At 48.5% G+C, this 71,719-nt stretch overlaps 2 protein-coding genes across 4 annotated transcripts; both read right to left on the bottom strand.

Moving 5' to 3' along the window:
- Window positions 1–40,093: 40,093 nt before the first annotated feature.
- LOC139232615 (zinc finger protein 774-like) lies at window positions 40,094–48,197 on the bottom strand. 3 transcript variants are annotated; one of them, XM_070863055.1, is made up of 3 exons: window positions 47,958–48,197; window positions 46,113–46,183; window positions 40,094–41,385 (listed from the first exon to the last, which is right to left on the bottom strand). In XM_070863055.1, exon 3 carries the CDS (start codon window positions 41,046–41,048, stop codon window positions 40,347–40,349), a length of 702 nt encoding a protein of 233 aa, XP_070719156.1. In that variant the 5' UTR covers window positions 41,049–41,385; window positions 46,113–46,183; window positions 47,958–48,197; the 3' UTR covers window positions 40,094–40,346. The 3 variants fall into 3 exon arrangements, with proteins under 3 accessions (XP_070719156.1, XP_070719155.1, XP_070719154.1); XM_070863054.1 differs by having other exon boundaries at window positions 46,113–46,165; XM_070863053.1 differs by lacking the exon at window positions 46,113–46,183.
- A 7,221-nt stretch (window positions 48,198–55,418) lies between these two features.
- On the bottom strand, window positions 55,419–67,775 carry LOC139232787 (zinc finger protein 629-like). Its single transcript, XM_070863281.1, has 2 exons — window positions 67,337–67,775; window positions 55,419–56,113 (listed from the first exon to the last, which is right to left on the bottom strand). The coding sequence occupies exons 1-2, from the start codon at window positions 67,773–67,775 to the stop codon at window positions 55,635–55,637; spliced, it is 918 nt and encodes a 305-aa protein (XP_070719382.1). The 3' UTR covers window positions 55,419–55,634.
- Between the last annotated feature and the right edge of the window lie 3,944 nt (window positions 67,776–71,719).

Below are 71,719 nucleotides of genomic sequence, written 5' to 3'. Positions count from 1 at the left end.
TGGAGAGCACCACTTCCAACTGTCACAGGAGAGAGAGTGGAGAGCACCAGTTCAAACTTTCACAGGACAGAGTTGTGAGCACCAGTTGCAACTGTCACGGGACAGAGATTGGAGAGCACCAGTTCCAACTGTCACAGGACAGAGAGTGGAGAGCACCACTTCCAACTGTCGCAGGAAAGAGAGTGGAGAGCACCGGTTACAACTCTCACAGGACGGGAGAGTGGAGAGCACCAGTTCTCACTGTCACAGGACGGGAGAGTGGAGTGCACCAATTCCCACTGTCACAGCAGAGAGAGTGGAGAGCACCAGTTCCCACTGTCACAGGACAGAGAGTGGAGAGCACCAGTTCCAACTTTCACAGGACAGAGAGTGGAGAGCACCAGTTCCAACAGTCACAGGACAGAGAATGGAGAGCAACATTTCCCACTGTCACAGGACAGAGAGTGGAGAGAACCAGTTCGAACTCTCACAGGAGAGAGAGTGGAGAGCACCAGTTCCCACTGTCACAGGAAAAGATTGGAGAGCACCAGTTCCAACTGTCACCAGGAGAGAGAGTGGAGAGCATCAATTCCAACTGTCACAGGAGAGAGAGTGGAGAGTACCAGTTCCCACTGTCACAGGAGAGAGAGTGGAGAGCACCAGTTCCCACTGTCTCAGGACAGAGAGTGGAGAGCAACAGTTCCCACTGTCACAGGACGGGAGAGTGGAGTGCACCAGTTCCCACTGTCACAGCAGAGAGAGTGGAGAGCACCAGTTCCCACTGTCACAGGACAGAGAGTGGAGAGCACCAGTTCCAACTTTCACAGGACATAGAGTGGAGAGCATCAATTCCAACTGTCACAGGAGAGAGAGTGGAGAGTACCAGTTCCCACTGTCACAGGAGAGAGAGTGGAGAGCACCAGTTCCCACTGTCACAGGACAGAGATTGGAGAGCACCAGCTCCAACTGTCACAGGACGGGAGAGTGGAGAGCACCAGTTCCAAATGTCACAGGAGAGAGAGTGGAGAGCACGAGTTCCAACTCTCACAGGACAGAGAGTTGAGAGCACCAGTTCCAACTGTCACAGGACAGAGAGTGGAGAGCACCAGTTCCAACTGTCACAGGACAGAGAGTGGAGAGCACCAGTTCCAACTGTCACAGGACAGAGTGGAGACCACCAGTTCCAACTGTCACAGGACAGAGAATGGAGAGCACCAGTTCCAACTGTCACAGGACATAGAGTGGAGAGCACCAATTCCAACTGTCACAGTAGAGAGATTGGAGAGCACCAGTTCCCACTGTCTAAGGACAGAGAGTGGAGAGCACCAGTTCCCACTGTCACAGGACAGAGAGTGGACGGCAGCAGTTCCAACTGTCACCAGGAGAGAGAGTGGAGAGCACCAGTTCAAACTGTCACAGGAGAGATAGTGGAGGGTACCAGTTCCAACTGTCACAGGACAGAGAGTGGAGAGCACCAGTTCCAACTGTCAAAGGACAGAGAGTGGACAGCACCTGTTCCCACTGTCACAGGACAGAGAGTGGAGAGAACCAGTTCCAACTGTCACAGGAGAGAGAGTGGAGAGTACCAGTTCCCACTGTCACAGGAGCGAGAGTGGAGAGCACCAGTTCCCACTGTCTCAGGACAGAGAGTGGACAGCACCAGTTCCCACTGTCACAGGACAGAGAGTGGAGAGCACCAGTTCCAACTGTCACCAGGAGAGAGAGTGGAGAGCACCAGTTCAAACTGTCACAGGACGGGAGAGTGGAGAGCACCAGTTCCAACTGTCACAGGAGAGAGAGTGGAGAGCACCAGCTTCAACTGTCACAGGACGGGATGGTGGAGAAGACCAGTTCCAACTGTCACAGGAGAGAGAGTGGAGAGCACGAGTTCCAACTCTCACAGGACAGAGAGTGGAGAGCACCAGTTCCCACTTTCACAGGACAGAGAGTGGAGAGCACCAGTTCCAACTGTCACAGGACAGAGAGTGGAGAGCACCCGTTCCCACTGTCACAGGACGGGAGAGTAGAGAGCACGAGTTCCAACTGTCACAGGACAGAGAGTGGAGAGCTCCAGTTCCAACTGTCACAGGACAGAGAGTGGCGAGCAGCAGTTCCAAATGTCACAGGACAGAGAGTGGAGAGCACCAGTTCCAACTGTCACCAGGAGAGAGAGTGGAGAGCACCAGTTCCAACTGTCACAGGACAGAGAGTGGAGAGCACCAGTTCCAACTGTCACAGGACAGAGAGTAGAGAGCACCAGTTCCAACTGTCACAGGAGAGAGAGTGGAGAGCACCAGTTCCAACTGTCACAGGAGAGAGAGTGGAGAGCACCAGTTCCAACTGTCACAGGACAGAGAGTGGAGAGCACCAGCTCCAACTGTCACAGGACAGAGAGTGGAGATCACCAGTTCCAACTGTCACAGGAAAGAGATTGGAAAGCACCAGTTCCAAATGCCACAGGACAGAGTGGGGAGAGCACCAGTTCCAACTGTCACAGGAGAGAGAGTGAAGAGCACCGGTTCCAAATGTCACAGTACAGAGAGTGGAGAGCACCAGTTCCAACTGTCACAGGACAGAGAGTGGAGAGCACCAGTTCCAACTGTCACAGGAGAGAGAGTGGACAGCACCAGTTCCAACTGTCACAGGAGAGAGAGTGGAGAGCAGCAGTTCAAACTTTCACAGGACAGAGTTGTGAGCACCAGTTGCAACTGTCACAGGACAGAGAGTGGAGAGCACCAGTTCCAACTGTCACAGGACAGAGAGTGGAGAGCACCACTTCCAACTGTCGCAGGAGAGAGAGTGGAGAGCTCCGGTTACAACTCTCACAGGACGGGAGAGTGGAGAGCACCAGTTCTCACTGTCACAGGACGGGAGAGTGGAGTGCACCAGTTCCCACTGTCACAGCAGAGAGTGTGGAGAGCACCAGTTCCCACTGTCACAGGACAGAGAGTGGAGAGCACCAGTTCCAACTTTCACAGGACAGAGAGTGGAGAGCACCAGTTCCAACAGTCACAGGACAGAGAGTGGAGAGCACCAGTTCCAACTCTCACAGGAGAGAGAGTGGAGAGCACCAGTTCCCACTGTCACAGGAAAAGAGTGTAGAGCACCAGTTCCAACTGTCACAGGACATAGATGGAGAGCATCAATTCCAACTGTCACAGTAGAGAGAGTGGAGAGTACAAGTTCCCACTGTCACAGGAGAGAGAGTGGAGAGCACCAGTTCCCACTGTCTCAGGACAGAGAGTGGAGAGCACCAGTTCCCACTGTCACAGGACAGAGAGTGGAGAGCACCAGTTCCAACTATCACCAGGAGAGAGAGTGGAGAGCACCAGTTCCAACTGTCACAGGACAGAGAGTGGAGAGCAGCAGTTCAAACTTTCACAGGACGGGAGAGTGGAGAGCACCAGTTCCAACTGTCAAAGGAGAGAGAGTGGAGAGCACCAGTTCCAGCTGTCACAAGACAGAGATTGGAGAGCACCAGCTCCAACTGTCACAGGACGGGAGAGTGGAGAGCACCAGTTCCAACTGTCGCAAGACACAGAGAGTGGAGAGCACCAGTTCCAAATGTCACAGGAGAGAGAGTGGAGAGCACCACTTCCAACTGTCACAGGAGAGAGAGTGGAGAGCAGCAGTTCAAACTTTCACAGGACAGAGTTGTGAGCACCAGTTGCAACTGTCACAGGACAGAGAGTGGAGAGCACCAGTTCCAACTGTCACAGGACAGAGAGTGGAGAGCACCACTTCCAACTGTCGCAGGAGAGAGAATGGAGAGCACCAGTTCCAACTGTCACAGGACAGAGAGTGGAGAGCACCAGTTCCAACTGTCACAGGAGAGAGAGTGGAGAGCACCACTTCCAACTGTCGCAGGAGAGAGAATGGAGAGCACCAGTTCCAACTGTCACAGGACAGAGAGTGGAGAGCACCAGTTCCAACTGTCGCAGGAGAGAGAGTGGAGAGCACCGGTTACAACTCTCACAGGACGGGAGAGTGGAGAGCACCAGTTCTCACTTTCACAGGACGGGAGAGTGGAGTGCACCAGTTCCCACTGTCACAGAAGAGAGAGTGGAGAGCACCAGTTCCCACTGTCACAGGACAGAGAGTGGAGAGCACCAGTTCCAACTTTCACAGGATAGAGAGTGGAGAGCACCAGTTCCAACAGTCACAGGACAGAGAGTGGAGAGCAACAGTTCCCACTGTCACAGGACAGAGAGTGGAGAGCACCAGTTCCAACTCTCACAGGACAGAGAGTGGAGAGCACCAGTTCCCACTGTCACAGGAAAAGAGTGGAGAGCATCAGTTCCAACTGTCACAGGACATAGAGTGGAGAGCATCAATTCCAACTGTCACAGGAGAGAGAGTGGAGAGCACCAGTTCCCACTGTCACAGGACAGAGATTGGAGAGCACCAGTTCCAACTGTCACCAGGAGAGAGAGTGGAGAGCACCAGTTCCAACTGTCACAGGACAGAGAGTGGAGAGCAGCAGTTCAAACTTTCACAGGACGGGAGAGTGGAGAGCACCAGTTCCAACTGTCACAGGAGAGACAGTGGAGAGCACCAGTTCCAGCTGTCACAGGACCGAGATTGGAGAGCACCAGCTCCAACTGTCACAGGACATAGAGTGGAGAGCATCAATTCCAACTGTCACAGGAGAGAGAGTGGAGAGTACCAGTTCCCACTGTCACAGGAGAGAGAGTGTAGAGCACCAGTTCCCACTGTCTCAGGACAGAGAGTGGAGAGCATCAATTCCAACTGTCACAGGAGAGAGCGTGGAGAGTACCAGTTCCCACTGTCACAGGAGAGAGAGTGTAGAGCACCAGTTCCCACTGTCTCAGGACAGAGAGTGGAGAGCACCAGTTCCCACTGTCACAGGACAGAGAGTGGAGAGCACCAGTTCCAACTGTCACCAGGAGAGAGAGTGGAGAGCACCAGTTCCAACTGTCACAGGACAGAGAGTGGAGAGCAGCAGTTCAAACTTTCACAGGACGGGAGAGTGGAGAGCACCAATTCCAACTGTCACAGGAGAGAGAGTGGAGAGCACCAGTTCCAGCTGTCACGGGACAGAGATTGGAGAGCACCAGCTCCAACTGTCACAGGACGGGAGAGTGGAGAGCACCAGTTCCAACTGTCACAGGAGAGAGAGTGGAGAGCACGAGTTCCAACTCTCACAGGACAGAGAGTGGAGAGCACCAGTTCCCACTGTCACAGGACAGAGAGTGGAGAGCACCAGTTCCAACTTTCACAGGACAGAGAGTGGAGAGCACCAGTTCCCACTGTCACATGACGAGAGAGTGGAGAGCACCAGTTCCAACTGTCACAGGACAAAGAGTGGAGAGCACCAGTTCCAACTGTCACAGGACAGAGAGTGGAGAGCACCAGTTCCAACTGTCAGAGGACAGAGAGTGGAGACCACCAGTTCCAACTGTCACAGGACAGAGAATGGAGAGCACCAGTTCCAACTGTCACAGGACATAGAGTGGAGAGCACCAATTCCAACTGTCACAGGAGAGAGAGTGGAGAGTATCAGTTCCCACTGTCATAGGAGAAATTGGAGAGCACCAGTTCCCACTGCCTCAGGACAGAGAGTGGTGAGCACCAGTTCCCACTGTCACAGGACAGAGAGTGGACGGCAGCAGTTCCAACTGTCACCAGGAGAGAGAGTGGAGAGCACCAGTTCCAACTGTCACAGGACAGAGAGTGGAGAGCACCAGTTCCAACTGTCACCAGGAGAGAGAGTGGAGAGCACCAGTTCCAACTGTCAAAGGACAGAGAGTGGAGAGCAGCAGTTCAAACTGTCACAGTACGGGAGAGTGGAGAGCACCAGTTCAAACTGTCACAGGAGAGAGAGTGGAGAGCACCAGTTCCAAATGTCACAGGACAGAGAGTGGAGAGCACCAGCTCCAACTGTCACAGGACAGAGAGTGGAGAGAACCAGTTCCAACTGTCACAGGAGAGAGAGTGGAGAGTACCAGTTCCCACTGTCACAGGAGCGAGAGTGGAGAGCACCAGTTCCCACTGTCTCAGGACAGAGATTGGACAGCACCAGTTCCCACTGTCACAGGGCAGAGAGTGGAGAGCACCAGTTCCAACTGTCACCAGGAGAGAGAGTGGAGAGCACCAGTTCCAACTGTCACAGGACAGAGAGTGGAGAGCAGCAGTTCAAACTGTCACAGGACGGGAGAGTGGAGAGCACCAGTTCCAACTGTCACAGGAGGGAGAGTGGAGAGCACCAGTTCCAACTGTCACAGGACAGAGAGTGGAGAGCACCAGTTCCAGCTGTCACAGGACAGAGAGTGGAGAGCAGCAGTTCAAACTGTCACAGGACGGGAGAGTGGAGAGCACCAGTTCCAACTGTCACAGGAGGGAGAGTGGAGAGCACCAGTTCCAACTGTCACAGGACAGAGATTGGAGAGCACCAGCTCCAACTGTCACAGGACGGGAGAGTGGAGTGCACCAGTTCAAACTGTCACAGGAGAGAGAGTGGAGAGCACGATTTCCAACTCTCACAGGACAGAGAGTGGAGAGCACCAGTTCCAAATGTCACAGGAGAGAGAGTGGAGAGCACCACTTCCAACTGTCACAGGAGAGAGAGTGGAGAGCAGCAGTTCAAACTTTCACAGGATTGAGTTGTGAGCACTAGTTGCAACTGTCACAGGACAGAGAGTGGAGAGCACCAGTTCCAACTGTCGCAGGACAGAGAGTGGAGAGCACCACTTCCAACTGTCGCAGGAGAGAGAATGGAGAGCACCGGTTACAACTCTCACAGGACGGGAGATTGGAGAGCACCAGTTCTCACTGTCACAGGACGGGAGAGTGGAGTGCACCAGTTCCAACAGTCACAGGACAGAGAGTGGAGAGCAACAGTTCCCACTGTCACAGGACAGAGAGTGGAGAGCACCAGTTCCAACTCTCACAGGAGAGAGAGTGGAGAGCACCAGTTCCCACTGTCACAGGAAAAGAGTGGAGAGCACCAGTTCCAACTGTCACAGGACATAGAGTGGAGAGCATCAATTCCAACTGTCACAGGAGAGAGAGTGGAGAGTACCAGTTCCCACTGTCACAGGAGAGAGAGTGTAGAGCACCAGTTCCCACTGTCTCAGGACAGAGAGTGGAGAGCACCAGTTCCCACTGTCACAGGACAGAGATTGGAGAGCACCAGTTCCAACTGTCACCAGGAGAGAGAGTGGAGAGCACCAGTTCCAACTGTCCCAGGACAGAGAGTGGAGAGCAGCAGTTCAAACTTTCACAGGACGGGAGAGTGGAGAGCACCAGTTCCAACTGTCACGGGAGAGAGAGTGGAGAGCACCAGTTCCAGCTGTCACAGGACAGAGATTGGAGAGCACCAGCTCCAACTGTCACAGGACGGGAGAGTGGAGAGCACCAGTTCCAACTGTCACAGGAGAGAGAGTGGAGAGCACGAGTTCCAACTCTCACAGGACAGAGAGTGGAGAGCACCAGTTCCCACTGTCACAGGACAGAGAGTGGAGAGCACCAGTTCCAACTTTCACAGGACAGAGAGTGGAGAGCACCAGTTCCCACTGTCACAGGACGGGAGAGTGGAGAGCACCAGTTCCAACTGTCACAGGACAGAGAGTGGAGAGCACCAGTTCCAACTGTCACAGGACAGAGAGTGGAGAGCACCAGTTCCAACTGTCACAGGACAGAGAGTGGAGACCACCAGTTCCAACTGTCACAGGACAGAGAATGGAGAGCACCAGTTCCAACTTTCACAGGACAGAGTGTGGAGAGCACCAGTTCCCACTGTCACAGGACGGGAGAGTGGAGAGCACCAATTCCAACTGTCACAGGAGAGAGAGTGGAGAGTATCAGTTCCCACTGTCATAGGAGAGATTGGAGAGCACCAGTTCCCACTGTCACAGGACAGAGAGTGGAGAGCACCAGTTCCAACTGTCACAGGACAGAGAGTGGAGACCACCAGTTCCAACTGTCACAGGACAGAGAATGGAGAGCACCAGTTCCAACTGTCACAGGACATAGAGTGGAGAGCACCAATTCCAACTGTCACAGGAGAGAGAGTGGAGAATACCAGTTCCCACTGTCATAGGAGAGATTGGAGAGCACCAGTTCCCACTGTCTCAGGACAGAGAGTGGAGAGCACCAGTTCCCACTGTCACAGGACAGAGAGTGGACGGCAGCAGTTCCAACTGTCACCAGGAGAGAGAGTGGAGAGCACCAGTCCCAACTGTCACAGGACAGAGGGTGGAGAGCACCAGCTCCAACTGTCACAGGACACAGAGTGGAGAGAACCAGTTCCAACTGTCACAGGAGAGAGAGTGGAGAGTACCAGTTCCCACTTTCACAGGAGCGAGAGTGGAGAGCACCAGTTCCCACTGTCTCAGGACAGAGAGTGGACAGCACCAGTTCCAACTGTCACAGGAGACAGAGTGGAGAGCACCACTTCCAACTGTCACAGGAGAGAGAGTGGAGAGCACCAGTTCCAACTGTCACCAGGAGAGAGAGTGGAGAGCACCAGTTCCAACTGTCACAGGACAGAGAGTGGAGAGCAGCAGTTCAAACTGTCACAGGACGGGAGAGTGGAGAGCACCAGTTCCAACTGTCACAGGAGAGAGAGCGGAGAGCACCAGTTCCAGCTGTCACAGGACAGAGATTGGAGAGCACCATCTCCAACTGTCACAGGACGGGAGAGTGGAGAGCACCAGTTCCAACTGTCACAGGAGAGAGAGAGTGGAGAGCACGATTTCCAACTCTCACAGGACAGAGAGTGGAGAGCACCAGTTCCCACTGTCACAGGACAGAGAGTGGAGAGCACCAGTTCCCACTGTCACAGGACAGAGAGTGGAGAGCACCAGTTCCCACTGTCACAGGACGGGAGAGTGGAGAGCACCAGTTCCAACTGTCACAGGACAGAGAGTGGAGAGCACCAGTTCCAACTGTCACAGGACAGAGAGTGGAGAGCACCAGTTCCAACTGTCACAGGACAGAGAGTGGAGAGCACCAGTTCCAACTGTCACAGGACAGAGAGTGGAGAGCACCAGTTCCCACTGTCACAGGACGGGAGAGTGGAGAGCACCAGTTCCAACTGTCACAGGAGAGAGAGTGGAGAGCACCAGTTCCAACTCTCACAGGACAGAGAATGGAGAGCACCAGTTCCAACTGTCACAGGACATAGAGTGGAGAGCACCAATTCCAACTGTCACAGGAGAGAGAGTGGAGAATACCAGTTCCCACTGTCATAGGAGAGATTGGAGAGCACCAGTTCCCACTGTCTCAGGACAGAGAGTGGAGAGCACCAGTTCCCACTGTCACAGGACAGAGAGTGGACGGCAGCAGTTCCAACTGTCACCAGGAGAGAGAGTGGAGAGCACCAGTTCCAACTGTCACAGGACAGAGGGTGGAGAGCACAAGCTCCAACTGTCACAGGACAGAGAGTGGAGAGAACCAGTTCCAACTGTCACAGGAGAGAGAGTGGAGAGTACCAGTTCCCACTTTCACAGGAGCGAGAGTGGAGAGCACCAGTTCCCACTGTCTCAGGACAGAGAGTGGACAGCATCAGTTCCAACTGTCACAGGAGACAGAGTGGAGAGCACCACTTCCAACTGTCACAGGAGAGAGAGTGGAGAGCACCACTTCAAACTTTCACAGGACAGAGTTGTGAGCACCAGTTGCAACTGTCACAGGACAGAGATTGGAGAGCACCAGTTCCAACTGTTACAGGACAGAGAGTGGAGAGCACCACTTCCAACTGTCGCAGGAAAGAGAGTGGAGAGCACCGGTTACAACTCTCACAGGACGGGAGAGTGGAGAGCACCAGTTCTCACTGTCACAGGACGGGAGAGTGGAGTGCACCAATTCCCACTGTCACAGCAGAGAGAGTGGAGAGCACCAGTTCCCACTGTCACAGGACAGAGAGTGGAGAGCACCAGTTCCAACTTTCACAGGAGAGAGAGTGGAGAGCACCAGTTCCAACAGTCACAGGACAGAGAGTGGAGAGCAACAGTTCCCACTGTCACAGGACAGAGAGTGGAAAGAACCAGTTCGAACACTCACAGGAGAGAGAGTGGAGAGCACCAGTTCCCACTGTCACAGGAAAAGAGTGGAGAGCACCAGTTCCAACTGTCACCAGGAGAGAGAGTGGAGAGCATCAATTCCAACTGTCACAGGAGAGAGAGTGGAGAGTACCAGTTCCCACTGTCACAGGAGAGAGAGTGGAGAGCAACAGTTCCCACTGTCACAGGACGGGAGAGTGGAGTGCACCAGTTCCCACTGTCACAGCAGAGAGAGTGGAGAGCACCAGTTCCCACTGTCACAGGACAGAGAGTGGAGAGCACCAGTTCCAACTTTCACAGGACATAGAGTGGAGAGCATCAATTCCAACTGTCACAGGAGAGAGAGTGGAGAGTACCAGTTCCCACTGTCACAGGAGAGAGAGTGGAGTGCACCAGTTCCCACTGTCTCAGGGCAGAGAGTGGAGAGCACCAGTTCCCACTGTCACAGGACAGAGATTGGAGAGCACCAGCTCCAACTGTCACAGGACGGGAGAGTGGAGAGTACCAGTTCCAAATGTCACAGGAGAGAGAGTGGAGAGCACGAGTTCCAACTCTCACAGGACAGAGAGTTGAGAGCACCAGTTCCCACTGTCACAGGACAGAGTGTGGAGAGCACCAGTTCCCACTGTCACAGGACAGAGAGTGGAGAGCACCAGTTCCCACTGTCATAGGACGGGAGAGTGGAGAGCACCAGTTCCAACTGTCACAGGACAGAGAGTGGAGAGCACCAGTTCCAACTGTCACAGGACAGAGAGTGGAGAGCACCAGTTCCAACTGTCACAGGACAGAGAGTGGAGACCACCAGTTCCAACTGTCACAGGACAGAGAATGGAGAGCACCAGTTCCAACTGTCACAGGACATAGAGTGGAGAGCACCAATTCCAACTGTCACAGTAGAGAGAGTGGAGAATATCAGTTCCCACTGTCATAGGAGAGATTGGAGAGCACCAGTTCCCACTGTCTAAGGACAGAGAGTGGAGAGCACCAGTTCCCACTGTCACAGGACAGAGAGTGGACGGCAGCAGTTCCAACTGTCACCAGGAGAGAGAGTGGAGAGCACCAGTTCAAACTGTCACAGGAGAGATAGTGGAGGGTACCAGTTCCAACTGTCACAGGACAGAGAGTGGAGAGCACCAGTTCCAACTGTCAAAGGGCAGAGAGTGGACAGCACCTGTTCCCACTGTCACAGGACAGAGAGTGGAGAGAAACAGTTCCAACTGTCACAGGAGAGAGAGTGGAGAGTACCAGTTCCCACTCTCACAGGAGCGAGAGTGGAGAGCACCAGTTCCCGCTGTCTCAGGACAGAGAGTGGACAGCACCAGTTCCCACTGTCACAGGACAGAGAGTGGAGAGCACCAGTTCCAACTGTCACCAGGAGAGAGAGTGGAGAGCACCAGTTCAAACTGTCACAGGACGGGAGAGTGGAGAGCACCAGTTCCAGCTGTCACAGGACAGAGATTGGAGAGCACCAGCTCCAACTGTCACAGGACGGGATGGTGGAGAACACCAGTTCCAACTGTCACAGGACAGAGAGTGGAGAGCACGAGTTCCAACTCTCACAGGACAGAGAGTGGAGAGCACCAGTTCCCACTTTCACAGGACAGAGAGTGGAGAGCACCAGTTCCAACTGTCACAGGACTGAGAGTGGAGAGCACCAGTTCCCACTGTCACAGGAGAGAGAGTGGAGAGCACCAGTTCCCACTGTCACAGGACGGGAGAGTAGAGAGCACGAGTTCCAACTGTCACAGGACAGAGAGTGGAGAGCTCCAGTTCCAACTGTCACAGGACAGAGAGTGGAGAGCACCAGTTCCAACTGTCACCAGGAGAGAGAGTGGAGAGCACCAGTTCCAACTTTCACAGGAGAGAGAGTGGAGAGCACCAGTTCCAACTGTCACCAGGAGAGAGAGTGGAGAGCACCAGTTCCAACTGTCACCAGGAGAGAGAGTGGAGAGCAACAGTTCCAACTGTCACAGGACAGAGAGTGGAGAGCACCAGTTCCAACTGTCACAGGACAGAGAGTGGAGAGCACCAGTTCCAACTGTCACCAGGAGAGAGAGTGGAGAGCACCAGTTCCAACTGTCACAGGAGAGAGAGTGGAGAGCAACAGTTCCAACTGTCACAGGACAGAGAGTGGAGAGCACCAGTTCCAACTGTCACCAGGAGAGAGAGTGGAGAGCAACAGTTCCAACTGTCACAGGACAGAGAGTGGAGAGCACCAGTTCCAACTGTCACAGGAGAGAGAGTGGAGAGCACCAGTTCCAACTGTCACAGGACAGAGAGTGGAGAGCACCAGCTCCAAATGTCACAGGACAGAGAGTGGAGAGCACCAGTTCCAACTGTCACAGGAGAGAGTGTGGAGAGCACCAGTTCCAACTGTCACAGGAGAGAGTGTGGAATGCACCAGTTCCAACTGTTACAGATGAGAGAGTGGAGATCACCAGTTCCAACTGTCACAGGAAAGAGATTGGAAAGCACCAGTTCCAAATGCCACAGGACAGAGTGGGGAGAGCACCAGTTCCAACTGTCACAGGAGAGAGAGTGAAGAGCACCGGTTCCAAATGTCACAGTACAGAGAGTGGAGAGCACCAGTTCCAACTGTCACAGGACAGAGAGTGACGAGCACCGGTTCCAACTGTCACAGGACAGAGAGTGGAGAGCACCAGTTCCAACTGTCACAGGAGAGAGAGTGGAGTGCACCACTTCCAACTGTCACAGGAGAGAGAGTGGAGAGCAGCAGTTCAAACTTTCACAGGACAGAGTTGTGAGCACCAGTTGCAACTGTCACAGGACAGAGAGTGGAGATCACCAGTTCCAACTGTCACAGGAAAAGAGTGGAGAGCATCAGTTCCAACTGTCACAGGACATAGAGTGGAGAGCATCAATTCCAACAGTCACAGGAGAGAGAGTGGAGAGTACCAGTTCCCACTGTCACAGGAGAGAGAGTGTAGAGCACCAGTTCCCACTGTCTCAGGACAGAGAGTGGAGAGCACCAGTTCCCACTGTCACAGGACAGAGAATGGAGAGCACCAGTTCCAACTGTCACCAGGAGAGAGAGTGGAGAGCACCAGTTCCAACTGTCACAGGACAGAGAGTGGAGAGCAGCAGTTCAAACTTTCACAGGACGGGAGAGTGGAGAGCACCAGTTCCAACTGTCACAGGAGAGAGAGTGGAGAGCACCAGTTCCAGCTGTCACAGGACAGAGATTGGAGAGCATCAATTCCAACTGTCACAGGAGAGAGAGTGGAGAGCACCAGCTCCAACTGTCACAGGACGGGAGAGTGGAGAGCACCACTTCCAACTGTCGCAGGAGAGAGAGTGGAGAGCACCGGTTACAACTCTCACAGGACGGGAGAGTGGAGAGCACCAGTTCTCACTGTCACAGGACGGGAGAGTGGAGTGCACCAGTTCCCACTGTCACAGCAGAGAGAGTGGAGAGCACCAGTTCCCACTGTCACAGGACAGAGAGTGGAGAGCACCAGTTCCAACTTTCACAGGACAGAGAGTGGAGAGCACCAGTTCCAATAGTCACAGGACAGAGAGTGGAGAGCACCAGTTCCAACTCTCACAGGAGAGAGAGTGGAGAGCACCAGTTCCCACTGTCACAGGAAAAGAGTGTAGAGCACCAGTTCCAACTGTCACAGGACATAGATGGAGAGCATCAATTCCAACTGTCACAGGAGAGAGAGTGGAGAGTACCAGTTCCCACTGTCACAGGAGAGAGAGTGGAGAGCACCAGTTCCCACTGTCTCAGGACAGAGAGTGGAGAGCACCAGTTCCCACTGTCACAGGACAGAGAGTGGAGAGCACCAGTTCCAACTATCACCAGGAGAGAGAGTGGAGAGCACCAGTTCCAACTGTCACAGGACAGAGAGTGGAGAGCACCAGTTCCAAATGTCACAAGACAGAGATTGGGGAGCACCAGCTCCAACTGTCACAGGACGGGAGAGTGGAGAGCACCAGTTCCAACTGTCGCAGGACAGAGAGTGGAGAGCACCAGTTCCAAATGTCACAGGAGAGAGAGTGGAGAGCACCACTTCCAACTGTCACAGGAGAGAGAGTGGAGAGCAGCAGTTCAAACTTTCACAGGACAGAGTTGTGAGCACCAGTTGCAACTGTCACAGGACAGAGAGTGGAGAGCACCAGTTCCAACTGTCACAGGACAGAGAGTGGAGAGCACCACTTCCAACTGTCGCAGGAGAGAGAATGGAGAGCACCGGTTACAACTCTCACAGGACGGGAGAGTGGAGAGCACCAGTTCCCACTGTCACAGCAGAGAGAGTGGAGAGCACCAGTTCCCACTGTCACAGGACAGAGAGTGGAGAGCACCAGTTCCAACTTTCACAGGACAGAGAGTGGAGAGCACCAGTTCCAACTCTCACAGGAGAGAGAGTGGAGAGCACCAGTTCCCACTGTCACAGGAAAAGAGTGGAGAGCATCAGTTCCAACTGTCACAGGACATAGAGTGGAGAGCATCAATTCCAACTGTCACAGGAGAGAGAGTGGAGAGTACCAGTTCCCATTGTCACAGGAGAGAGAGTGTAGAGCACCAGTTCCCACTGTCTCAGGACAGAGAGTGGAGAAGACCAGTTCCCACTGTCACAGGACAGAGAGTGGAGAGCACCAGTTCCAACTGTCACCAGGAGAGAGAGTGGGGAGCACCAGTTCCAACTGTCACAGGACAGAGAGTGGAGAGCAGCAGTTCAAACTTTCACAGGACGGGAGAGTGGAGAGCACAAGTTCCAACTGTCACAGGAGAGAGAGTGGAGAGCACCAGTTCCAGCTGTCACAGGACCGAGATTGGAGAGCACCAGCTCCAACTGTCACAGGACATAGAGTGGAGAGCATCAATTCCAACTGTCACAGGAGAGAGATTGGAGAGTACCAGTTCCCACTGTCACAGGAGAGAGAGTGTAGAGCACCAGTTCCCACTGTCTCAGGACAGAGAGTGGAGAGCATCAATTCCAACAGTCACAGGAGAGAGAGTGGAGAGTACCAGTTCCCACTGTCACAGGAGAGAGAGTGTAGAGCACCAGTTCCCACTGTCTCAGGACAGAGAGTGGAGAGCACCAGTTCCCACTGTCACAGGACAGAGAATGGAGAGCACCAGTTCCAACTGTCACCAGGAGAGAGAGTGGAGAGCACCAGTTCCAACTGTCACAGGACAGAGAGTGGAGAGCAGCAGTTCAAACTTTCACAGGACGGGAGAGTGGAGAGCACCAGTTCCAACTGTCACAGGAGAGAGAGTGGAGAGCACCAGTTCCAGCTGTCACAGGACAGAGATTGGAGAGCACCAGCTCCAACTGTCACAGGACGGGAGATTGGAGAGCACCAGTTCCAACTGTCACAGGAGAGAGAGTGGAGAGCACGAGTTCCAACTCTCACAGGACAGAGAGTGGAGAGCACCAGTTCCCACTGTCACAGGACAGAGAGTGGAGTGCACCAGTTCCAACTTTCACAGGACAGAGAGTGGAGAGCACCAGTTCCCACTGTCACAGGACGGGAGAGTGGAGAGCACCAGTTCCAACTGTCACAGGACAGAGAGTGGAGAGCACCAGTTCCAACTGTCACAGGACAGAGAATGGAGAGCACCAGTTCCAACTGTCACAGGACAGAGAGTGGAGACCACCAGTTCCAACTGTCACAGGACAGAGAATGGAGAGCACCAGTTCCAACTGTCACAGGACATAGAGTGGAGAGCACCAATTCCAACTGTAACAGGAGAGAGAGTGGAGAGTATCAGTTCCCACTGTCATAGGAGAGATTGGAGAGCACCAGTTCCCACTGCCTCAGGACAGAGAGTGGAGAGCACCAGTTCCCACTGTCACAGGACAGAGAGTGGACGGCAGCAGTTCCAACTGTCACCAGGAGAGAGAGTGGAGAGCACCAGTTCCAACTGTCACAGGACAGAGAGTGGAGAGCACCAGTTCCAACTGTCACCAGGAGAGAGAGTGGAGAGCACCAGTTCCAACTGTCAAAGGACAGAGAGTGGAGAGCAGCAGTTCAAACTGTCACAGTACGGGAGAGTGGAGAGCACCATTTCAAACTGTCACAGGAGAGAGAGTGGAGAGCACCAGTTCCAACTGTCACAGGACAGAGAGTGGAGAGCACCAGCTCCAACTGTCACAGGACAGAGAGTGGAGAGAACCAGTTCCAACTGTCACAGGAGAGAGAGTGGAGAGTTCCAGTTCCCACTGTCACAGGAGCGAGAGTGGAGAGCACCAGTTCCCACTGACTCAGGACAGAGATTGGACAGCACCAGTTCCCACTGTCACAGGAGAGAGAGTGGAGAGCACCAGTTCCAACTGTCACCAGGAGAGAGAGTGGAGAGCACCAGTTCCAACTGTCACAGGACAGAGAGTGGAGAGCAGCAGTTCAAACTGTCACAGGACGGGAGAGTGGAGAGCACCAGTTCCAACTGTCACAGGAGAGAGAGTGGAGAGCACCAGTTCCAGCTGTCACAGGACAGAGATTGGAGAGCACCAGCTCCAACTGTCACAGGACGGGAGAGTGGAGAGCACCAGTTCCAACTGTCACAGGAGAGAGAGTGGAGAGCACCAGTTCCAACTCTCACAGGACAGAGAGTGGAGAGCACCAGTTCCAAATTTCACAGGAGAGAGAGTGGAGAGCACCACTTCCAACTGTCACAGGAGAGAGAGTGGAGAGCAGCAGTTCAAACTTTCACAGGATAGAGTTGTGAGCACCAGTTGCAACTGTCACAGGACAGAGAGTGGAGAGCACCAGTTCCAACTGTCGCAGGACAGAGAGTGGAGAGCACCACTTCCAACTGTCGCAGGAGAGAGAATGGAGAGCACCGGTTACAACTCTCACAGGACGGGAGATTGGAGAGCACCAGTTCTCACTGTCACAGGACGGGAGAGTGGAGTGCACCAGTTCCAACAGTCACAGGACAGAGAGTGGAGAGCAACAGTTCCCACTGTCCCAGGACAGAGAGTGGAGAGCACCAGTTCCAACTCTCACAGGAGAGAGAGTGGAGAGCACCAGTTCCCACTGTCACAGGAAAAGAGTGGAGAGCACCAGTTCCAACTGTCACAGGACATAGAGTGGCGAGCATCAATTCCAACTGTCACAGGAGAGAGAGTGGAGAGTACCAGTTCCCACTGTCACAGGAGAGAGAGTGTAGAGCACCAGTCCCACTGTCTCAGGACAGAGAATGGAGAGCACCAGTTCCCACTGTCACAGGACAGAGAGTGGAGAGCACCAGTTCCAACTGTCACCAGGAGAGAGAGTGGAGAGCACCAGTTCCAACTGTCACAGGACAGAGAGTGGAGAGCAGCAGTTCAAACTTTCACAGGACGGGAGAGTGGAGAGCACCAGTTCCAACTGTCACGGGAGAGAGAGTGGAGAGCACCAGTTCCAGCTGTCACAGGACAGAGATTGGAGAGCACCAGCTCCAACTGTCACAGGACGGGAGAGTGGAGAGCACCAGTTCCAACTGTCACAGGAGAGAGAGTGGAGAGCACGAGTTCCAACTCTCACAGGACAGAGAGTGGAGAGCACCAGTTCCCACTGTCACAGGACAGAGAGTGGAGAGCACCAGTTCCAACTTTCACAGGACAGAGAGTGGAGAGCACCAGTTCCCACTGTCACAGGACGGGAGAGTGGAGAGCACCAGTTCCAACTGTCACAGGACAGAGAGTGGAGAGCACCAGTTCCAACTGTCACAGGACAGAGAGTGGAGAGCACCAGTTCCAACTGTCACAGGACAGAGAGTGGAGACCACCAGTTCCAACTGTCACAGGACAGAGAATGGAGAGCACCAGTTCCAACTTTCACAGGACAGAGAGTGGAGAGCACCAGTTCCCACTGTCACAGGACGGGAGAGTGGAGAGCACCAATTCCAACTGTCACAGGAGAGAGAGTGGAGAGTATCAGTTCCCACTGTCATAGGAGAGATTGGAGAGCACCAGTTCCCACTGTCTCAGGACAGAGAGTGGAGAGCACCAGTTCCCACTGTCACAGGACAGAGAGTGGACGGCAGCAGTTCCAACTGTCACCAGGAGAGAGAGTGGAGAGCACCAGTTCAAACTGTCACAGGAGAGATAGTGGAGAGCACCAGTTCCAACTGTCACAGGACAGAGAGTGGAGACCACCAGTTCCAACTGTCACAGGACAGAGAATGGAGAGCACCAGTTCCAACTTTCACAGGACAGAGAGTGGAGAGCACCAGTTCCCACTGTCACAGGACGGGAGAGTGGAGAGCACCAATTCCAACTGTCACAGGAGAGAGAGTGGAGAGTATCAGTTCCCACTGTCATAGGAGAGATTGGAGAGCACCAGTTCCCACTGTCTCAGGACAGAGAGTGGAGAGCACCAGTTCCCACTGTCACAGGACAGAGAGTGGACGGCAGCAGTTCCAACTGTCACCAGGAGAGAGAGTGGAGAGCACCAGTTCAAACTGTCACAGGAGAGATTGTGGAGAGCACCAGTTCCAACTGTCAAAGGACAGAGAGTGGAGAGCACCAGTTCCAACTGTCACCAGGAGAGAGAGTGGAGAGCAGCAGTTCCAACTGTCACCAGGAGAGAGAGTGGAGAGCACCAGTTCAAACTGTCACAGGAGAGATAGTGGAGAGCACCAGTTCCAACTGTCACAGAAAAGAGAGTGGAGAGCACCATTTCCAACCGTCACAGGACAGAGAGTGGAGAGCACCAGTTCCAACTGTCACAGGAGAGAGAGTGGAGAGCACCAGTTCCAACTGTCACAGGACGGGAGAGTGGAGAGCACCAGTTCCAACTGTCACAGGACGGGAGAGTGGAGAGCACCAGTTCCAACTATTACAGGTGAGAGAGTGGAGAGCACCAGTTCCAACTGTCACAGGACAGGAGAGTGGAGAGCACCAGTTCCAACTGTCACAGGAGAGAGAGTGGAGAGCACCAGTTCCAACTGTCACAGGACAGAGAGTGGAGAGCACCAGTTCCCACTGTCACAGGACAGAGAGTGGAGAGCACCAGTTCCCACTGTCACAGGATGGGAGAGTGGAGAGCACCAGTTCCAACTGTCACAGGACAGAGAGTGGAGAGCACCAGTTCCAACTGTCACAGGATGGAAGAGTGGAGAGCACCAGTTCTCACTGTCACAGAACAGAGAGTGGAGAGCACCATTTCCAACTGTCACAGGAGAGAGAGTGGAGACCACCAGTTCCAACCGTCACAGGAGAGAGAGTGGAGAGCACCAGTTCCAACCGTCACAGGAGAGAGAGTGGAGAGCACCAGTTCCAACTGTCACAGGACAGAGAGTGGAGAGCACCAGTTCCAACTGTCACAGGACAGAGAGTGGAGAGCACCAGTTCCAACCGTCACAGGAGAGAGAGTGGAGAGCACCAGTTCCAACCGTCACAGGAGAGAGAGTGGAGAGCACCAGTTCCAACTGTCACAGGAAAGAGAGTGGAGAGCACCATTTCCAACTATTACAGGACAGAGAGTGGAGAGCACCAGTTCCAACTGTCACAGGATGGAAGAGTGGAGAGCACCAGTTCCCACTGTCACAGGATGGGAGAGTGGAGAACACCAGTTCCAACTGTCACAGGACAGAGAGTGGAGAACACCAGTTCCAACTGTCACAGGATGGAAGAGTGGAGAGCACCAGTTCTCACTGTCACAGAACAGAGAGTGGAGAGCACCATTTCCAACTGTCACAGGAGAGAGAGTGGAGACCACCAGTTCCAACCGTCACAGGAGAGAGAGTGGAGAGCACCAGTTCCAACTGTCACAGGACAGAGAGTGGAGAGCACCAGTTCCAACTGTCACAGGACAGAGAGTGGAGAGCACCAGTTCCAACCGTCACAGGAGAGAGAGTGGAGAGCACCAGTTCCAACCGTCACAGGAGAGAGAGTGGAGAGCACCAGTTCCAACTGTCACAGGAAAGAGAGTGGAGAGCACCATTTCCAACTATTACAGGACAGAGAGTGGAGAGCACCAGTTCCAACTGTCACAGGACAGGAGAGTGGAGAGCACCAGTTCCAACTGTCACAGGAGAGAGAGTGGAGAGCACCAGTTCCCACTGTCACAGGACAGAGAGTGGAGAGCACCAGTTCCAACTGTCACAGGACGGAAGAGTGGAGAGCACCAGTTCCCACTGTCACAGGATGGGAGAGTGGACCGCACCAGTTCCAACTGTCACAGGACGGGAGAGTGGAGAGCACCAGTTCCAACTGTCACAGGACAGAGAGTGGAGAGCACCAGTTCTCACTGTCACAGGAGAGAGAGAGTGGAGAGCACCAGTTCAAACTGTCACAGGATGGGATTGTGGAGATCACCAATTCCAACTGTCACAGGACAGAGAATGAAGAGCACGGGTTCCAACTGTCACAGGAGAGAGAGTGGAGAGCACCAGTTCAAACTGTCAGAGGACAGAGAGTGGAGAGCACCAGTTCAAACTGTCACAGGACGGGAGAGTGGAGAGCACCATTTCAAACTGTCACAGGACAGAGAGTGGAGAGCACCATTTCCAACTGTCACAGGAGAGAGAGTGGAGAGCACCAGTTCCAACTGTCACAGGAGAGAGAGTGGAGAGCACCAGTTCAAACTGTCACAGGAGCATGCAGTCGTGCTCCGGTAACTGCCCCCAAAGGAAGTGGATTGTGGAAAATTGCATTGCGCTTCCATTGAGGGGTGGTAATGCCAATTCTGCGGCGGGAGCAGGACTTCCACGCTTGGGGCTAACAATTCCGGCCCCAGAAGGTTTCGGCCCCCAAGATGGGAGCCTGTGCGGAGAGGCAGAGGGAAGTGGAGGGGAGACGGGGGGGGCGGATGGAGGGGCGAGTGCTGGAGGTGGGGGCGGAGAAACCGAGGGCGGGGGACGGGAGTGGCCACATTGCAGTGGAGATCTGGGAGGGCGAAGTGTGTTGGAGGGGCGGGCCTGGGTGCTGTGTGCCTCGGTGCGGGGAGTGTTCGGAGTGGAGTGGACGGGTTGACTGCGCAGATGGTGGTTGGCGGATGTGGTGTGGTTGGCGTCGCGCGGGCGTGGCTGGGGCTGGGGGCTCGATATCCGGGGGTGTTCGGTATTTGGGAAGGATTCTGATGGGACGGGGCATGTTGGCTGCGTTGGGTATGTTCCCGGTGTTGGGTAGGTCCGGAGCCGGCGCGGGGAGTGGGGGGGGGCGGGAGGCACTGTCTTGGGATGCGGGGTGGGCTGTTTGTGGCTCGGATGGGGAGAGACTTCTTCACTCGGGGAGTTGTTGGCCTGTGGGGTTCCCTGCCACGGAGAGTTGTTGATGCCAGTTCATTGGATGTGTTCGGGAGGGAGTTGGATGTGGTCCTTGCGGCTGCGGGGCGTTGGGCGGGTGGTGTGGAGGGGGCGTGGGGGTGAGGTGCTCAGGTGGGTGATCAGCCATGATCTTGTTGAATGGCGGTGCAGGCTCGAAGGGCCGAATGGCCTACTTCTGCACCTATTTTCTATGTTTCTATGTGGGGCTGTCCGGGGAGGTGGGCTCTGGGGCAGATTAGATTGTTAAACACACTCTGTCCGCATAATGTAAGTTTGTTTTAGGAACAAGTATTTCTGTAGCGACTTTTAATCCATTTAACAGATAAAGATTTTTTAATTGTTTCGGGATGTGGCCATCGCTGGCAAGGCCCGCATTTATTGCCCATCCCTAATTACACTGGAGAAGGTGGTGGTGAGCCGCCTACTTGAACCGCTGCAGTCCATGTGGTGAAGATACTCCCACAGTGCTGTTAGGGTGTGAGTTCCAGAATGTTGACCCAATGGCGATGAAGGAACGGCGATATATGACCAAGTCCGGATGGTGTGTAACTTGGAGGGGAACTTGCAGATAATGGTGTTCCCATGTGCCTGCTGCCCTTTTCCTTCTAGGTGGTAAAAGTCATGGGACAGGTTGGGTGGCACATTCCCTTCCATAAGAACATAAGAATTAGGAGCAGGAGTCAGCCATACGGCCCTTCGAGCCTGATCCACCAGTCACTAAGATCATGGCTAATCTTCGACCTGAACTTGACTTTCCTGCCCGATCCCCATATCGTTGAAGAGCATTAGTGCGCCAATTGTGATTGTGTGTGGCCGCTTTCATGGTGACTTTTTTTCTACAGCCTGCCCCACAAATTTCCCGATTTGTTAAGCTCAATTTTACAACCAGCCTTTGTATTTTTCTGGCTTCTCTCTCACTCCCTGTTACCTGTTTTATATTCATTTTACAGGTTATTAGAAGGGGAGGATTTGTAGACGGTAAATTTAACACCAACATCACATGAAGATCAGTCAGTCTATTCATCGGGACCTGAATACCATCAAACATAAGATGGAAACAAAAAGCAGCGTTGACAGTGGGGAGAAACCATACACGTGTTCTGTGTGTGGACGAGGATTCAGCCGATCCTCTGGCCTGGTGAAACACAAATGCAGTCACACTGGGGAGATTTGGGGACTGTGGGAAAGGATTCAATTATCTGTCTGAGCTGGAAACTCATCGACACAATCACACCGGGGAGAGGCCATTCAGCTGCTCCGTATGTGGGAAGGGAATCACTCGGTCATGTGACCAGCTGACACACCAGCGAGTTCACACAAGGGATAGGCCATTCAGCTGCTCTGTGTGGGTCAGGATTCATTTCATCAACCCACCGACTGAGACACCAACTTGTTCACACTAATGTGAAACCTTTTAAATGTTCTGACTGTGAGAAGAGCTTTAAAAATAAAAAGGATCTGCTGGCACACCAGCATGTTCACACTGGGGGATGGCCATTTACCTGCTCCGTGTATGGGAATGGATTCAACAGTAATTACCACCTTCTGAGACACCAGCGAGATCACACCGGGGAGAGGCCGTTCACCTGCTCTATTTGTGGGAAGGGACTCACTCGATCATTCAGCCTGCTGAGACACCAGTGAGTTCACAAGTGACTGCAGGGGTTGGATTCTGCTATTATTGCTGCTGTTAATCACATCCAGGACTGAACCATATTCATTCCACTGTGGAACTCTGCTGACCCTGCTGAAGGTTATAAGCTCAGGGAGTGTGACCTCCAGGAGTGGACTGTAAGAAAGCTGGATTTCAGTATCCTGACAAATATATGGCGAGGTACCAGAGGAATCCTTACTGGTTAGAATCTGGAATGCAAGGCCTGAAAGGGTGGTGGAGGCAGATTCAATAGCAGCTTTCAAAAGGGAATTGGAAAAGTACCTGAAAGTAAAAGATTTGCGGGGCTACGGGGAAAGGGCGGGGGAGTGGGACTAGCTGAAGGGCTCTTGCAAAGAATCAGCACGGACTTGATGGGCCAAATAGCCTCCTTCTGTGCTGTAACCATTCTATGATTCTGTACAAAGGAACCATCTGGGGTTTTACCGGCCAGCGTAGGTCTAGGGGTGAATGATGCCTGATTCCCTGAACTCGTTCACGTTGAACCCAGTTCAGACCAAAATGAATTCAGTTTACAGAAGAATAGAGAGAAACATCACGCCCAACTGAGGGAGACAAAAGCAGCCATTGGAGAAGCTAAGAGATCTTTGGAAAAGAAGATAGTGCTCAATTTTGTTAATCATTGCTAAAGCTTTTCCAGCTACGTCAGGAGGCAGAAGACCATTAAAAATGGTTTCGGGCAGGGGTGGGCCATTATTTGGGCTGGAGGGCCACTTAGCAAGTTTTGCTGAGCTCTTGAGGACCGCCCACCAATGTTCCCCCTAAGGTGGGTGGCCACACGGTCACGCACCAATTGCGCGGTCCCGTGCAGGGCGCTCACCAGCTCCCGCCACTGGAAGAGACACCGTGCAGCAGATTTAAAGGGACCACTCACCAGCTCCCGCCGCTGGAAGAGACACTGTGCAGCAGATTTAAAGGGACCGCTCACCAGCTCCCACTGCTGGAAGAGACACCGTGCAGCAGATTTAAAGGGACCGTGCACATTGGTGAGAACAAAGTGCTAAATTGGTAAATTTGAAACAGTCCCACTCTTAGTGTTGGGCATCACACCATTTCTCCCCTCCCAATAATTTATAAACATAAAGCCAGATACTATCTAAAATACACAAAATGTGGTGTGAAATAGTAAAATCTTCCGTCACTAAATGAATGAAATGATCGATCGATCGATTATCTGTTGTACTGAATGTCTACGTGACTGTTTGGCAGAGTGGCTCGAGTATTTTGAAGCACAAGTAGCTCTTTGTGGACACTGTTTCTGCTTCACAAACCTGATGAACGTAATAAATCATTAACGGAGACTGGCACAGCTGCCAGTTCAACAAATGGCAGCAAAGAATGGTGGGATGTGGGTTTGTGCCCATTGTCCCTCACATAGCAAGTCTGGAATCTCCACTGGACTGCCGGGAAGGAGGAAGAGGGGGTCAACAGAAAATGAGCATGACCCACAAGGCAGTAAATGTGGAGGGTGAGACATTACAGGTCACAGTCAGAGATCAGAGAGCAAGTGGGCCACCTTTTCTCTCAGCTGAGAATGCATTGGTTGTGTGCAGGGACCGAAAGACAAAAAACACCCAACACAAAGTAAAAGACAAAAGGAAACTTCAAAGTAAGAAAATACTATATTTGTAAAATAAATGCAGGTAGTTCATTAGCTAAACTCTTATTTACTCAAAAATCATATTCCAATAAGTGATACTGCAGATTGCTGTTGATGAGATGTACTTTGTAGTTAACGCCTCTGTTTTAAAAAAGGGGGCAGACAAAAGGCAGATAATTATAGGCCGCTTAGTTTAACATCTGTAGTGGGAAAAATGCTTGAAGCTATCATTAAGGAAGAAATAGCAGGACATCTAGATAGGAATAGTGCAATCAAGCAGATGCAACATGGATTCATGAAGGGGAAATCATGTTTAACAAATGACTGCAATTCTTTGAGGATATAACGAGCATGGTGGATAGAGGTGCATCCATGGATGTGGTGTATTTGGATTTCCAAAAGGCATTTGATAAGGTGCCACGCAAAAGGTTACTGCAGAAGATAAAGTTATGCGGAGTAGAGGAAATATATTAGCATGGATAGAGAATTGCCTAACTAACAGAAAGCAGAGAGTCGGGATAAATGAGTCCTTTTCAGGTTGGAAATCGGTGGTTAGTGGTGTGCCACAGGGATCGGTGCTGGGACCACAACTGTTTACAATATACATAGATGACCTGGAAGAGGGGACAGAGTGTAGTGTAACAAAATTTGCAGATGACACAAAGATTAGTGGGAAAGCGGGTTGTGTAGAGGACACAGAGAGGCTTCAAAGAGATTTAGACAGGTTAAGCGAATGGGCTAAGGTTTGGCAGATGGAATACAATGTCGGAAAATGTGAGGTCATCCACCTTGGGAAAAAAAAACAGTAAAACGGAATATTATTTGAATGGGGAGAAATTACAACATGCTGTGGTGCAGAGGGACATGGGGGTCCTTGTGCATGAATCCCAAAAAGTTAGTTTGCAGGTGCAGCAGGTAATCAGGAAGGTGAATGAAATGTTGGCCTTAATTGCGAGAGGGATGGAGTACAAAAGCAGGGAGGTCCTTCTGCAACTGTATAGGATATTGGTGAGGCCACACCTGGAGTACTGCGTGCATTTTGGTCACCTTACTTAAGGAAGGATATACTAGCTTTGGAGCGGGTACAGAGACGATTCACTAGGTTGATTCCGGAGATGAGGGGATTACCTTATGATGATAGATTGAGTAAAATGGGTCTTTACTCGTTAGAGTTCAGAAGGATGAGGGGTGATCTTATAGAAACATTTAAAATAATGAAAGGGATAGACAAAATAGAGGCAGAGAAGTTGTTTCCACTGGTCGGGGAGACTAGAACTAGGGGACACAGCCTCAAAATACGGGGGAGCCAATTTAAAACCGAGTTGAGAAGGAATTTCTTCTCCCAGAGGGTTGTGAATCTGTGGAATTCTCTGCCCAAGGAAGCAGTTGAGGCTAGTTCATTGAATGTATTCAAATCACAGATAGATAGATTTTTTAACCAATAAGGGAATTAAGGGTTATGGGGAGCGGGCGGATAATTGGAGCTGAGTCCACGGCCAGATCAGCCATGATCTTGTTGAATGGCGGAGCAGGCTCGAGAGGCTAGACAGCCTACTCCTGTTCCTAATTCTTATGTTCTTATATTAGTGCGTGAGGTTAAAATGCACATCACTTCCCATTTGGGCATTCATGTTGCTGCTGAACTGTTCAGACTGTTCCTCTGTGCTCGCTGACCTACATTGGCTTCCGGTTAAGCAAAGTCTCGATTTCAAAATTCTCATCCTTATTTTCAAATCCCTCCATGACCTCACCTCTCCCTATCTTTGTAATCTCTTCCAGCCCCACAACCACCGCCCCCACCCCCTGGCCGCCCGAGATGTCTGTGCTCCTCTAATTCTGCCCTCTTGAGCATCCCTGATTATAACCTGATTATTATCATACAGCGTGAGCTGGTGCAGGAGGACAATGGCAGTGATGAGGGCGACTGGATTTGACGTCATGATAATCCAGATAGGTGATTAGCGCATGGGCAGGTACAGCAGGAGTGGCGAGGTTGGGGCAAAGGAGTGGTGAAAGATTGCAGAGCGATATGATCGGAGCCCAGGAGAGCCATGTGTTTGGGGCCCAGAAGAGCCGAGGGCCCAGGTGCAGCACGGGCCAGCCCTCACTGTGATATGTGTGCGCACTAGGTCTGCAGCAGAGCTGGTCTCCAGTCATCTTGGTTAATCCTTGCCACTGGACTAAGACCTAGCTCTGTCAAGCCCGTGTGGTGGCTGGTGTGCAACGACCACCGCACGTTAAAAAAATCCACGCACAGGCATCTTCCACCCTTCAACATGCAGTTAGGGACCTGGAATATTAGGTCCTTCACTGAAACACCTGTAAACTCATCCCTTTTTGGCGTGGAAGCAAGTCATCCTCGATACAAGGAACTGTCTAAGAGTGAGTAGATCAGGGGTTCTCAAACTTTTTGCTCTGATGCTCCCTCCCATGTTCTAACAATTCCCTGGACCCCCTGTAACAAAACACAAGCATTAATTGGCTGTAAAGTGCTTTGGGACATCCTGTGGACACAGAAGCCGCGATATAAAAGCAAGTCTTTTCATTGCAAACCACTGCCCTTTATGCTTTGAAACCAATAGTTATATGTCGATGAAGTGCGGTAACAGTATTGTGTAAACTCCCCCTGCTTGATTCCCCAGTACAAGAGGCCCAGGGCCCGCACAAGGTGCCTTGTGGCCACTTTCTTTCCAGCTCAGGTAATCTGCTCACCTGACCAAACAGCAGCTCCCAGGCGGAGGCGGGCACTGCACTGATTGCCCCGCCCTCTCGCAACCACCAATCAGAGAGTCGGTAGAGTGCAGTGGGCGGGGCTAATCTTTGATTGACAGTTTGATCTCCAGCTTTGAATTTTGCCGCCACAGTTGGGGTCGGGACTTCAGCCAAGCGGATTGGCTGCTGGCCTTTGATTGACATTTGACAGAACCAATCACTGAGGCCTCGGGCTTTCCAGCTCAGTGCCTCCCCCTGAGCGAGCGAGTGGCGGCTGGAGCTGCGGTTCCCGCAAATTGCGCCTGCGCACTGCTCCTGTCCCAGTGGGAGAAGCTTGTTCAACGGGCTGGGCTCCCAGAATTGGGACTGGCCCCACCCTCCAATAAACCCCACCCTGGATCATTGGGAATGGTCCATCCTCCAATAAACACCACCCTGGATCATTGGGAATAGTCCATCCTCCAATAAACCCCACCCTGGATCACTGGGAATGGTCCATCCTCCAATAAACACCACCCTGGATCATTGGGAATGGTCCATCCTCCAATAAACTCCACCCTGGATCACTGGGAATGGTCCATCCTCCAATAAACCCCACCCTGGATCATTGGGAATGGTCCATCCTCCAATAAACCCCACCCTGGATCATTGGGAATGGTCCATCCTCCAATAAACCCCACCCTGGACCTGTATGGGGGAAGGGGCAGACAGAGTCAGCAGGGTGGATGAAGATGATGGGAATCTGGATCAAGTGAGTTGGCAGTGAGCGAGGTGCAGCCTTCGACCCATCGCGCCCCACACACTTCCCCTGCAGCTGCTCCCACAATGGGAAGTGACCCAGCGCACGGTGTGAGGGCTGCTTGTCACACACAAAGTGCGAAAGACAAATTTTGGCGGACCGCTTGAAAGCTTCTCGCGGACCCTGTTGAGAATCCCTGATTGACAAGATGCACTGCAGCAACTCGCCAAAGCTTCTTCAGCAGGACCTCCCAAACAGGTGACCTCTACCAAGGACCAGGGCAGCAGGCGCAAGGGAACACCATTACCTGCAAGCTCCCCTCCTCGTTAAACACCATCCTGACTTGGAAATATATCGCCACTCCTTCGTCGTCACTGGGTCAAAATCCTTGAACTCCCTAACAGCATTGTGGGCATACATTCAGTGCATGCACTGCAGCAGTTCAATCTAGGGAAATCAGGGATAGTATTAAAGCCAAGGAAGTGGCATACAAATTGGCCAGAAATAGCAGCGAACCTGGGGACTGGGAGAAATTTAGAACTCAGCAGAGGAGGACAAAGGGTTTGATTGGGGCAGGGAAAATGGAGTACAGGAAGAAGCTTGCAGGGAACATTAAGGTGGATTGCAAAAGTTTCTATAGGTATGTAAAGAGAAAAAGGTTAGTAAAGACAAACGTAGGTCCCCTGCAGTCAGAATCAGGGGATGTCATAACGGGGAACTAAGAAATGGCAGACCAATTGAACAAGTACTTTGGTTCGGTATTCACTAAGGAGGATACAAACAACCTTCCGGATATAAAAGGGGTCAGAGGGTCTAGTAAGGAGGGGGAACTGAGGGAAATCTTTATTAGTCGGGAAATTGTGTTGGGGAAATTGATGGGATTGAAGGCCGATAAATCCCCAGGGCCTGATGGACTGCATTCCAGAGTACTTAAGGAGGTGGCCATGGAAATAGCGGATGCATTGACAGTCATTTTCCAACATTCCATTGACTGTGGATCAGTTCCTATGGAGTGGAGGGTAGCCAATGTAACCCCACTTTTTAAAAAAGGAGGGAGAGAGAAAACAGGGAATTATAGACCGGTCAGCCTGACCTCAGTAGTGGGTAAAATGATGGAATCAATTATTAAGGATGTCATAGCAGTGCATCTGGATAATGGTGACATGATAGGTCCAAGTCAGCATGGATTTGTGAAAGGGAAATCATGCTTGACAAATCTTCTGGAATTTTTTGAGGATGCTTCCAGTAAAGTGGACAAAGGAGAACCAGTTGATGTGGTATATTTGGACTTTCAGAAGGCTTTCGACAAGGTCCCACACAAGAGATTAATGTGCAAAGTTAAAGCACATGGGATTGGGGGTAGTGTGCTGACGTGGATTGAGAACTGGTTGTCAGACAGGAAGCAAAGAATAGGAGTAAACGGGTACTTTTCAGAATGGCAGGCAGTGACTAGTGGGGTGCCGCAAGGTTCTGTGCTGGGGCCCCAGCTGTTTACATTGTACATTAATGATTTAGACGAGGGGATTAAATGCAGTATCTCCAAATTTGCGGATGACACTAAGTTGGGTGGCAGTGTGAGCTGCGAGGAGGATGCTATTAGGCTGCAGTGTGACTTGGATAGGTTAGGTGAGTGGGCAAATGCATGGCAGATGAAATATAATATGGATAAATGTGAGGTTATCCACTTTGGTGGTAAAAACAGAGAGACAGACTATTATCTGAATGGTGACAGATTAGGAAAAGGGAAGGTGCAACGAGACCTGGGTGTCATGGTACATCAGTCATTGAAGGTTAGCATGCAGGTACAGCAGGCGGTTAAGAAAGCAAATGGCATGTTGGCCTTCATAGCGAGGGGATTTGAATACAGGGGCAGGGAGGTGTTGCTACAGTTGTACAGGGCCTTGGTGAGGCCACACCTGGAGTATTGTGTACAGTTTTGGTCTCCTAACTTGAGGAAGGACATTCTTGCTATTGAGGGAGTGCAGCGAAGGTTCACCAGACTGATTCCCGGGATGGCGGGACTGACCTATCAAGAAAGACTGGATCAACTGGGCTTGTATTCACTGGAGTTCAGAAGAATGAGAGGGGACCTCATAGAAACGTTTAAAATTCTCACAGGTTTAGACAGGTTAGATGCAGGAAGAATGTTCCCAATGTTGGGGAAGTCCAGAACCAGGGGTCACAGTCTGAGGATAAGGGGTAAGCCATTTAGGACCGAGATGAGGAGAAACTTCTTCACCCAGAGAGTGGTGAACCTGTGGAATTCTCTACCACAGATAGTAGTTGAGGCCAATTCACTAAATATATTCAAAAGGGAGTTAGATGAAGTCCTTGCTACTCGGGGGATCAAGGGTTATGGCGAGAAAGCAGGAAGGGGGTACTGAAGTTTCATGTTCAGCCATGAACTCATTGAATGGCGGTGCAGGCTAGAAGGGCTGAATGGCCTGCTCCTGCACCTATTTTCTATGTTTCTATGTTTCTATGTCCCATCAATCACTTACTAGACAGGTACATGCTCATCGCAAAACCCCGGGGAAGGGCAAAGTCAGCGAGCCGACTCTGAAGCCGGTTTGCTGCTCCCTCTGCCCAGCACTGCCTGCACCCCCGGCACTCAAAGGTGGAATTTCAGCCTCATTGTTATATGTTTCATTTACAGGCTGGTTCAGTCTGTATATCACTGACAGGCCCTTTTAAATCTGAGTGGCCAGGTTCAAATTCCCCATAACTCTAATCCCGGAGAGGGCAGAGCTGTGTTTAAATCAAAGAGTCTCCTTGGAGATTCTCAGAGAGAAGGAACTGGTCAGCTTGAAACTCAGAGAAAAATTTTTTAGAAATTTCCAACCAGCAGTTTTTGACCAATATCGACTCCCACAGAGACAGGGAATTCCAGAGTAAGAAGGAACTGGTCACGATTTGAAAGTTATTAAAGAATACAAGAGACTCTTACATTTGGGATCTTTATTTTTTTCATTCGAAGAGTTAGACAACAGACTTCCTGCTGTGAATAAGGAGTTGGATTTTTGGTCCGTGATGTATTTACTTGTTCATATTTTGTTAAATACATTTGCTGAGTGGACTTAAATTCAAGACGAGGTTTGCAGGCGTGATGCTCTATTCACACACGAAGGTGATAGGGATGCTGTGGGGCACACGCTAAGTCCAGTAGTTGAAAGTGATCAACAAATTGGGTTTTGTGTTTAGTAATCACGGTCATGTTACCTAGACCTTCCCAGGATACCTAGGCGAGGAAAGATAATCTGGAAACTATGCGGGGCTGGAATTGTCCATGAGAGTAACAAACAAGTTTGAGAACTGAAATAATGTAGTTATAAAGGAGAAAAGGTCCAAAATGGAGAGGTCAGTAACAGGATATCAATTAGTCTCCTCTTATCTTGGAGACATTAAATATTGACACGTTCTGTTATTTGAAACATAGAACATAAGAACATAAGAAATAGCAGCATGAATAGGTCATTTGGCCCTCAGGAATGCTCCGCCATTCAATAAGATCATGGCTGATCTGATCCCACCTCAACGCCGCTTCCCCGCCCGCTCCCCATAACCATTGACTCATTCATCATTCAAAAATCTGTCTATCCCCACCTGATCCAGTCTCCACAGCTTCCTGGGGTAGAGAATTCCAAAGCTTCACGACACTCAGAAGAAATTCCTCCTAATTTCTGTCTTAAATGGGCAACCCGTTATTCTGAAACTATGCCCCCTAGATCTAGATTCCCCCTTGAGAGAAAACATCTTCTCTGCATCTATCCTGTCCAGCCCCTTCAGAATCTTATGTTTCAATAAGATCATCTCTCATTCTTCTAAACTCCAATGAGTACAGGCCCAACCTTCTCAACCTCTCTTCATATGATAACCCCTTTATCTCAGGCATCAACTTCTTTGAACTGCCTCCAATGCAACTATATCCTTCCTTAAATAAGGAGACCAAAACTGTACACAGTACTCCAGGTGTGGTCTTACCAATACCCTATACAGTTGGAGCAAGACTTCTCTGCTTTTATACTCTATCTCCCTTGCAATAAAGGTCAACATTCCATTTGCCTTCCTAATTAGTTGCTGTACCTGCATACTAACTTCTTGTGTTTCATGTACAAGTACCCCCAGATCCCTCTGTACTGCAGCATTTAGTAATCTCTCCCCATTTAAATAGTAATTTGCTTTTTTATTTTTCCAACCAAAGTGGATAACTTGACATTTTCTTACATTATACTCCATCTGCCAAATTTTTGCCCACCGGCTGAGCCTATCTATATCCCTTTGTAGATTCTTTATGGCCTCCTCACAGCATGCTTTCCCACCTATCTTTGTATCATCAGAAAATCTGTCGATGTTATACTTGGTCCCTTCATCCAAGTCATTTATATAAATTGTAAATAGTTGAGGCCCCAGCACTGATCCCTGTGGCACCCCATTAGTTACAGTTTTCCAGCCTGAAAATGACCCATTTATTCCGACTCTCTGTTTTTTGTTAGTTGGCAAATCCTCTATCCACATTAATATATTACCACCAACCACATGATGTTAAACACCAGCCCAGTTATGAACATCAGCAGTAATAAACCGCAACTGACAGAATGAACACGATTCAGTCCTTGATGCGATTAAAAGCAGCAATAACAGCAGAATCCAACCCTGCAGTCACTTGTGAGATCGCTGGCGTCTCAGCAGGTGGGATGATTGAGTGAATCTCTTCCCACACTCAGAGCAGGTGAACGGCCTGTCCCCGGTATGAACTCGCTGGTGTGCCAGCAAGTCAGATGACTGAATGAATCTCTTCCCACACTCAGAGCAGGTTAATGGTCTCTCCCCAGTGTGAATTCGCCGGTGTATCAGCAGGCTGGATGACTGAGTGAATTCCTTCCCACACTCAGAGCAGGTGAACGGTCTCTCACCAATGGGAAATCGCTTGTGTCTCAGCCGGGTGGATGAATCAGTGAAATCCTTCCACACTCAGAGCAGGTGAACGGCCTCTCCCCAGTGTGAACTCGCTGGTCTGTTTCCAGTTAGGACGGGTAGTTGAAACATTTCCCAAAATCCCCACATTTACAAGGTTTCTCCCAGTGTGACTGCGCTTGTGTCTCTCCAGGTTGGATGATCGGCTGAAGCCTTGTCCACACATAGAGCACGTGTACCGTTTCTCCCCACTGTGAATGGTGCTTTTTGCTTCCATGATCAAAGGCCAATGATATTCCGGTTCCGGTGAATCGAGTAACTCTGTCTGAACCTGATGTGATGTTTGGTTTGAGCTGTCATTCTATAAATCCTCCCCTTTTAACACACTGTAAAATAAATTTGAAACAGGACAAAGGGAGGGTGGAGTGCCCACATAAACACAAAGGCACGGTGTGAAATTGAGTTTAATGAACCTGGCCGGCACTAGAAACAGTAACCATGAAAGCTGATGGATTGTCGTAAAAACCCAACTGGTCACTAATATCCTTCAGGGTAGCGAACCCACCTCCCTTGACAGTCCCACATGGGAAATTGTTGATCCCACTGGGGATTAAACCCAGCAGCTTTTCTCCCCTCTGCACTCTAGCTCAAACTGATGCAACAAACAGACAGAAGGCCAGGGCCGACTTCCGCATCCAGCGCCCACCCTGACATATAGTGGCTGGGAATTGCCGGGCCTGCTGTATAAATGCAAGTTGTTGTTTTCCTGTTGTGGAGGAGGCACTGCCCCCGGGATTTGCTGGCGCCAGGCCCAGCGGCTCTGACTCAGGCCTGAGAGCCACACTTGGTGTTGCCCGGGGCCCGGTGACTGAGACTCGGGCCCTGTAAATGGGGATGCTAATCCCGGGACTGCACATGGGGATTCTAACCCTGGGACTGTACGTGGGGATTCCAACCCTGGGACTGTACGTGGGGATTCCAACCCTGGGACTGTAGGTGGGGATTCCAACCCTGGGACTGTACGTGGGAATTCCAACCCTGGGACTGTACGTGGGGATTCCAACCCAAGGAGTGAACAGCTCTGGGGCTTCTTAGTTACAATTGTGTGGGACGTAAACCGTAAGGTCGGCGCTAAGCAGAGCCTTTAATAGAGATGGTGAGAAATCTGAGGTGTTTTATTCTCTCAAAATATCAGACATTTCTTTACCCACTAGGACTGGTTGGAAATACACTGATTTCACTCACTTTTTTCCTGCAGCAAGATGGCCGCGCATGCGCGTTGTGACTCACTTAATCAAAATGGCGGAGCGATGAACTTGCCTTCCTGCACAAAGATGCCCATCGTTACGGGAGAAAGCACCGAAGCTACAACTGCCGATACTCCCATTATTATTCCAAGCTTGCAGCAGGCACCAGTTGTTTATGAAGCTTGCTCCACTCCCCGCTGGTCCATTACTCCCCTCCGTCCTTCTCAAAATGATCACTTTTGCGGAACACAGGTTTCGTGGACCACCTCCGCTATTACACGCGCCGCGCATGCTCCAAACCCAGCCAGGACCCGCGCCTGCGCACTGAGCTCCTGTAGTCTGGGTGCAGCAAATCTTCTCCCGCGGGGAATGCTGGGTCATTACCCTGCCCTTGAGAGGCTGCATTGGTGAATAAATATGATTTGCTGGGATTGTATTGGGCACTGAACCATGTTCATTCTGGCAGTTATTGTTTGTTTCTGGTGATCTTAATTATCCCTATATCTGAACTGAAGATTAATATCCTGTATAAATATTGAATACATCAGCTTGTTTCAAACACAGTGTGTTGAATATTTGATTTCTCCATAATAAGAGGACTCTAATTAATGTTCTGTTACCAACTGTTCCATTTGGGCCTTTTCTTACTCCAGATTATTTCACTTCTCACCCAGTTCATCTTTTACGACATCAAATCCCAAGGTTGTTCTGTTTGAGTATACAGCTTGTGGGTGCCACAGACTGAACTGGTGTGTCTCACTTTACACACATCTGATGTTTCTTTCAACCAACCATCGAAAGAACTATCTTGCTTAAGACTGTAAATCTGTTATTTTGTATATTGTTTAATGCTTTTTGAATGCAGTTACTGCATGTAATAGTCTTTGAAATGTATGCTCTTTGTAATTGTCTTTGCTGATTTTGATAGTTTTGTTGATATAAGTACTTGTTACTAATGTACCTTGCAGTATTTCTTGCAACAAGATAATTGTTTAAATACTTCCATCATCAGATCTTTAGTTGCCCCACTGATCCCTGTCAACAATCCTTGCTTAAGGGCTGGCGTTTGAGTGCAGGTTTCATGGTTAGTGGCTGTGGTTATTTGTTAGGAATGGGATTAGTGGTTGGGGTAGTCAATAGGATATTAGGCACCTGGGAATCCCTGACCAAAGACCACCATAAGTGGAGGAAGAGCATCCGGGAGGGCAATGAGCACCTTGAATCTCATCGCCAAGAACATGCAGAAAACAAGTACAGACAGCGGAAGGAGCGTGTGGCAAACCAGACTCCCTACCCACCCTTTCCTTCACAACTGTCTGTCCCACCTGTGCCAGCGACTGTAATTCCTGTATTGGACTGTACAGTCATCTGATAACTCACTTTTAGAGTAGAAGCAAGGCTTCCTCGATTTTGAGAGATTGTCTATGATGATGATGATGAGGCTTAGGAGAAAGTGATTAACTTGGAAAGCATTATTGACAATATAAGTGTCATTGGATGAGCACTTTTCCATTTTATACTTTTAACTTCATGCAGACGAGTCTCAAAACAGCCTCATAAACTGTACCTTCTTTCCTGCAAGCCTCATTTCCTCCCTTCCAACACATCTCTACAAATCTCACCGAACATTTAATTAGGGGTATTAGATTTTGGGATTTTGGAACAAGAACAGATGGATACATTTGTTGTGCTGGATACATCCAATTATTAGCCTGTCTGAAAAGTGCTTCTGACAATAACCAATGACCTAATTCGCGCTATTCCTCCTCCCACTGCCTGGGGGAATAGAGCAGATATTTAAATGGACAGGGACTCCCCTTTCTCTGAATATTTAGAGTTAAAAGGACAGTCCAGTTTATCTTGGGGTGTCAGACGACTTCACGAACCGAGCTCCCATTAACAGTCACTCCCTATGTACTGTGCAGTGATTGTAGAGGTGTCAATTTCAGTGACTTGAGCCTTTCTAAAATGTCTCACTGTTTTTGATTATCCATTGTATAACTGTATAATTTTGAATAATTTGGAAAGACTTCAGAATTGAGCAGTGTGACGAAGATTTCATTTAAGGGTGGAGTAAAATTTGTTTCAAAATATTCTATTCTCACGCACCCCCAACCCCCAAATTTTAGAACAAACTGCAGTACTGACTTGGAAGGTCCCAAGTTCGATCCTAGATCTGGGCTGTTAGTTGATCTCAGCCAAGGCTGCAGTTTACGGCTATAATTGGAACCAGTACCATTGGGCTAAATAAGAGATAAAAAAATCAGCCAGTGCCCCTGCTCTTCATACTGATCCAGTGACCTCAACTGTGTGGATGTCATTGGAGGACAGGATTTGAGGCTGTGTTGCCTGCCACAGTGGAAATCCTGTTGGCACTCACTGAGTCGACTGAGGCACTAGAGCTTAAGTAATGTCTGTGGAATTGCACCCAGTACTTTCTGTACTTTCTGGAGATAATAAATCTCAGATGCTGAAATCGCATTTTTAAAAGCCAGCAAAGAACATTGGTTGTAATCTACCAAAATTCCCTGGGTGCTGGGGCAGTCTCAGCAGATTGGACTCCGTAAATGTAACACCCTTATCAAAAAAGGAGACAGACAAAAAGCAGGAAACTATAGACCAGTTAGCATAACAGCTGTCTTTGGGAAAATGCTGGAGTCCATTATTAAGGAAGCAGTAGCAGGACAATTGGAAAATGAAATCATGTTTGACAAATTCTTTGAGGATGTAACGAGCAGGGTGGATAAGGTGGACCCAGTGGATGAGGTGTATTTGGATTTTCAGAAGGCATTCGATAAGATGACACATAAGAGGTTACTGCACAAGATAAAAGCTCAGGGGTTGGGGGTAATATATTCATATGTATAGAGGATTGGCCAACTAATAGAAAACAGAGATTTGGGATAAATGGGTAATTTTCCAGTTGGCAAACAGTGGCTAATGGGGTGCCAAAGGAATCAGTGCTGGGCCCTTGAATATTTGCAATCTATATTAATGATTTGGATGAAGGGACCTAGTGTAAAGTAGCCAAGTTTGCTGATGATACAAAGATAGGTGGGAAAACAAATTGTGAGGAGGACATGACAAATCTGAAACTGGATATAGACAGGCTAAGTAAGTGGGCAAAGACTTGGCAGATGAAATATAATGTGGGAAAATGTGAGGTTATCCACTTTGACAGAAAAAATAGAAAAGCAAATTATAATTTAAATGGAGAAAAATTGCAAACTGTTGCAGTACAGAGGGACCTGGGGGTCCTTGTGTATGAAACACAAGAAGTTAGTATGTAGGTATAGCAATAATCAGGAAGGCAAATGGAATGTTGGCCTTTATTGCAAGGGGGATAGAGTATAAAAGCAGAGAAATCCTGCTACAACTGTATAGGGTATTGGTGAGGCCACACCTAGAGTACTGCATAGAGTTTTGGTCTCTGTATTTAAGGAGGGATATACTTGCATTGAAGGCTATTCAGAGAAGGTTCACTAGGTTGATTCTGGAGATGAGATGGTTGACATGAGGATAGGTTGAGTAGGTTGGGACTATACACACTGGAGTTCAGAAGAATGAGAGGTGATCTTATTGAAACTTATAAGATAATGAGGGGACTCAACAAGGTGGATGCAGAGAGGGTATTTCTACTCATAGGGGAAACTAAAACTAGAGGACATAGTCTTAGAATAAGGGGGCGCACATTTAAAGCTGAAATGAGGAGAACTCTCAGAGGGTTGTAAATCTATGGAGTTCTTGGCCCCAGAGAGCTGTGGAAGCTCGCTCATTGAATATATTTAAGGCGGAGATAGACAGATTTTTGAACGATAAGGGGATAAGTGGCTATGGGGAGCGGGCAGAGAAGTGGAGCTCAGTCCATGATCAGATCAGCCATGATCTTATTGAATGGTGCAGTAGGCTCGAGGGGCCAAATGGTCTACTCTTGGTCCTATTTCATATGTTCTTATGAATGTTGATTTTAGACAGTGAGGATGGAGGAAGAGTGTCTAGAATAAGGAATTTACAGGTTAGGAGGGACAGAATGTTGTATAGAATCTAGAATTGCCTGTTCTGAATTTCTATCCTGTACTTACAGTAACAATGCTTGTAACCACCATTTATTTGCAGGGTATTAGAAAGGGAGGATCTGCAGCTAGGAAACTCAAACCAAACATCGTGTCAAGATTTGACAGATTCCCGGATTGGTCAGGATCCCCTGATCATCAGTCTTTGTAAAAACACCAATCACAGCGGGGAGAAACAGGAACATGTTGTGTGTGGATACACCTTCAACCAATCGTTCAGCCTGTGAGACTGGTGATCCCACCTGACTCAACAATGTAAATGTGGGGACAGTGGGAATGGATGCTGTTGTGTATATAAAGTGATTCAGTCTCATCTCACCAACTGACATTCGAGGTGTTAGATAACAGACTTTCTCCTGTGAATATAGAGCTGGTTTATAGGCCCGTGATGTGTTTACTTGTTCATCTTGGTGACTCCCAGATCTGTGCTAATTATTTGATGTGATCGGTTTACTTGTACATATTTTTATACATTTGTTGAGTGGATTCAAATTTAAATTGAAACCAGGTTTGCAGGTGTGATGCTAAAGGCTTACTCCTGCTCCTATTTATTTTTCTTATATTCTTTTGTCCTTCCCATCCACTCCATCTGGGACCCTCATAATTTCATACACCTCAATTAAGTTGACCCTCAGCCTCCTCTATCCCAAAGAAAATAACATCAGCCCATCCAAACTTTCCTCATAGCTAAAATTCTTCAGTCCAGCTAACATCATCATAAATCTCCTCTGTACCCTCTCCAGTGCAATCATATGTTTCCTTTAATGTGGTGACCAGAACTGTGTGATTACTGTAGCTGTGGCCAAATTAGTGTTTTACATAGTTCTAGCATAACCTCCAGAGGGAGGTGGGAGTCTGAAACTTACTGCCTGAAAGAGTAGTAGAGGCAGAAACCCTCATCACATTTACCAAAGTACTTGGATATGCACTGGAAGTGCCGTAACCTGCAGGGCTACGGACCAAGAGCTGGAAAGTGGGATTAGGTTGGATAGCTCTTTTTCGGCCGCACAGACACGATGGGCCAAATGGCCTCCTTCTGTGTTGCAAACTGCTATCACTCCATGACACCAATCTCCTCCTGTCTGATATAAACCAACCATCGTCATCATAGGCAGTCCCTCGAAGTCGAGGATGACTTGCTTCCACATTAAAAATGAGGTCTCAGATGTCTGTTAAGTCCAATGCGGGAGCTAGTTTCTGTTGCAGGATGGTTGAAGTGCCGGTTTGTTGAAGTGCTTGGGTTGTCGTGCGCTCCTGCCATCGTATGCGCTTGGTCTCTGCTTGCTTCAGCTGAAGAGACTTGAAGTGTTCGATGCCTTCACGGATTATTCTCTTCCACTTTGAGCAATCTTGCACCAGGGAATCGCAGGTGTCGGTGGGGATGTGGAACTTCTATAAGGAGGCCTTGAGGCTCACCTTGAAGCATTTCCCCTGCCCCCCTGGGGCTCGCTTGCCGTGTTGAAGCTCAGAGCAGAGTGCTTGCTCTGGGAGTCTCGTATCGGGCATATGGATTATGTGGGTCCATCAGGTACAACAAGTAAGGAAGATAAATGGAATGCTGGCCTTTATTGCAAGGGGGATGGAGTATAAAAGTAGGGAAGTCCTGCTACAACTGTACAGGGCGTTAGTAAGACCACACCTGAAGTACTGCACACAGTTTTGGTCTGGACTTGTCTCCATTCCCATGCCGAGGGGATTGCTACACCAGACGGGAGGGGCAATATTTAGGGACATGGATTCCCCACCAATTCCCATTCCCCTTCTTTCTGGTGGATAATGGAGGGGCCACTGTGTGTAATGTACAAATCAGTAAGATTTGTCAGCAAGCTCTTTCTAATTGGAGATTTTATTCAGTGGAAACTTTTACACTATTGTAGATTTTGAACAAAGATCAATTTAGCATTGTAGTAAAAGTTCATAATTTTATTGCAAACTACATTTCTGTTGAGAGTCACTGAATTAAAGGGAAGAATAACACATAGCGTTTCTTAAATGGACACTGCAACCCCGAGAACACAATCAGCAATATATCCAGAATATTAAAGTCCAGCCCAGTTATAGGGTTATTATCGGCAGAAACAAACCCCAACTGTCATAATGAACATGGTTCATTTGCAATGTGACAAACAGCAGCAATAACAGCAGAATCCAATCCCTGCAGTCACTTGTGAAGTCGCTGGTGTTTCAGCAGGTTGTATGACCGAGTGAATCGTTTCCCACACTCAGAGCAAGTGAACAGCCTCTCTTCAGTGTGAACTCGCTGGTGTTTCAGCAGGTTGGATGACTGATTGAATCTCTTCCCACACATGGAGCAGCTGAACGGCCTCTCCCCAGTGTGAACTCGCTGGTGTGTCAGCAGATGGGATGACCGAATGAATCGCTTCCCACAGTCAGAGCAGGTGAACAGTCTCTCTGACGTGTGAACTTGCTGATGTGACTGCAGGTGAGATGATTGAGTGAATCCCTTCCCACACTCAGAGCAGGTGAACGGCCTTTCCCCAGTGTGAACTCGCTGGTGTATCAGCAGGTCGGATGACCGAGTGAATCCCTTCCCACACACTGAGCAGGTGAATGGTCTCTCCCCAGTGTGAACTCGCTGGTGTGTCAGCAGGGTAGATGACTGAGTGAATCCCTTTGCACAGTGAGAGCATGTGAACGGTCTCTCCCCAGTGTGAACTCGCTGATGAGTTACAAGGTGGGATGAACAAGTGAATCCCTTCCCACACACGGGGCAAGTGAACGGCCTCTCCCCAGTGTGATTGCGTCGATGAATTTCCAGCGCAGACGGTGACCTGAATATCTTCCCACAGTCACCACATTTCCACGGTTTCTCTGTGGTGCAGGTATCCTTGTGACTCTCCATGGTTGGACGATCAGTTGAAGCCTCGCCCACACACACAACACGTTTACAGTTTCTCCGCGCTTTGAACGGTGCGATGTTTTTTAAGGCTGTGTAACTAGTAAAGCTCTTTTCACAGGCAGTACACTGGAACACTCTCACTCGGGTGTGTGTGTCTCGGTGCTTTTCCACACACACACTGATATTTTAAATTTATTCCCACAGCAGAACAGGCAAACATTTCTCCTTCCACTTTCAAAGGCCGATGATATTCAGGTCCTGATGAATCGATTGACTCCGTCAGATCTTGACGTGATGTTTGGTTTGTGTTTCCTGTCTAAAAATCTCCCCTTCTAATACGCTGTAAAAGGAGATAACAAAACTCATCACTGTCCGCACAAGACACAAATTCAGAATAGACACATCTAGTTTCCATGGAACATTATTTCCTCTCTTGTTCTTCCAAAGCTGTAAATCCCTGTCCCACACATTGTCCCTCCTGCTGTGCTGAAATCCAAATCAACACACATTTCTAGACTGTTTCTCCTCCACTCCCAGTTTTCACCACCAATTCTGACTGGGTTCAGTTCTACACTCACTGGTTCCCTTCTCTTTCCTCCCCTGAAGGTGCTGACTCTGGCTGGTTTCAGTGCTACACTCACTGGCTCCTCTCCCTCTCCTCTGCAGAAGGTGCTGACTCTGGCTGGGTTCAGTTGTACACACACCAGTTTCTCTCCAATATGTGTCCCATGTGCCCAATCTCTCTGTGCGAACCTCGACAGTGAGTGCCGACAGGCTATTCCACTGTTCTCACCCGACGCCTCACACATGCATTTTCCAGCAGGGTCACTGGACCCTCATCCCAATTGCTCAGTGGGTAAAGGTGACACCCAGTGTGATTGAGTCATATTAACAGGATGGACTCAGGTTTAATCCTGTCTGCATATCCTCCCCTTCTAATTCCCTTTAAAAGGAGTTTACAAAAGTTATCATTGTAAGTAGGAACATATGAACAGGAATAGACCATTCAGCTGATCAGTATACCTGCCTTGGTTCCATCACTCTTAATACACCTGCCTAAGAAAATCTATCTATCTCAGTTTTGGAATTTTCAAATGGCTCCCAGCCTATGTTTTATGGGGAACAGAATTCCAAATTTCCACTACCTTTCAAGAACATAAGAATGTGAGCAGGAATAGGCCATACGGCCCTTCGAGCCTGCTGCGTCATTCAATAAGATCAAGGCTGATCTTGTACTTCAGCTCCATTTTCCCACACTATCCCCGTATCCCTTGATTCCTTTGATTCCAAACAGCTCTCTATCTCAGCCCTGAATACACTCAGCATCCACAGTCCTCTGAGGTAGAGAATTCCAAAGAGTCATAACCCTCTGAGTACAGAAAGTTGTCCTCATCTCAGTCCTAAATGGCCGACCCCTTATTCTGAGACTCTGATCCCTAGTTCTGGGCTCTCGAGCCAAGACAAACAGCTGCTCAGCATTAATGTGAGGAAGTGCTTCCTGACATTAGCCCTGAACGGCCTAGCTCTGATTTTAAGGTTGTGTCCCCTTGTTGTGGACTCCTTCACCAGAGGAAATAGTTTCTCTCCATCCATCCTATCAACTCTTTTAATCATTTAAACACCTCAATTAGATCATCCCATAATCTTCTATATTCAAGGGAATGCAAGCCTAGTCTGTGCAACCTGTTCTCATAATTTTTACAGGATTAATAAATGATCTCTGAGTAAAGGATCCTCTTGGAAAGAGTGACCATAACATGGTAGAATTTCAAATTCAGTTGGACGGTGAGGAAGTTGGATTTCAAACCAGTGTCCTAAGCTTAAATAAAGGAGACTACAAAGGTATGAAGGCAAAGTTGGCTAAAGTGGACTGGGAAAATAGATTTAAAGTGTAAGACGGTTGATGAACAGTGACCAGACTTTTAAGGAGATATTTCATATCTCTCAACACAAATATATTCTAATGAGAAGGAAAGACTTGAAGAAAAGGGATAACCTTCCGTGGCTAACTGAGGAAATGAAGGATGGTATCAAATTGAAAATAATGGCATACAAAGTGGCCAAGATTAGTGGGAGGCCAGAGGATTGGGAAATTTTTAAAAACCAGCAAAAAACGACTAAAAAAATAATAAAGAGAGAGTAGATAGATTAGGAAAGTAAACTGGCAAGAAATATAAAAACAGATAGCAAGAGTTTCTACAGGTACATAAAAAGGAAGAGAGTGGCTAAAGTAAATGTTGGTCCCTTAGAGGATGAGACTGGGGAATTAATAATGGGGAACATGGAAATGGCAGAGACTTTGAACAAATATTTTGTGTCGGTCTTCATGGTAGAAGACACTAAAAACATCCCAATAATGGAAGATCAAGGGGCTATAGAGAGGGAGGAACTTAAAAAAAAATCACTGTCACTAAAGAAGAAGTATTCTGTAAAAAAATGGGACTAAAGGCAGACAAGTCTCCTGGACCTGATGGCTTGCATCCTAGGGTCTTAAAAGAATTGGCTGCAGAGATAGTGGATGCATTGGTTGTAATCTACCAAAATTCCCTGGATTCTATGGAGGTCCCAACGGATTGGAAAATCGCAAATGTAACGCCCCTATTTAAAAAAAGAGGCAGATAGAAAGCAGGAAACTATAGACTAACATCTGTCATTGGGAAAATGCTGGAGTCCATTATTAAGGAAGCAGTAGTAGGACATTTGGAAAAGCATAATTCAGTCAAGCAGAGTCAGCATGGTTTTATGAAAGGGAAATCATGCTTCACAAATTTGGTGGAGTTCTTTGAGGATGTAACGAGCAGGGTGGATAAGGGGGAAGCAGTGGATGTGGTGTATTTGGATTTCCAGAAGTCCACGGGGTTAGGGTTAATGAATAGCTTGGATAGAGGATTGGCTAATGAACAGAAAACAGAGTCAGGATAAATCGATCATTTTCCAGTTGGCAAACAGTAACTAGTGGAGTGCCACAGGGATTAGTGCTGGGGCCTCAACTATTTACAATCTGTATTAATGATTTGGATGAAGGGACCGAGTGTAATGTAGCCAAGTTTGCTGATGATACAACCGTTCAGTGACAACCTTGACCCTTACACCAGGGAGGCAACATACCAACCCTGGAGTCACGTCTGCAGCTGCAGAAGCGCCTGCCTGTTCCCCTAACTATCGAAATCCCTATCACTATTGCTCTTCCACTCTTCTTCCTTCCCTCCTGTGCAGCTGAGCCACCCATGATGCTGTGGACTTGGCGCTAACTACACTCCCCAGAGCAACCATCGCGCTCACCAGTATCCAGAACTGAAAAGCGGTTAGCGAGTCAGTGAAATCTTGCCCTACCTGCCTAGTCCTCCTTTTCTGTCTGGCGGTCTCCAATTCCCTCTATGCCTACACACGTTTAAGCTGTGGGGTGACCACCTCCTGAACCGTGCTATCCTCGAAGTTCTCAGCGTCGCGGATGCACTGCAGTGACGCTAGCAGCCGCACAAGCTCCAGAACCCGGGGCTCGAGCTGCTCCAGCTGGCGATACTTCCCACATGGCCCAGGATGTACATTCCATGGGACTGACCTACCATGCCCAGGATGTACATTCCATGGACTGACCTACCCTGCCCAGGATGTACATTCCATGGACTGACCTACCCTGCCCAGGGTGTACATTCCATGGACTGACCTACCATGCCCAGGGTGTACATTCCATGGACTGACCTACCCTGCCCAGGGTGTACATTCCATGGACTGACCTACCCTGCCCAGGATGTACATTCCATGGGACTGACCTACCCTGCCCAGGATGTACATTCCATGGACTGACTTACCATGCCCAGGGTGTACATTCCATGGACTGACCTACCCTGCCCAGGATGTACATTCCATGGACTGACCTACCATGCCCAGGGTGTACATTCCATGGACTGACCTACCCTGCCCAGGATGTACATTCCATGGGACTGACCTACCCTGCCCAGGGCGTACATTCCATGGACTGACCTACCCTGCCCAGGATGTACATTCCATGGGATTGACTTACCCTGCCCAGGGTGTACATTCCATGGACTGACCTGCCCTGCCCAGGGTGTACATTCCGTGGGACTGAGCTGCCCTGCCCTGCCAGGATCGAAATTCTGAACAGACAGTTCTAGTTTATCTGGAATATTCTTTCCTCTCTTGCTTCTCCTCAGCTGTGGCATTAGTCCCACTCCCCTGTTCTTGCCTCAAAACTCTGCAAATCTTTCCAACTCAAATCCCTTTTGAAAGTAACGTGTGAATCTGCTTCCACCACCCTTACAGGCAGTGCGTTCCAGGCCATAACCACTCACAGCTTAATTTTTTGCCCTCATGCAGCATCAGGTTCATTTGCCAATCATCTTAAATCCGTGTCCTCTGGTTACCGACCTTTCTGACACTGAAGATTGTTTCTGCTTATTATATAATTATCGAAATTTATAGCATGGAAGGAGAACATTTCGGCCCATCGTGTCCGCACCAGTCGGCAAAGAGCTATCCAGCCTAATCCCACTTTCCAGCTCTTGGTCCATAGCCTTGTAGGTTATGGCACTTTAAGTGCACATCCAAATATTTATAAATGTGGTGAGGGTTTCTGCCTCTACCGCCCTTTCAGGCAGTGACTTTCTGACCCCCACCACCCTCTGGGTGCAGAAATTTCTCCTCAAATTGCATCTAAACCTCTTACCAATTACATTAAATCTATGCCCACTGGTTGTTAACCCCTCTGCAAAGGAAAATAGGTCCTTCCTATCCACTCTAACTAGGCCTCTCATAATTTTATACACATTAAGTTATCCCCTCAGATTCCTCTGTTCCAAAGAAAACAAACCCAGCCTATTAAGAGAGTTAGTGGGCTGGAGGAGATTATAGAGAAAGTGAGGGGAGAGATTTGAACAAGAGGATGAGTATTTTAAATGCTGATGCTACCAGCCACCTTGCCCACCCAGCATGTGATTCACTACCAACAGGAAGAATGTTACTTTAACTACTACAAATGCATAATGAGGGGAAATCAATCTCTGTACCTTTAACTAACAGCGACATGGAAAGAGGGAATTGACTGACCTTTAAACACCTAGTCCACTTGGTACTGAAGTGTCTGAGCCTCATAATAGGACCTCCAGGGAAACAAAATACTGACAAATGTTAAACTGCTTTGTTGACAAAAGAAATCTCGATTTAAATGTTAAAGGATAAATTGTTTAACGGGTTCATACTGACCAACCTGACAGGCCGACTCAGGATCCACCCCTCAAGTACCACGATTGGTTGCAGAACACGCTGATCCCTGAGCCTGTACATGGGGATTCTAACTCTGGGACTGTACATGGGGATTCTAACCGTGGGACTCCACATGGGGATTCTAACCCTGGGACTCCACATGGGGATTCTAACGCTGCGACTGTATATGGGGATTCCAGGCCTGGGACTGTATATTGTGATTCTAACCTTGGGACTGGACATGGGGATTCTAACCCTGGGACTGTACATGGGGATTATAACCCAGTGAGTGAACAGCTCTGGGGCTTTTTTGTTACTTGTGTGGGACATAAACCGTAAATGAAGGGGAAGCCATATTTGACAAATTTGCTGGAATTCTTTGAGGATGTAATGAACATGATGGATAAAGGGGAACCAGTGGATGTGGTGTATTTTAACTTCCGGAAGACATTTGCCAAGGTGCCACATAAAAGGTTACTGCACAAGATAAATGTTCATGGGGTTGGGGGTAATATATTAGCATGGATAGAGGATTGGTTAACTAACAGAAAATAGAGAGTCGGGATAAATGGTTCATTCTTGGGTTGGCAATCAGTAACTAGTGGGGTGCCGCAGGGATTAGTGCTGGGAGCCCAACTATTTACAATCTATATCAACAACTTGGATGAAGGGACCGAGTGTAATGCAGCCAAGTTTGCTGACGATACAAAGATACAAGGACTAGCAATATTTGAAGAGAACACAAAAAACCTGCAAAAGGACATAGACAGGCTAAGTGAGTGGGCAAAAATTTGGCAGATGGAATATAATGTTGGAAAGTATGTTTCTATGTTATGCACTTTGGCAGAAAAAAATCGAGGAGCATGTTATTATTTAAAAGGAGAAAAATTGCAAAGTGCTGCAGTACAGTCGGACCTAGGGGTCCTGGTGCATGAAACACAAAAAGTTAGTATACAGGTCCAGCAAGTGATCAGGAAGGCGAATGGAAGGCCTGTGTACAGTTTTGGTTTCCGTATTTAAGAAAAGATATACTTGCTTTGGAGGCAGTTCAGAGAATGTTCACTAGGCTGATTCCGGAGATGACATGAGGAAAAGTTGAGAAGGTTGGGCCTCTACTCATTGCAATTCAGAAGAATGAGAGGTGATCTTGTCGAAATGTATAAGATTATGATAGGGCTTGACAAGGTGGAAGCAGAGAGGATGTTTCCACAGATAGGGGATTTTAGAACGAGGGAGCATAATTTTAGAATAAAGGTCTGCCCATTTAAAACTGTGAGAAGGAGGAATTTCTTCTCTCAGAGGGTTGTAAATCTATGGAATTTGCTGCCTCAGAAAGCTGTAGAAGCTGGGACATTGAATACATTTGAGACAGAGATAGACAGTTTCTTAACCGATAAGGGTATAAGGGGTTATGGGGAAGTGGACTTGAGTCCATGACCGGATCAGCCATGATCGTATTAAATGGCGGAGCAGGCTCGAAAGGCCGTATAGCCTACTCCTGCTCCTATTTCTTATGTTAGCTCGGCACTAAGTAACGCCTTTAGGAGAGATGCTAAGAAATCAGAGGTGTGGAGAGTGAGAAAATGACTGAAATTACCTTTACCCACTAGGACCCGTCTGCAAACAGACACTGACATCACTCACTTAGTTCCTGCACCAAGATGGCCGCGCATGCGCTTTGCTACTCACTGAATCAAGATGTCGGAGCGTTGAGCCTGACTGCCTGCACAAAGATGGCCGCCGTTAGCTTGGGTCTGTGACCGGGAGAAAGCCCCGAAGCTGCAACCGCCGATATTCCCGTTATTATTCCGGGCTTGCGGCGGGCACCACTTGTTTACGAAGCCTTCCCCGCGAGGCGCTGGTCCATTGCTCCCCTGCTTCCTGTTGAAAAGGATCGCTTCTTCGAAGCACATGTTTTGCATGTCTGATCCGCCATCACACGCACCGCGCATGCTCCAAACCCAATCAGGGCCCGTGCCTGCGCACTGAGCTGCTGTCGTCTGGGTGCGGCACATTCTTCCCGCGATGAATGCTGGGTATCATCCCACGCCATTGATGGGCTGCATTCGTTAATAGTGCAGCATTTATTCTGATTGCATTGGCCACTGAACCACGGTTAGACTTTGTGCTGATGTTAATAAAGCCCTATACGTGAGCTGGAGATTAATATCCTATTGAATAAATCAGCTTTTTTCAAACATAGTGTGTTGAATATTTGATTTCTCCATAATAAGAGGACACTAATTAATGTTCCCTTACCGACAGTTCCGTTGTGGGCCTTTTCTTACTCTGGATTATTTCACTTCTCACCCAGTTCATCTTTTACGACATCAAGTCCCAAGGTTGTTCCATTTGAGTATATGGCTTGTTGGTGCCATAGACTGAACCGGAGTGTCTCACATTACACTCATCTGACGTTCCTTTCAACCAACCCTTGAAAGAACTATCTTGCTAAAGACTGTAAATCCGTTATTTTGTATATTGTTTAACACTTTTTTGAATGCGGTTACTGCATGTTCTGCCTTCGAAATGTTCTGACTTCATAATTCTCTTTGCTGTTTTTGAGAGGAAACGTTTCAAGGACACCCTCAAAGCCTCCTTGATAAAGTACAACATCCCCACTGACACCGAAGAGTCCCTGGCCAAAGACCACCCTGAGTGGAGGAGGAGCATCTGGGAGAGTGCTGGGCACCTCGAGTCTCATCGCCGAGGGCATGCAGAAAACAAGCGCAGGCAGCGGAAGGAGTGTATGGCAAACCAGACTCCCTACCCGCCCTTTCCTCCAGTGACTGTCTGACCCGCCTGTGACAGAGACTGTAATTCCCATATTGGACGGTACAATTAACTGGGGGCTCACTTTTAGAGTGGAAGCAAATCTTCCTCGATTTCAAGGGACTGCCTATGATGATCGGTGATCCCTGGATTTGCTGTCTCAGTGTAAGTGGTCTCTGGATTTGGTGTCACAATGTAAGTGGTCCCTGGGTTTGGTGTCTCAGTGTAAATGGTCCCTGGATTTGGTGTCACAATGCGAGTACATAAGAACATAAGTAATGGGAACAGGAGTAGGCCATACGGGCCCTCAAGCCTGCTCCGCCATTCAATAAGATCATGGCTGATCTGATCATGGACTCAGCTCCACTTCCCCGCCTGGTCCCCATAACCCCTTATTGTTTAAGAAACAGTCTAAAATAAAGAGACCATGCGCTGTTCCTTCTCCCACTGCCTGGGGGAATGGGGCAGATATTTAAAGAGACAGGGACTCCCCTTTCTCTGCATATTTATAGTTAAAGGGACAGTCCAGTTTATCTTGGGACGTCGGAGGACTTCACTAACAGAGCTCCAATTAACAGTCGCTCCCTTCTGTACTGTGCAGTGATTGTAAAGCTGTCTATTTCAGTGACTTGAGCCTTTCTAAAATGTCTCACTGTTTTTGATGATCCATTTAACTTGCTTGCAGAATTTGGAAAGAGTTCCGAATTGTGCAGTGTGATAGAGGTTTTGGTTAAAGGTGGAGTAAAATTTTTTCAAAATATTCTGTTCTAACCCTCCCCCAATCCCCCAAATTTTAGAACACTGCAGTACTGACTGGGAAGGTCCCAAGTTCGATCCTCGATCTGGGCTGTGAGCTGATCTCAGCCAAGGCAGCAGTTCAGTGATTATAATTTTCCTCAGTACCACTGGACTAAATAAGAGTAAAAATCAGCCAGTGCCCCTGCTCTTCACATCGATCCAGGGGCCGCTACTGGAAAGTGTGTGGATGTCATTTGAGGACATCCTGCTGGCACTCACTGAGTCGACTGACTGTGAGGCACTAGATGTTAACTGATGTCTGTGGAATTGCACCCAGCCAGATTCAGCATTTTCTGGAGATAATAAATCTCAGACGCTGAAAGGAATGTTGAATTTAGACAGTGAGGATGGAGGGAGAGTGTGTAGAATAAGGAATTTACAGCTTCGGAGGGGACAGAATGTTCGATAGAATCTAGAATTGCCTGTTCTGAATTTCTATCTTGTACATAAAGCAACAACGTTTGTAACCACCATGTATTTGCAGGGTATTAGAAGGGGAGGATCTGCAGCTGGGAATCTCAAACTGATCATCGTGTCAAGATTTGACAGATTCCCGGATTGATCAGGATCACCTTATCATCAGCCTTTGTAAAAACACCAATCACAGCAGGGAGAAACAGGACACATGTTGTGTGTGTGGATGCACCTTCAACCAATCGTTTAGCCTGTGAGACTGGTGATCCCACCTGACTCAACACTGTAAATGTGGGGTCAGTGGGAATGGATGCTATTTTGTATATGAAGTGATTCAGTCTCATCTCACCAACTGACATTCGAGGAGTTAGATAACAGAATTTCTCCTGTGAATATAGAGCTGGGTTATTGGCCCGTGATGTGTTTACTTGTTCAACTTGGTGACTCTAAACCTTTGCCAATTTTTGATGTGATCAGTTTACATGTACGTATTTTTAAAATATATTTTCTGAGTGGATTAATTTTAAATTGAAACCAGGTTTGCAGGCATGATGCTCCATTCACACATTGAAGGTGAGAGAGATGCTGTGGGGCATACAATAAGTCCAGTATCTGAAAGTGATTAACAGACTGGGTTTTGTGTTTAGTGACCCCAGGCGTGTTACCGACACCTTCCTTCGATACCAAGGCAAGGACTCGGGAAGGTAAGGAGTACTGGGACTTGTTCCTGAGAGTAACCAAAGATATGAGAACTGAAATAATCTAGAGTTAGAAAGGACAAAAAGCCCAAAATGGAACAGTCGGTAACAAGACATAAATTAATCTCCTCTTATCTTGGAGACATCAAATATCGACACGTTCTGTTATTTAAAATATCAAAATATTAAACTCTAACCCAGTTACAGGGTTATTCACATCAGCAGAACAAACCCCAACTGACAGAATGAACATGATTCAGTCAGGATGCAATTAACAGCAGCAATTACAGTAGAATCCAAACTCTGCAGTCACTTGTCAATTCGCTGGAGTCTCAACAGGTTGGAAGACAAAGTGAATCCCTTCCCACATACAGAGTAGGTGAATGGCCTCTCCCCAGTGTGAACTCTCTGCTGCCTCCGTATGTTCGATGACTGAGTGAATCCCTTCCCACACTCAGAGCAGGTGAACAGCCTCTCCCCAGTGTGACTGTGACGATGCATTTTCAGCTTACATGGTTCGGTTCAGTTCTGCACCTGCTGTGCAGAGAGTGAGAATAAAGTAGGAGGTGGCTGGGGTGGATTGACCCATCCACCTCCACGGAGGTGTGTGGGGTTGCTGACCCATCCACCTCCATGGCACGAACCTGGTATTGCAGTACTTCCAGGAACGGTGCAGTGGCTCTCGGCCTTTTGGCTAAGAGCATTGGCGCAGAGTGATCCTTGATGTGTGCAAGGTGACCTCTGGCATTTGTGATTTGACAAAGAATTGGAAAGATTGGCTACGAATAATTCAAATGAATGAGCTACTGATTTTCTCTGCCGGGCTGGCTCAATAGGGCGAGCCTGTGCTGCCCCACGAGAGTGTGCTGGGCTGGCCCAAGAGGGTGAGCCCGGGCTGGCCCAATAGGGTGAGCCCGGGCTGGCCCAATAGGTTGAGCCTGGGCTGGCCCAAATAGGTTGAGCCTGGGCTGGCCCAAATAGGGTGAGCCAGAGCTGGCAAAAATAGGGTGAGCCAGGGCTGGCCCAATAGGGTGAACCAGGGCTGGCCCAATAGGGTGAGCCCGGGCTAGCCCAGGGTCACCAGACAACAATCAGTACAACAAGGCTCCCTTTCAGGGGCCACTGACCTGGGCACAAACATGTGGTCCAATCAAACTGAGACACCCTGAAGCCCCGCCCACCATTTGTCCCTGCCGTGTCAAAGCTCCGAGCAGAGCGCTTGCTTTGGGAGTCTCGTATTGGGCATATGGACAGCCGAATTTGCAGAGTACACTCCATAATCCCTCACCGTTGACAGTGTCAAAGGCCTTGGTCAGGTCAAAGAAGGTTGAACCAACCCCACAGTCACTGACACCAAGCTCCTCCCATGTGATATAAACCAACCCTTGTCACTGACGCCAAGTGGACTGGGAAAATATGTTAAAAGGTTAGACCGTAGAAATGCAATGGCAAACATTTAAGGAGATAATTCATAACTCTCAGCAAAGATTTATTCAAGTGAGAAATAAAGATGCTAAGAGAAGGATGAACCATCCCTGGCTAACTAAGGAAGTAAAGGATGGTATCAAATTGAAAAAGGCATACAATGTTGCAAAGGACAGTAGAAGGCCAGAGGATTGGGACATTTTTAGAAACCAGCAAAGGACGACTAAAAAATGATAAAGACAGAAAAGATAGCAGATGAGCAAACTAGCAAGAAATATAAAAAGAGACAGTAAGAGCATCTACAGGTATATAAACAGGAAACGAGTAGCTAAAGTAAACATTGGTCTCTTAGAAGATGAGACTGGAGAATTAATAAGGGGAAAAACAGAATTGGCAGAGACTTTGAACAAATATTTTGTATCCGTATTTACAGTAGAGGACACTAAAAACATCCCAATAGTTGATAATCAAGGAGCTATTGCGGGGTGTGGGGGTGGGGAAAACTTAAGACAGTCACTATACTAGAGATAAAGTACTAATCAAACTAATGGAACTCATGGTGGACAAGTCCACTGGACATGATGACATGCATCCTAGGGTCTTAAAAGAAGTGGCTGCAGAAATATTGGATGCATCGGTTGTAATCTACCAAAATTCCCTGAATTCTGGAGAGGTCCCAGCGGATTGCAAAACTGCACATGTCACACCCTGATTTAATAAAGGAGGGAGATAGAGAGCAGGAAACTATAGAGTTAGCCTGCCTTCTATCATTGGGAAAATACTGGAGTCCAGCATTAAGGAAGTAGAAGCAGGACATTTAGAAAATCATATTGCAGTCAAGCAGAGTCAGCATGGTTTTATGAAAGGGAAATCATGTTTGACAAATTTGCTGGAGTTGTTTGAGGATGTAACATGCAGAGTGCATAAAGGAGAACCAGTTGATGTCATATATTTGGATTCACAGAAAGCATTCCATATGGTGCCACACAATAGGTTATTTCACAAGCTAAGAGTTCACTGGGTTGGGGGTAATATATCAGCATGTATAGAGGATTGGCAAATTAACAGAAAACAGAGTGTCAGGATAAATGGATCATTTTTAGGTTGGCAAACTGTAACTAGTGGGGTGCCACAGTGATCAGTGCTGGGGCCTCAACTATTTACAATTGATATTAATGACTTAGATGAAGGAACCGAGTGTAATGTAGCCAAATTTGCTGATGATACAAAGATAGGTGGGAAAGTAAGTTGTGAAGAGGATGCAAAGAATTTACAAAGGGATTTAAATAGGCTCAGTGAGTGGGCGAAAATCTGGAAGATGACTATAATCTGGTAAAATGTCAGGTTATCTCCTTTGGTAGGAAAAATTTAAAAAAATTATTTAAATGGGGACAATTACAAAATGCTGTAGTACAGATGGGTCTGGGGCTTTTTGTACATGAAACTCAAAAAGTTAGCATGCAGGTACAGCAAGTAATCAGGAAGGCAAATGGAATTCTGGCATTTATTGCAACAGGGATGGAGTATAAAAGCAGGGAAGTCCTGCTACAACTGTACAGGGCATTGGTAAGACCACACCTGGAGTACTGCGCACAGTTTTGGTCTGGACGTGTTGTCATTCCCGTTCCGAGGGGATTGCTGCACCAGACCGGAGGGGCAAAATTTGGGGACACTGATTCCTCACCAATTCCCATTCCCCTTTCTGGTGGTTAATGGAGGGGCCACTGTGTGTAATGTGCAAGTCAGTAAGAATTGTCAGCAAGCTCTTTCTAATTGGAGATTTTATTCAGTGGAAAGGTTCACACACTATTGTAGATTTTGTACCAAAAATCAATTAGGATTAAAGTAAAAGTTCTTTATTTCATTGTAAACCAATTTCTGTTGCAAGTTACTGAATTAAGAGGAAAGGTAACACACAGCATTTTTTAAATGGACATTGCAGCCCCGAGAACACCATCAGCAACATATCCAGAATATTAAAGTCCAGCCCAGTTATAGGGGTATTGACATCAGCAGAAACAAACCCCAACTGTCAGAATGAACATGGTTCAGTCGGGATGTGATTATCATCATCATCATCATGGCAGTCCCTCGAAACGAGGATGACTTGCTTCTACGCCAAAAAAAAATCCTAGTTCACAGGTGTTTCGAATAAAGAACCCGAACTACATCCTGGAGGGTGGAAGATGCTTGTGCGTGGATTTTTTTAACGTGTGGTGGCTGTGTGGCTTGACAGAGCTAGGTCTTGGTCCAGTGGCAAAGATTACCCAAGACAACTAGAGACCAGTTCTGCTGCATGGACCTAGTGTGCACACATATCGCAGTGTGGGCTGGCCCATACTGCCCCAGGTCTCAGGCCCTGAACTCACGTGTCCCCTGCGCCCCGATCACATACCGCCACAGTCTCTCGCCGCTCCTGCTGCATCTGCCCACGCTCCAATCACCGATTTGGACCTCGCTGCCGTCACCCTCCTGCACCAGCTCGCGTTGGACCTTGTAGTGACATGCCTCCACGCTGCTCCCTGGGTCGCACGCCGCTCCTTTTATGGCCCCGACCTGCCGCTGATGATTTCTCGCAGGTCGGGGCCCCCATGCTGCATCCTCGGCTGCACGCCGCTCCTTATGCGGGTGCAGCAAGTAATCAGGAAGGCAAATGGAATGCTGGCCTTTATTGCAAGGGGGATGGAGTATAAAAGTAGGGAAGTCCTGCTACACCTGTACAGGGCGTTGGTAAGACTACACCTGGAGTACTGCGCACAGTTTTGGTCTGGACTTGTCTCCATTTCCGTGCCGAGGGGATTGCTACACCAGACGGGAGGGACAACACTGATTCCCCACCAAATCCCATTCCCCTTCATTCTGGTGGATAATGGAGGGGCCCCTGTGTGTAATGTACAAGTCAGTAAGAATTGTCAGCAAGCACTTTCTAATTGGAGATTTTATTCAGTGGAAACTTTCACACACTATTGTAGATTTGTAACAAAGATCAATTTAGGATTAACATAAAAGTTCATAATTTTTTTGAGAACTAAATTTCTGTTGAGAGTTGCTGAATTAAGGGGAAAGATAACACACAGCATTTCTTAAATGGACACTGCAGCCCCGAGAACACAATCAGCAATATATCCAGAATATTAAAGATCAGCCCAGTTATAGGGTTATTAACATCAGCAGAAACAAACTCCAACTGTCAGAATGAACATGGTTCAGTCGGGATGTGATTAACAGCAGCAATAACAGCAGATTCCAAACCCTGCAGTCACTTGTGAACTCGCTGGTGCCTCAGCAGGTGTGATGACTGAGTGAATCCCTTCCGACACTCAGAGCAGATGAACGGCCTCTCCCCAGTGTGAACTGGCTGATGTCTCAACAGGTCGGATGACCCAGTGAATCGCTTCCCACACTCAGAGCAGGTGAACGGTCTCTCTCCAGTGTGAACTCGCTGGTGTTTCAGCAGCTTGGATGACCCAGTGAATCCCTTCCCACACTGTGAGCAGATGAACGACCTCACCCCAGTGTGAACTCGCTGGTGATTCAGCAGGTGGGATGAACAAGTGAATCCCTTCCCACACTCGGGGCAGGTGAATGGTCTCTCCCCAGTGTGAACTCGCTGGTGAGTTACAAGTTGGGATGACTGAATGTATCCCTTCCCACACACAGGGCAGGTGAACGGCCTCTCCCGGTGTGACTGCGTCGATGAATTTCCAGCGCAGACGGTGATCTGAATACCTTCCCACAGTCACCACATTTCCACGGTTTCACCAGGGTGCGGGTATCCTTGTGATTCTCCAGGTTGGATGATCAGTTGAAGCCTCGTCCACACACAACAGGTTTACAGTTTCTCTGCGCTGTGAATGGTGCGATGTTTTTCAGGCTGTGGAACTGGTTAAAGCTCTTTCCGCAGTCAGTGCACTGGAACATTCACTCGGGTGTGTGTGCGACTCGGTGCTTTTCCAGTCACACTGATATTTGAAATAATTTCCCACAGGCAGCACAAACATTTCTCCTTCCACTTTCAAAGGCCGATGATATTCAGGTCCTGATGAATCGATTGATTCCGTCAGATCTTGACGTGATGTTTGGTTTGTGTTTCCTGTCTGAAAATCTCCCCTTCTAATACACTGTAAAAAGAGATAACAAAAACTCATCACTGTCAGTACAAGACAGAAACTCAGAATAGACACATCTAGTTTCCATGGAACATGCTTTCCTCTCTTGTTCTTCCAAAGCTGTAAATCCCTGTCCCACACATTGTCCCTCCTGCTGTGCTGAAATCCAAATCATCGCACATCTGTGGACTGTTTCTGCTCCACTTCCAGTTTTCACCACCAATTCTAGCTGGGTTCAGCTCCGCACTCACTGATTCCCCTCCCTCTCCTCCCCTGAAGGTGCTGACTCGGGCTGGGTCCAGTTCTACACTCACTAGATCCCCTCCCTCTCCTCCCCTGAAGGTGTTGACTCTGGCTGGGTTCAGTTCTACACTCACTGGTTCCCCTCCCTCTCCTCTCCTGTAGGTGCTGACTCTGCCTGGGTTCAGTTCAACAATCACAGGTTCCCATCCCTCCCATCTCTCTTCATCCCTCCCATCTCTCTTCTCCCCTCCCTCCCCTCCCATTTCTCTCCTCCCCTGATGGTGCTGACTCTGGCTGGATTCTGTTCTACAATCACTGCTTCTGCTCCCTAACCTCTGTCCCCTCTCCTAAAGGTGCTGACTTTGGCTGGGTTCAGTTCCACACTCACTGGCTCCCCTATCTCTCCTCCCCTGAAGACACCGACTCTATCTGGGTTTAGTTCTACACTCATTGGTTCCCCTCCCTCTCCTCCCCTAAAAAAGTGTAGACTCTGGCTGGAATCAGTTCTACAATCACTGGTTCCCCTCCCTCTCCTCCCCTGAAGGTGCTGACTCTGGCTGGGTTCAGTTCTATACTCATTGGTTCCCCTCCATCCCCTCCATTCCATCTCTCTCCTCCCTTTAAGATGCTGACTCTGGCTGGGTTCAATTCCACACTCACTGGTTATCCTCCCTCTGCTCCTCTGAAAGTGCTGACTCTGGCTAGGTTCAGTTCTATACTCACTGGTTCCCCTCCATCCCCACACCTGAAGGTGCTGACTGGCTGCTACATTCACTGGTTCCCTTCCCTCACCTCCCCTGAAGGTGCTCCGAGAGATGGTTTTTTAGACCAGTATATTGAGGAGCCTACCAGGGAACAGGCTATTCTAGATTGGGTATTGTGTAATGAGAAGGGGTTCATTAACAGTCTTGACGTGCGGGGTCCTTTAGGGAAGAGTGACCATAACATGATTGAATTCTTTCTTAAGATGGAAAGTGAAGTAGTCCAATCCGAGACTAGTTTCCTAAATCTAAATAAAGGAAACTATGAAGGTATGAGGAATGAATTGGCTATGATAGATTGGGAAGATTCATTAAAAGGCATGATGGTGGATAGGCAATGGCTAATATTTAAGGAACGAATGCATGAATTGCAACAGTTATACATTTATTTCTGGCGTAAAAACACAAAAGGAAAAGTGGCCAACCATCGCTAAAAAAAGAAATTAAGGATAGTATTAGATCCAAAGAGGAGTTATACAAAGTTACCAGAAAAAGTAGCAAGCCTGAGGATTGGGAGCAGTTTAGAATTCAGCAAAAAAGGATCAAGGGATTGATTAAGAGGGGAAAAATAGAGCATGAGAGTAAACTTGCAAGGAACATAAAAACCGACTGCAAAAGTTTCGACAAGAATGTAAAAAGAAAAAGATTAGTAAAGAAAAATGTAGGGCCTTTACAGACAGAAACGGGAGAATTTGTAATGGAGAACAAGGAAATGGCAGAACAATTAAATAAATACTTCGGTTCTGTCTTCATGGAAGAGGACACAAATAACATCCCAGAAATGCTAGGGAACCAAGGGTCTAATGAGCAAGAGGAATTAAAGGAAATGATTATTAGTAAGAAAATAGTGCTGGAGAAACTAATGGGACTGAAGGCAGATAAATCCCCAGGGCCTGATGATCTGCATCCCAGAGTACTAAAAAGAGGTAGCCATGGAAATAGTAGATGCATTGGTTGTCATCTTACAAAATTCTATAGATTTTGGAACAGTTCCTGCAGATTGGAGGGTGGCAAATGTAACCACATGATCTAAAAAAGGAGGGAGAGAGAAAACAGGGAACTACAGACCTGATAGCCTGTCATCAGTAGTAGGGAAAATGCTGGAGTCTATTATGAATGATGTGATAATGGCACACTTAGATAATATCAACGGGATTAAACAAAGTCAACATGGATTTATGAAAGGAAAATCATGTTTGGCAACCTACTGGAGTTTTTTGAGGATGTAACTGATAGAATAGATAAGGGAGAACCAGTGGATGTAGTGTATTTGGATTTTCAGAAGGCCTTTGATGAAGTCCCACATAAGAGGTCAGTGTGTAAAATTACAGCACATAGGATTGGGGGTAATGTATTGGCATGAATTGAAAATTGGTTAACTGACAGGAAACAGAGAGTCGGAATAAACGGGTCTTTTTCAGGGTGGCGGGCAGTGACTAGTCGGGTACCACAGGGATCAGTGCTTGAGTCCCAGCTATTCACAATATATATATATATAAATGATTTGGATGAGGAAACCAGATATTTCCAAGTTTGTTGACGACACAAAACAAAGTGGGATTGTGAGTTGTGAGGAGGATGCAAAGACGCTGCAAGGCGATTTAGATAGGTTGAGTGAGTGGGCAAACACATGGCAGATGCAGTACAATGTGGATAAATGTGAAGTTATCCACTTTGGTAGAAAAAACATAAGGACAAAGTATTCTTTAAATGGTGATGGCTGGGGAAGTGTCGATGTACAGAGGGACCTGGGTGTCCTTGTACACCAGTCATTGAAAGCAAACATGCAGGTGCAGCATGCAGTTAGGAAGGCAAATGGTATGTTGGCCTTCACTGCAAGAGGATTTGAGTACAGGAGCAAAGATGTCCTACTACAGTTATACAAGGCCTTGGTCAGACTGCACCTGGAGTATTGTGTGCAGTTCTGCTCTCTTTATCTAAGAAAGGATATACTTGCCATAGAGGGAGAGCATGGCAGGGCAGGACTGTCGTATGAGGAGAGATTGGGTCGACTAGGCCTGTATTCACTAGAGTTTAGAAGAATGAGAGGGGATCTCATTGAAACGTATAAAATTCTGACTGGGTTGGATAGACTAGATGCGGGGAGGATGTTTCCCCTGGATGGGAAGTCTAGAACAAGGGGTTAGAGTCTCAGTTGGAAATTTAGGACTGAGATGAGGAGAAATCTTTTCAATCAGAGGGAGGTGAACCTGTGGAATTCTCTACCACAGAAGGCTGTGGAGGCCAAGTCACTGAAAATATTTAAGAGGGAGACAGATAGATTTCTGGAAATAAAAGGCATCAAGGGGTATGGGGAAAAAGCAGGATTATGGTGCTGAGATAGAGGAGCAGCCATGATCATATTGAATGGTGTTGCAGACTCGAAGGGCTGAATGGACTATTCCTGCTCCTATTTTCTATGTTTCTATGTGCTGACTCTGGCTGGGTTCAGTTCTATACTCACTGGTTCCACTCCCCCTCCTCCCCTAAAGGTGCTGACTCTGGCTTGGTTCAGTTCCACACTCAATGGTTCCCCTCCATTTCCCTCCCATGAAGGTGCTGATTCTGGCTGGGTTCCCTTCCCTCTCCTCCCTTGAAGTTGCTGAATCTGGTTCCCCTCCCTCTCCCTCCCCTGAAGGTGCTGACTCTGGCTGGCTACAGTTGTACACTCACTGGTTCTCCTCCCCTGAAGATACTGACTCTGGCTGGGTTCAGTTCTATACTCACTGGTTCTCCTCCCCTGAATGTGCTGACTCTGGCTGGGTTCACTTCTACACTCACTGGTTCTCCTCCCCTGAATGTGCTGACTCTGGCTGGTTTCTCTTCTACACTAACATCACTCACAACCAGTGCCCGCCGCAAGCCCGGAATAATAACCGGAATATCGGCGGTTGCAGCTTAGGGGCTTTCTCACAGGCCCAGGCTAATGGTGGCCATCTTGGTGCAGGAAGGCAGGTTCAGCGCTCCGCCATCTTGATTCAGTGAGTAGCACAGCGCATGCGTGACCATCTTGGTGCAGGGACGAAGTGAATGATGTCAGTGTGGAACTGAACCGAGCCAGAGTCAGTCCCTTCAAGAGAGGGGGAGGGAGGGGAACAAATGACTGCGGAGCTGAATCCACCAGAGTCAGTGTCTACAGGGGTGGAGGGGGAAATCAGTGTGTGTGAAATATAGAAACATAGAAAATAGGTGCAGGAGCAGGCCATTCAGCCCTTCTAGCCTGCACCGCCATTCAATGAGTTCATGGCTGAACATGCAACTTCAGTACTCCCTTCCTGCTTTCACGCCATACCCCTTGATCCCCCGAGTAGTAAGGACTTCATCTAACTCCCTTTTGAATATATTTAGTGAATTGGCCTCAACTACTTTCTGTGGTAGAGAATTCCACAGGTTCACCACTCTCTGGGTGAAGAAGTTTCTCCTTATCTCGGTCCTAAATGGATTACCCCTTATCCTCAGACTGTGACCTCTGGTTCTGGACTTCCCCAACATTGGGAACATTCTTCCTGCATCCAACCTGTCCAAACCAGTCAGAATTTTAAACGTTTCTATGAGGTCCCCTCTCACTCTTCTGAACTCCAGTGAATACAAGCCCAGTTGATCCAGTCTTTCTTGATAAGTCAGTCCCACCATCCCGGGAATCAGTCTGGTGAATCTTCGCTGCACTCCCTCAATAGCAAGAATGTCCTTCCTCAAGTTAGGAGACCAAAACTGTACACAATACTCCAGGTGTGGCCTCACCAAGGCCCTGTACAACTGTAGCAACACCTCCCTGCCCCTGTACTCAAATCCCCTCGCTATGAAGGCCAACATGCCATTTGCTTTCTTAACCGCCTGCTGTACCTGCATGCCAATCTTCAATGACTGATGTACCATGACACCCAGATCTCGTTGCACCTTCCCTTTTCCTAATCTGTCACCATTCAGATAATAGTCTGTCTCTCTGTTTTTACCACCAAAGTGGATAACCTCACATTTATCCACATTATACTTCATCTGCCATGCATTTGCCCACTCACCTAACCTATCCAAGTCACTCTGCAGCCTCATAGCATCCTCCTCGCAGCTCACACTGCCACCCAACTTAGTGTCATCCGCAAATTTGGAGATACTACATTTAATCCCCTCGTCTAAATCATTAATGTACAATGTAAACAACTGGGGCCCCAGCACAGAACCCTGCGGTACCCCACTCGTCACTGCCTGCCATTCCGAAAAGTACCCATTTACTCCTACTCTTTGCTTCCTGTCTGACAACCAGTTCTCAATCCACGTCAGCACACTACCCCCAATCCCATGTGCTTTAACTTTGCACATTAATCTCCTGTGTGGGACCTTGTCGAAAGCCTTCTGAAAGTCCAAAAATACCACATCAACTGGTACTCCTTTGTCCACTTTATTGGAAACATCCTCAAAAAATTCCAGAAGATTTGTCAAGCATGATCTCCCTTTCACAAATCCATGCTGACTTGGACCTATCATGTCACCATTTTCCAAATGCACTGCTATGACATCCTTAATAATTGATTCCATCATTTTACCCACTACTGAGGACAGGCTGACCGGTCTATAATTCCCTGCTTTCTCTCTCCCTCCTTTTTTAAAAAGTGGGGTTACATTGGCTACCCTCCACTCGATAGGAACTGATCCAGAGTCAATGGAATGTTGGAAAATGACTGTCAATGCATCCGCTATTTCCAAGGCCACCTCCTTAAGTACTCTGGGATGCAGTCCATCAGGCCCTGGGGATTTATCGGCCTTCAATCCCATCAATTTCCCCAACACAATTTCCCGACTAATAAAGATTTCCCTCAGTTCCCCCTCCTTACTAGACCCTCTGACCACTTTTATATCCGGAAGGTTGTTTGTGTCCTCCTTAGTGAATACTGAACCAAAGTACTTGTTCAATTGCTCTGCCATTTCTTTGTTCCCCGTTATGACTTCCCCTGATTCTGACTGCAGGGGACCTACGTTTGTCTTTACTAACCTTTTTCTCTTTACATACCTATAGAAACTTTTGCAATCCGTCTTAATGTTCCCTGCAAGCTTCTTCTCGTACTCCATTTTCCCTGCCCTAATCAAACCCTTTGTCCTCCTCTGCTGAGTTCTAAATTTCTCCCAGTCCCCAGGTTCGCTGCTATTTCTGGCCAATTTGTATGCCACTTCCTTGGCTTTAATACTATCCCTGATTTCCCTAGATAGCCACGGTTGAGCCACCTTCCCTTTTTTATTTTTACGCCAGACAGGAATGTACAATTGTTGTAATTCATCCATGCGGTCTCTAAATGTCTGCCATTGCCCATCCACAGTCAACCCCTTATGTATCATTAGCCAATCTATCTTATCCAATTCATGCCTCATACCTTCAAAGTTACCGTTCTTTAAGTTCTGGACCATGGTCTCTGAATTAACTGTTTCATTCTCCATCCTAATGCAGAATTCCACCATATTATGGTCACTCTTCCCCAAGGGGCCTCGCACAATGAGATTGCTAATTAATCCTCTCTCATTACACAACACCCAGTCTAAGATGGCCTCCCCCCTAGTTTGTTCCTCGACATATTGGTCTGGAAAACCATCCCTTATGCACTCCAGGAAATCCTCCTCCATCGTATTGCTTCCAGTTTGGCTGGCCCAATCTATGTGCATATTAAAGTCACCCATTATAACTGCTGAACCTTTATTGCAAGCACTCCTAATTTCCTGTTTGATGCCTTCCCCAACATCACTACTACTGTTTGGAGGTCTGTACACAACTCCCACTAACGATTTTTGCCCTTTAGTGTTCTGCAGCTCTACCCATATAGATTCCACATCATCCAAGCTAATGTCATTCCTAACTATTGCATTAATCTCCTCTTTAACCAGCAATGCTACCCCACCTCCTTTTCATTTTATTCTATCCTTCCTGAATGTTGAATACCCCTGAATGTTGAGTTCCCAGCCCTGATCATCCTGGAGACACGTCTCCGTAATCCCAATCACATCATATTTGTTAACATCTATTTGCACAGTTAATTCATCCACCTTATTGTGGATACGCCTTGCATTAAGACACAAAGCCTTCAGGCTTGCTTTTTTAACACCCTTTGTCCTTTTAGAATTTTGCTGTACAGTGGCTCTTTTTGTTCTTTACCTTGGGTTTCTCTGCCCTCCACTTTTCCTCATCTCCTTTCTGTCTTTTGCTTTTGTGTGGAACTGAACCCAGCCAGAGTGAGCACCATCAGGGGAGGAGAGGGAACTGAACCCAGCCAGAGTTAGCACCTTAAGGGGAGGGGACAGATGGGAGGGAGGGAAACCAGTGAGTATAGAACTGAACCCAGACAGAGTCAGCATCTTCAGGGGGGGAGAGGGGAACCCATGAGAGGAACTGAAACCAGCTAGAATCAGCACTTAAGGGGAGGAGAGAGAGGGGAACATAAGAACATAAGAAATAGGAGCAGGAGTAGGCCATATGGCCTCTCGAGCATGCTCCGCCATTTAATACATTATTGGCTGATCTGATCATGGACTCAGGTCCACTTCCCTGCTCACCCACCATAACTGCTTAATCCCTTATCAGTTAAGAAACTGTCTATCTCTGTCTCAAATTTATTCAATGAACCAGCTTCCACAGCTCTCTGAGGCAGCGAATTCCACAGATTTACAATGCTCCGAGACGTAATTCCTCCTCATCTCAGTTTTAAATGGGCGGCCCCTTATTCGAAGATTATGCCCCCTAGTTCTAGTCTCCCCCATCAGTGGAAACATCCTCTCTGCATCCACCTTGTCAAGCCCCCTCAAAATCTTATACGTTTCGATAAGATCACCTCTCATTCTTCTGAATTCCAATGAGTATAGGCCCAACCTCTTCAACCTTGCCTCATAAGTCAACCCCCTCATCTTCGGAATCAACCCAGTAAACCTTGTCTGAACAGCCTCCAAAGCAAGTATATCCTTTTGTAAATATGGAAACCAAAACTGCACACAGTATTCCAGGTGTGGCCTCACTAATACCATGTATAACTGTAGCAAGATATCCCTGCTTTTATACTCCATCCCCTTTGCAATAAACGCCAAGATACCATTGGCCTTCCTGATCACTAGCTGTACCTGAATAATTAACCTTTTGTGTTTCATGCACAAGTACCCCCAGATCCCGCTGTACTGCAGCACTTTGCAATTTTTCTGCATTTAAATAATAACTTGCTCTTTGATTTATTTTCTGCCAAAGTGTATGACCTCACACTTTCCAACATTTTACTCTACCTGCCAAATTTTTGCCCACTCACTTAGCCTGTCTATGTTCTTTTGCAGATTTTTTGCGTTCTCCTCACATTGCTTTTCCTTCAATCTTTGTATCGTCAACAAACGTGGCTATATTACATTCGGTCCTTTCTTCCAAATCGTTAATATAGATTGTAAATAGTTGGAGTTCCAGCACTGATCCCTGCGGCACCCCACTAGTTACTGATTGCCAACCCGAGAATGAACCATTTATCCCGACTCTCTGTTTTCTGTTAGTTAGTCAATCCTCTATCCATGCTAATATGTTACCCCCAACCCCATATTTTATCTTGTGTGGTAACCTTTTATGTGGCACCTTGTCAAATGCTTTCTGGCAGTCCAAATACACCACATCCACTGGTTCCCCTTTATCCACCCTGTTCGTTACATCCTCAAAGAATTCCAGCAAATTTGTCAAACATGACTTCCCCTTCATTAATCCATGCTGACTCTGCCTGACCAAATTATGCTTTTCCAAATGTCCCGCTACTGCTTCTTTAATAATGAACTCCAACATTTCCCAACCACAGATGTTAGGCTAACTGGTCTATAGTTTCCTGCTTTTTGTCTGCCTCCTTTTTTAAATAGGGGAGTTACATTTGCAGTTTTCCAATTTGCTGGGACCTCCCCAGAATCTAGGCAATTTTGGTAAATTACAACCAATGCATCCACAATCCCTGCTGCTACTTCTCTTAACACCCCAGGGTGCAAGCCATCGGGTCCAGGGGATTTATCTGCCTTTAGTCTAATTATCTTACTGAGTATCACCTCCTTAGTGATTGTTCCTCCCTCCTCGATAGCCCATTGACTATCCACTGTTGGGATATTGTTTGTGTCCTCTACCGTAAAGACTGATACAAAATATGTGTTCAGAGTTTCTACCATCTCCATGTTCCCCATTACTAATTCCCTGGCCTCGTTGTCTAAGGGACCAACATTTACTTTAGCCACTCTTTTCCTTTTTATATACTGTAGAAAATCTTGCTATCTGTTTTTATATTTTGTGCTAGTTTACTTTCATAGTCTATCTTCTCTTTCTTAATCATTTTTTAGCAATTCTTTCTTGGCTTTTAAAAGCTTCCCAATCTTCTGCCCTCCTAGTAGTTTTGGCCACTTTGTATGCCCTTGTTTTTAATTTGTACCATCCTTTATTTCTTTAGTTAGCCATGGATGGCTATCTTTTCTTTTACACCCTTTTCTCCTCACTGCAATATATTTTTCTTGAGAGTTGTGAAATATCTCCTTAAATGTACGCCACTGTTCATCAACCGTCCTACACTTTAATCTATTTTCCCAGTCCACTTTAGCCAACTCTGCCCTCATAACTTTGTAGTCTCCTTTATGTAAGCTTAGTACGCTGGTTTGAGATCCAACTTTCTCATCCTCCATCTGAATTTGAAATTCAACCGTGCTATGATCACTCATTCCAAGGGGATACTTTACTAGGAGATTGTTTATTAATCCTGTCTCATTGCAAAGGACCAGATCCAATATAGCCTGCCCGCTGGTTGGTTCTGTTACATACTGCTCAAGGAACCCATCCCTTACGCACTCTATGAACTGCTCCTCAAGGTTATCCTGACCAATTTGATATGTCCAATCAATATGGAGGTCAAAATCACCCATGATTATTGCTGTTCCATTTTTACAAGCCCCTACTATTTCCTAGTTTATACTCCGACCAACAGAGTTGCTACTGTTAGGGGGCCGAAAGAGTATGTCCTCTAGTGACTATTTCCCCTTATTATTCCTTTTTTCCACCCAAACTGATCATATGAGCCAATATAGTTTCTCATTATTGGTGATCCATCTTTTATCAATAGAGCTACCCCACCTCGTTTTCCTTTCTGTCTGTCCTTCCGGATTGTCAAACACCCCTGAATATTTAATTCCCAGTCCTGGTCACCTTGCAACCACGTCTCTGTAATGGCTATCAGATCATACCCATTTGTATCTATTTGTGCCGTCAAGTCATCTACGCACATTTAGACAAAGTGCCTTTAAATTTGATTTTTTACCCTTTTTTCCTGCTTGTTTCCTTTCTCCTTCAAACTCACTTTCTTTAATTTTGCTTTCTAATTTCAGCGTTATCCCCTCCCTACTGAACCTATTTTCATGTTCCCATCCCCCTGCCAATCTAGTTTAAACTTTCCCCAACAGCACTAGCAAACCTCCCCGCGAGGATATTGGTCCCGGCTCTGTTGAGGTGCAACCCGTCCGGCTTGTACAGGTCCCACTTCCCCCAGAAGTGGTCTCAATGCCTCAGGAAAGTAAAGCCATCCCGCCTGCACCATCTCTCCAGCCACGCATTCATCTGCTCTATCTTCCTATTTCTTTACTCACTAGCTCGTGGCACCGGGAGTAATCCGGAGATTACTACTTTTGAGGTCCTGCTTTAAATCTCTCTCCTAGCTCCCTAAACTCTGCCTGCAGGACCTCATCCCTCTTCCTACCCATGTCATTGGTTGCGATATGGACCATGACCACTGGCTCTTCACCCTCTCCCCCGAGAATGCCCTGCAGCCGCTCAGTGACATCCTTGACCCTGGCACCAGGGAGGCAACACACCATCCTGGAGTCACGTCTGCAGCCGCAGAAACACCCATCTGCTCCCCTGACTATTGTATCCCCGACCACTTTCGCTCTTCCATTCTTCTTATTCCCAAAGCCACCATCGCCCTCAGCAGTACTCAGAACAGAGTACCGGTTGGAGAGCGAGATGGTCTCAGGGCAGTCCTGCACAGTCCTCCTCTTCTGTCCGGTGGATACCCAGTTCCTATCTGCCTGCACACTCTTAAGCTGCCGGGTGACTGCCTCTCGAAACGTGCTATCCACGTAGTTCTCAGTCTCACGGATGCTCCGCAATGTCCCCAGCTGCCGCTCAAGCTCCAAAACATGGAACTCGAGTTGGTGCAGCTGGAGACACCGCCTGCACACTTGGTTGTCCTGGCCGCACGAAGCATCCAGGATTTCCCACATGCCACAGGATGCGCAATCCATGGGACTGAGCTGTCCTGCCATCCCTCGAGTTACACTCGCAACTATCAAATAGAACTAAACTCTAAACCTTAGAAAAACACACCCAGCAACTACTCAGCAATCAACTGATTGAACTAACCTTTATTTAAAGACTAAGTACTAACTTAACAGAGAAAAAAAAAACCTTCAGGGGAGGAGTGGGGAACCAGTGAGTGCAGAACTGAACCCAGCCAGAGTCAGCACCATCAGGAGAGGAGAGGGAGAGGAACCAGTGAGTGTAGAACTGAACCCAGCCAAAGTCAGCACCTTCAGCAGAGGGAGGGGAACCAGTAAGTGCAGAGCTGAACCCAGCCAGAATTGGCGTGTGAAAACTGGGAATGGAGGAGAAACAGTCTAGAAATGTGTGTTCATTTGGATTTCAGCACAGCAGGAGGGACAATGTGTGGGACAGGGATTTACAGCTTTGGAAGAACAAGAGAGGAAAGAATGTTCCATGGAAACTAGATGAGTCCAACCTGAATTTCTGTCTTGTACTTACAGTGATGAAAACAGGAAACAGAGAGTAGGGGTTAAGAGTAGCGACTCAGACTGGCAAAAGGTGGGAGGTGGTGTTCCACAGGGATCGGTGCTGGGACCACTGTTCTGGCAATAGGTAGGCAGTGGTGTCCCACAGGGATTGGTGCTGGGACCACTGTTCTGGCAATAGGTGGGAGGTGGTGTCCCACAGGGATCGGTGCTGGGACCACTGTTCTGGCAATAGGTGGGAGGTGCTGTCCCACAGGGATTGATGCTGGGACCACTGTTCTGGCAATAGGTGGGAGGTGGTGTCCCACAGGGATCGGGGCTGGGACCACTGTTCTGGCAATAGGTGGGAGATGGTGTTCCCCAGGGATCGGTGCTGGGACCACTGACCACTTACATAAAGGATTTGGACTTGGGAACTAGAAGTACAATTTCCACATTTTTAGATGACACAAATTGGGAGGTAGAGTTAATACTGAGGAAGACTGTGACAAAATGCAAGATATTAATCAGTTTGCAGAATGCGTATGTAATTGGGAAATTAATTTCAGTAGAGATCAGTGAGAGGTGGTGTGTTTTGGTCGGAAGAATAAGGAGGTCACATTCTATTTGGAAAATAAGAGTCTAAATGGGGCAGAGCAGCAAAGGGATCGAGGGGTACAAATACACAAATCACTAAAAGTAGCGACACGGGTTAATATGGCCATTTAAAAAAGCAAACAAAGCACTGGGGATAATTTCTAAAGGAGCCTTCTGTTCCGTGCCCAGGAGCTCTGAACCATGGGAGAGAGCAGCTGGGACACATTTCTTACACACCTCAAGATTAACCCACACGGCGACTTTGCTGTCAGTGCAGAGAGACGAGAGAGACCAAAGTGCCATTTGGCCCTCTCAGTGTAACCCTGAAGGACTGTGTCCAGGCTGAAGTTCTGTTCCCACCATAAGATCCTCCCCCCAGATTGTCCTCTCTGAGCTCCAGCTGGGTGATGCTAAACACTCCAGTGGGAAAGACAAAAATCCACAGCAATGTGTTGAAAGCAAAGCTGATTTATTTCCCGTTCATCCAGAATATTAAACTCCAGCCCACTTACAGGAGTTATCAGCAGAAACAAACCCCAAATGTCAGAATGAACATGGTTCAGTCCTGGATGTGATTAACAGCAGCAATACCAGCAGAATCTAAACCCTGCAGTCACTTGTGAACTCGCTGGTGTGTCAGCAGGCTGGATGACTGAGTGAATCCCTTCCCACACTCTGAGCAGATAAACGGCCTCTCCCCAGTGTGAACTCGCTGGTGATTCAGCAGCTTGGATGACGAAGTGAATCCCTTCCCACACTCTGAGCAGGTGAACGGCCTCTCCCCAGTGTGAACTCGCTGGTGTATCAGAAGGTGGGATGACTGAATGAATCCCTTCCCACTCTGAGCAGGTAAACGGCCTCTCCCCAGTGTGACTGCGCTTGTGTCTCGATAGGCCAGAGATTTGGCTGAAGCCGCGTCCACACACAGAACACATGTACACTTTCTCCCCACTGTCAATGGTGCTTTTTGCTTCCATATTGAGAGGCCGATGATATACCGGTCCCAGTGAATCGAGTGATGCCGTCAGATCTTGATGCGGTGTGCAATTTGAGTTTCCCGTCTGCAAATCCTCCCCTTCTAATACCCTGTAAAATTAATTTATAACAGGAAAAAGGGAGTGTGAGAGAGAACCCACAAAGAGGCTGGTTAGTAATAGACAAGGCAAATTTGTGAAACATGACTCTGCCTGACTGAATTCTGCTTTTCCAAATGTCCTGTTACTGCTTCTTTAATAAGAGGCAGGCTAGTAATTTGAACTGAATGAATCTGCTAAATTGTGGGTCTGGCATTACAACAAAGTGACCATGACAGCAAACAGATTGTCGTAAAAACCGAACTGGTTCACTAATGTCTGACTCTGGCTGGGTTCAGTTCGACACTCACTGGTTCCCCTCCCTCTTCTCCCCTGAAGTTGCTGACTCTGTCTGGGTTCAGTTCCACACTCACTGGTTCCCCTCCCTCTCCTCCCCTGAAGGTGCTGACTCTGTCTGGGTGCCTGTGCTCTCGTCACCTTTTTATACACTCTGACCCTCCCACTCTATCTGTAATATTTCCCTGTTTTGGTGATGGGCTCTCCCTGACCACTCTCCATTTCACCTTCTGAGACAGATGCTCCCAGACTGTCACCATTTCAGAGAATCATACAGCACAGAAGACCAATCGGTCCATCAATCCTGTCCAACTCACTGGAAGAGCCACTCCCTGCACCTACCCCAAAACACTGGAACATTTCCACTTTGAAGCATTCATCGTTTTGAAAGTTATTATTGATGAACTTTTCAAAGTGTGGAGCCCAACCCTCAATATCTGAGGTGTAACCAGTGACTGATAAAGGTTGACCATAATGAGCTTGTTGTTGTATCTATACTGCTATTAATACTGTAACAGATTGATCAGCTGACCCTGCCCCTCACAGATTTGTGGTCACCTTTAAATTGGACCATTTGGTTTAGAAAGCCTCCCATTCTTCTTCCTTCCAGAATACATTGAGTGTGGGTGTCCCTGGGAGCCTGAGGCCCTGTCCCCGCGGGCTCAGCCTCTGGCCTGTTATTGGGCCCTGGGCCCTACACCAGGGGTTTATGAAGCTCACCAGCCCCACTCGCGGCTCCAATTCCTGCCCCGCGCCGACAACCCACCGCCTCGTGTCCCACATCATCCGGGCTCCACCCTCGCCGCCGCCGCCCGCGCATGCTCAGTGCGGGAGATCCGGGCTCAGCCCCGCCCACAGGAGGGGGGCCGCAAGCCCCGCCCTTCGCACACTCCGATTGTTGGAGGACCAACCGACCGCTCGGTCCTCCGGCCTCGCCCCCGGTCTTCCTATTGGCCCAGAGCCGCCGTCAATCACCCGGGCAGTATGAGCTGAGCATGCGCGGTGGGGCTGCTGTGTCTGAGGCAGCGGCTGAGAGATGGACGGAGGGAGCGGGTTAATAAACCCCGGGGGGACGCGGGCTTCACACACACCGACAACACTCCGCATTATCCGCTTCACACACACCCGCTGTGGGCCTCAGGCCCCGAACAACAACCTGCGGCTCCGGCCTTTCCCCGGGCGCGGGGCTTTCTCCCGGTGACAGGCCCCCGGCAACGGCCGCTCTGTCCCGGGGTGGGCGCTGGGTGCGGGGCGGGGGGAGCTCTGTGTGTTGCAGCAGTTTGAGCGGCAGTGGGGATGGAGGAGAAGCTGCTGGGTTCCCACCCAGTACTTCTGGATCCAGTGGGACCAACAATTGCCCATGTGGGGCTGTCCGGGGAGGTGGGCTCTGGGCCCAGTGGGTCCAACAATTGCCCATGTGGGGCTGTCCGGGGAGGTGAGCTCTGGGCCCAGTGGGACCAACAATTGCCCATGTGGGGCTGTCCGGGGAGGTGGGCTCTGGGCCCAGTGGGACCA

Source organism: Pristiophorus japonicus, chromosome 20 (genome assembly GCF_044704955.1).
Source record: "Pristiophorus japonicus isolate sPriJap1 chromosome 20, sPriJap1.hap1, whole genome shotgun sequence".
Lineage (NCBI taxonomy): Eukaryota > Metazoa > Chordata > Chondrichthyes > Pristiophoridae > Pristiophorus > Pristiophorus japonicus.
The sequence above is the reverse complement of the archived record's forward strand: the minus strand, read 5'-3'. Positions and strand labels throughout refer to the sequence as shown.

Excerpts from the sequence above, each read along its gene's own strand:
- LOC139232615 (XM_070863055.1), bottom strand. The coding sequence starts at position 41,048 with ATGGAGAGTCACAAGGATACCTGCACCACAGAGAAACCGTGGAAATGT.
- LOC139232787 (XM_070863281.1), bottom strand. The coding sequence starts at position 67,775 with ATGGCAGGACAGCTCAGTCCCATGGATTGCGCATCCTGTGGCATGTGG. Across the intron at positions 56,114-67,336 it reads GTGTTTCTGCGGCTGCAGAC|TGTGGGAAGGTATTCAGATC; the intron begins GTGACTCCAGGA and ends AAATGTGGTGAC.